The sequence below is a fragment of the Lynx rufus genome, unplaced genomic scaffold (genome assembly GCF_022079265.1).
Source record: "Lynx rufus isolate CCGP_SWC_20201006 ecotype Redwood Valley unplaced genomic scaffold, mLynRuf1.p SCAF_5, whole genome shotgun sequence".
NCBI lineage: Eukaryota > Metazoa > Chordata > Mammalia > Carnivora > Felidae > Lynx > Lynx rufus.
The window spans coordinates 146,872,249-146,943,005 of record NW_025814867.1 but is presented as its reverse complement, the minus strand read 5'-3'; the positions used below and the strand labels follow the sequence as shown (position 1 = coordinate 146,943,005).

The window sequence follows — 70,757 nt, the reverse complement described above, 5'->3', positions numbered from 1 at the left end:
AAATGGCTTTACAAATCTCTTACACCTTTGGAATATGCCTGAAAACCGAATGGCACAGTTTGTCAAGTGTCCCCGGTGCGGGTAAGAAAGCATGGGACAGTGTAGAATTATGTGGGATGGTATAGAAGAGAATAGAACAGTGTAGAACACTCTGGAACAGTCTGGAAGAGTAGAGGACTGGGCCAGTCCGGGGGCCGAGGCTCCTGTCCTTCTCTTGGATCGGCCATGTGACCCTCGGAATCTCCTGACCCCGTGTGCCTTGATTTCCTCCCCTGCATGCTGGAGTGATGATAACCTCACCTGCTGACCTCATGGAGGCAAAGGTAACAATGATGGGAAACGCTGACAGAGCATTCAGAGAGGCCTGCCTTGTTGGAAGGGGTTCGTGTTCTCAAAAAAGGACACCAAATCCTCCTTTACACACTGAGGGTTTCTTCTAGGGTAATTATTTAATTCACGAGAACCTTCTCAACAGAAATAGGTACTTGGATTGACAGCCCGTCTATTTTCCTTCGTTCTAGGAGAGTGGCTATCCAAGACTGACTAACCCAAGACAAGAAACTCATTGGAGGCACCAGAGGTGGCATTCTTAAATTGTTCTCATCGATAGATTCTGACAGTTTTTGTATAAATTTTTATTTTATTTTATTTTATTTTTTTTTCAACGTTTATTTATTTTTGGGACAGAGAGAGACAGAGCATGAACGGGGCAGGGGCAGAGAGAGAGGGAGACACAAAATCGGAAACAGGCTCCAGGCTCTGAGCCATCAGCCCAGAGCCCGACGCGGGGCTCGAACTCACGGACGGCGAGATCGTGACCTGAGCCGAAGTCGGACGCTTAACCGACTGCGCCACCCAGGCGCCCCTAGATTCTGACAGTTTTTGGCTTGCAGGGGGCGGGGGGGCGCAGAGTGAAGTGATACCCTCCACACCGCTCTCGTGACAGCTGCTTCACGTTTATTCATTCTCTGAAACAACTTTGGATAAAATGAAAACCAAGATTTGTTTTGTTTTCATCTGTGTGGAGACAACTTCCCATCCACGGGTCCATCGTGCGGCAAATGTGTTTCTGCCTAGGAGGAAGAACCAATAAAAACGCGACCCTTCGTAAGGTTGGTTCAGCGTTGGCTGATTATGAAGGAATTGCATATGCCTTATGGATGCTCATCCTTGTGACACCTGGGAAAGGTGGGAGTTTTCCAGAAGTTGAGATTAAGTAGTGGGTGCCAGGTACAATTGGACGGTGGTGGTTAGCATCCAGGGTACGATCCACCTGACTCTGAGATCCAAACGCTTCCTTACTCTTTGCCGTTCACTTGGAATCAGAGCGTCAACCCCGGGCCGACACAGGTGGACCTCTCTCCTGGGGGCCTTAATGCCAAAGCTGTCTAGTTATTGGAAGCATTGCCCTGACGCCTGGTTGATAGTATGCCTTTCTTCAGAGATCCAGACTGGAGATTCCTGGATTCCCTACACCCTGTTCTAAAAGGGGGAAAGAAAGCTTGCCAAGGATGGGTGGGAGCTCTCCAGCCTCCGTGGGGCTGAACTGAGGACTGGGCATCACAAGCCGGCCTCAAACCATCTTCCTGGTTATGGAGCCATCAGAGGGGTTGTGTGCTCCCCTACCTCATCCCCTCATTGGAGTACTGGGCTGGCCCCTGGGGGTCCTGGATTCCAGACTTCGGTTTGCCACCACTACCTGGGTGATCCCAAGTCATCACACCTCTTGGGTCGATGCTCCAAGGGGTTCAGCTGTCCTCTTAGGTGGGTCAAGTTCTCACTCTTCAAAATAGGCATATTTTTGGAGACTTCAGGCTCCCCCAGACTAGACCCTGTGTAACCGTAGGAGATGAAAACAGACTGTCCCTCTCCATCCGAAATTGATTTCACGATATCTTAGAGGTCACCGTGGATGCTTGGTGGGGGCCACCTACAAGATCGCCCGCCATAATGGCTTGCTCCTTAGCAGCTGATGAAAAGTCAGAGAGTTTCGTATTTTCACAGGGTCCACAAACCCCAATATCTCGTCAGTCTGGGGTTGGGGGTTAGAGCAAATGGTGCTTTCTCATTCTCTCTGAAACAGCGTGTTACGGATGGAATCGTGCCCCTCCAAAAATGATATGTTGAAGTCATCACCCCCGGGACCTCAGAGTGGGACCTTATTTGGAGATTGTGTCTTTACAGAGGTAGACAAGTGAAAGGGGGCCATTATGAGGGGTTTGAGTGCAGTGTCCTTACACGAATGGGGAACAGGGACTCAGACGCACAGAGAAAAGGAAGACAATGTGAAGACACAGGGGGAAGCCAGCCATCCACCAGGCAAAGGGAGAAGCTGGGAACAGGCTCTCCCTCGCAGCCCTCAGAGGACACCATCACCTCAGACTTCCGGCCTCCACAACTGTGAGACAATGCATTTCTCTTGTTCACACCTCCCCACTTTGTGGCAGTTTGTTGGGGCAGCCCTCGTGCACTAATACGTGATGGGAGATGGTTTGTCGGCGAAAAGAAATTGGACATGATTCTAAGAGGGGGTAGTGCCCCATGCTCATGTGGCCGAGTACAGAGGGCACATGACACTGGGGACCCAGGGACATTCCACCCTCCCTCCCCAGTTTCCTTTCCTGCATTTTTCAAAGAGAAGGTGAGACATAGGCTAAGGCTTTTCCCCACTTGGTAGTGCTTCCCACTTTCATTAATTTGAAGTTATATTTAAACATCGAGATGTTAAGAATTTAAGTTGCCTTTATTTTTTTTTTTAATGTTTATTTATTTTGAGAGAGAGGGCGTGAGTGGCAGAGGGGCAAAGAGAGAGGGAGAGAGCGAATCCCAAGCAGGCTCTGTGCCCAGCGCAGAGCCTAATGCAGGGCTCAATCTCACGACCGTGAGATCACAACCTGAGCTGAAATAAAGGGTCGACACTTAACGGAGCCATCCAGGCACCCCTAAAATTGCCTTTAAAATTAGCCGAGTCTCACCGAGCCTAGAATTGCTTGATCCGGGTCGGGAACTGTCTGGAACCGCCCCAAAGATAACCTGCTTTTCCACCGCTGGAGTTTGCGACTCCCCAGCCACATCGTTCTTTGTGTTAAAAAACTAGGGTGCATCCGGCCCAGCAGACGCAGACCCACCCTGTTCCCGAGGAGAAAGCCAGCCCTGGCCTGGCAGTTGCAGGTGACAGTCTGACCAGTCCGGGAGCCGATGAGAAGTTCATAGGCTGTTAATAAACTGGAACCAATCGGTGAATGCAAGCTGACCGTGCCGGGGGCCGGCTGGGGCCACAGGTCCTTGGGAGAACCCACACTTGTGTTGTGTTTATCTGCATATGGGCAGAAGCATGAAAGCCCCCGGCCCCTCTTGGTGTTTGTTACAGTGAATAGACATATGTCCCTCACACTAGCACGGGGAATATCTAATTAAGCTACACAATGATGGCTTATGCCCGGGGCTGTCACAAACAAGGCTCTGTCACTCTCCTCGGAGAACCACAAAATGGGAATTTGCTTTTAGGGCATGATAATGAATAAATTTGAAATATATTACAATTGATTTAGATCCCACACACCTCCCCTTAAGAAAAAACAACGCTAACAAATGCTATTTTCACAAAAAAATATTTTAAATCGCACGGTGGGGGGGGGCAAGGGGCTGGGAGGGGTCGTGGTGAAGGAAAGCTCCGGTGAGAGGCTGGCTGGTTGAGGACAGCGGTCGGTGTAACTTGCTTTCCCGTCGCTTTCCGTGAACGAGTTAGGTCTCACGGACTGTAGGTTGTGTTTTGCTCCCACATTAATTAACAGAAATGATTGGCATATCCTGCCTGGGAGCCAAAATGTTTAAGAGTGTTTAAAGGGCTGAATATGTTTTTCTTAACGTTAGCCTTCCCTTCCCTGACTTTTTGCTACGGATGGGACTCACAGGCAGTTTTTATTTTCTTTTTTTAAAAAAAATTTTTTTTTCAACGTTTATTTATTTTTGGGACAGAGAGAGACAGAGCATGAATGGGGGAGGGGCAGAGAGAGAGGGAGACACAGAATCGGAAACAGGCTCCAGACTCTGAGCCATCAGCCCAGAGCCTGACGCGGGGCTCGAACTCCCGGACCGCGAGATCGTGACCTGGCTGAAGTCGGACGCTTAACCGACTGCGCCACCCAGGCGCCCCTTCTTTTCTTTACCGCTGAGTCGTTTGAGTACAGCCAACGGAAGGACCGTATCCTGGTGAAGTCTCATGTTGCGGCTTTAAAATGGACCAATTTTTAAGAGAGGGACGTTCTTATTTTGGTCGAGCACCCAAGAAATGATTTTCCCTGCCTTCCTGCTGCCAGGACCGGGAGGAAACTTTGTCCCCAGCGGGGGAAGCAGGAAGACGGGGAGGAGTCACACGGCCAGAAGGTGGAAAACTTGAAAACCACCTTCAGAGAGTCTTTTGTGACCGAGAGCAGGACTGGCTACGTAATTTGTAGGTCCCAGTGCAAAATGAAAATACGCGGCCCCCTCCCCTTGTTTAAAAATCATTAAGAATTATGGGCATGCCCGGGTGGCTCAGTCGGTGAAGTGGCCGATTCCCTAGCGGCTCAAGTCGTGATCTTGAGGTCGTGAGATCGAGCCCCATATCAGGTTCAGCTCTGACACTGTGGAGCCTGCTTGGGATTCTCTCTCTCTCCCTCTCTGTCTGACCGTCGTTCTCTCTCTGTCTCAGAATAAATACATAAATAAATAATCATTAAGGATTTCAAGACAGTGACAGCAGAGCCTGAAACTAAGTGGGGGGGCTCTCCTAAACCTGGGCCCCATGGGACTGACTACACAGGTTGCACACCCACGAAACCAGTTCTGCCAAGAACCATTTTTTTTGTCCGCAACAAGAAGAAAGGGAAAGAGAGGTAGGAGATGAGAGGAGATATTAAATCGTAAGTTTTAAAAACCCTTATTAAAATTTTTTTTAATGTTTATTTATTTTTGAGACAGAAAGAGAGAGTGAGCAAGAGAGCTCGTGAGTGGGGTAGGGGCAGAGAGAGAGGGAGACGCAGAATCCGAAACAGGCTCCAGGCTCTGAGCCATCAGCCCAGAGCCCGATGCGGGGCTTGAACTCACAGACCGCGAGATCATGACCTGAGCCGAAGTCGGACGCTCGACCGACTGAGCCACCCAGATGCCCCTAAATCCTAATTTTTTTTTAACATTTATTTATTTTTGAGACAGAGAGAGACAGAGCATGAACGGGGGAGGGGCAGAGAGAGAGGGAGACACAGAATCGGAAGCAGGCTCCAGGCTCCGAGCCATCAGCCCAGACCCCGACGTGGGGCTTGAACTCACGGACCGCAAGATCGTGACCTGAGTCGAAGTCAGACGCTCAACCGACTGAGCCACCCAGGCGCCCCTAAATCCTAATTTTTATATAGCCCATGAACCCAGAGAAGGTCTTCAGCTGATAAAAAAAATGGAAAATGGAGCCCCAGTGAATTTTGTTCATCCTCACTGGATGAGTTTGGGGAGCACAGCAAGACTGCCTACAGAGATATTGTGTGCTTTTCTCGCTCCAGGTCCGACCAGCCTTTTCTTTCCACCCCAGATTCTGTCAGTTCAGAGAACTAGATCCTCCTAGAAACTACACACCTGACGAACCCATCAGAATTTGGGAGACAGAAGTTAAAGATGGAGACATCCTGCCTCCTCTACAACACAGAAAGTACACATCTTGAGTCGTGTTCGTCCAGATGTCGAGACCCGTGGCTGTGACCAGCTCTTGCCTGGCTGAGCAGGTGGGGTGCCGTGGCTTGTCTGTGTCGCGTTTGCTGCATCCGTATGACACACACAGAGAAGAGGTGGCCGCGAGGTCCCTGCTCCTCTGCCTCGGACCCCTGCCCGCCCCACTCTCTGTGGGCCCCTTTGTGCTGGAAGGGACCCTCTCTTGGCTCTGCCCACGAGCTCACATCCATGGGAAAATGGGTTTGTTTCCTGCAGGGCAGGGGTGTTGGAAGCAACCTGGCATATATTTGTTTTAATTGTGGTTAAAAAACCACATAACATAAAATGTACTCTCTTCACCATGTTTAAGTATACAGTTCAGTAGCGTTAACTATGTTCGTATCCTACTACAGATCACTAGAACCTTTTCACATTTGTGGGGTTTTTATGCCAGTCCCCATGACCCCACAGGCCTTGCACAGCAGACACCCAGAGGGGAAGAGGCCGTAAACACGGGAGACACTTAATAAATGTCCTTAAGTGAACAGGGCCACACTAAGCTGTGTAACTCAGGCCTCGTTTATGACGAAGCCAATTCCCTTGGCCCCAGACAAAGTTTGTGACGTGATTTTGTTGTTTCCTAGTGACTGTCCATTTACAAAAAAAAAAAAAAAATTGGCAGTCTTTGGATTCTTTATTCTGATTTTTCAGGCAACTCTGAATTTGAATTTCTAAACAATCTAAACGTGTCATATAGAAACCTTAAAACTCACAGAGCCTTAGCAACCTCTCAGCTCGCCCAGGGCTTACTTAGTTCAGTGCCTGGTATACAATAGATGCTTCATAAATATTTGATGAACGGATGAGTGACAGAATGGGGTTTCCGTATTAACGAGGAGAAGGAAGGATAAAGGAGATCAACGTGTGGGATCTCTAAACCTCTCTTACGCCAGTGGCCTCAGCCCTTTGCCAGAGATCCTGGTCCATGCAAAGCTGCTGGGGCATCAGGGGCAGTATGCAGGGACAGCAGGAAGGACGGAGGGTGATCCCAGGACCAGGTGGCCAGAGACCCCTGACCTGGGAGGATTCACCTTTGGAATGAAAGGCAAGAGTCTTTCTGGAAACCGAAGAGGTGGGGCCACCTGGGGAGGACCCAGGTGAGAGTGGGGCAGCTAGAGAGGAGGCCATTGTTGCTTAAAAGCAGCTGAGGGTCGGGTGCCAGATGAGGAAGGAGGTTGGGTAACGATTCAGGCGGGGTGGGTAAGGGCTGCAAAGCCTCCTGGGAGGAAGTGTTGCAGGGAGGGCAGAGATCGACAGTGGCCTGGCTTGGGGGCATCTGGAAAGAAATCAGGAGGTGGGGGTGGGGCAGCATTATGAACAAAGCAGGGACAGGCACCAGAGCATCTGGGAACACGAACCTGTTGGCCTCTTTGGGCCGAAATAGAGCGGGACTTGGATGTTTACACACATCCTTTCCAAAAAAATGAGAATAGAGCCTAAAATCATTTGCAAGAAAACCCTATGACGGCAGCCTAGAAGGCATGAGGTTTGGGCAAGAGAGCACCCCTTACTTACTCAGGGACAGTGTGGCCGTAGCTGGGGCGGCTTCTGCGGCTGAGGCCAAAAGCAATACAGGAAGAGGCAAAACTCCAACATTGGCAAATTGTCATGTTTTTTGTTATTGTTGTTGTTTGTTTGTTACGGTTCCTCTGCACTAAGGACAAATGGTCCAGTTCCAATGATGGAACAGAAGCTGCTTCTATTTCTTCTAGATGAGTAGGTTGGTAACAGTGGAGCGACTCACAAGGGAGGGAAGCTTCATTGTGTCCTTACACCCCCCAGGACCCGGTGAGGGACATAGGACCCAGCTAAGGACAGGTATTCGGGCCATACTTGCTTGCCACGGCCGTGGGATTTCCGAGCACATCACTGGTCAAGGAAGTTTGAAAGAACACTTGGAAAGTCGCCTGCTAAGTGAATTGACAATATGTGCCCATGGGCAAAGCGTGTCCTTTCCTGGGCCTCAGTTTCTTCACCTTTGAGATGGGGTCACTGGAACAGCCCAGTGGATCAGAGTCACCTGGTGATTACAAACATACCCATTCGGGGACCCAGCCCCTGGCGGTGCTGACTCATTAGATTGGGGTCCGGCCCAGCACGGATGTTCGGAACAAACCAACCAACCACCCAGATGATTTTGCTGCACAGCCTGATGACATTTGCGAGGGACGACTTTAGGGGGCAACCTGTCTTACTTCACAGGCCGAGTTGACTTTCCTCTTTCCGTCGTCAGAAGGACGGGGGAGTTCTCTGAGCAGAGCACACCCAAGTGTGCACTAACTTTTACCCTCCCCCAATGCCATGCCCAAATCCAGTCCAAATCTTTCAGGACCAGTTTGAATCCTTCCTGAAGCCTCCCCACCTTTCGGACCCGTGGCCCGATCTTTCTTTTTCCGTCCCCTAGAGCATCCGCAGCATATCAGGTGTCTCATGCGGGTAGAGCAGCATTATTCAGTGTCATCATGCACCCTGCTGTCTCTTTCCAGAAGGGCATGGACCTTTTGGGGGGACCCTTGTCTGCCCCCTGCCCCGACACCGTGATTGCTGACTGCAGTCGGGCTGCTCTGAGGCGGTGGTGGCCGGGTCAGCCACCATCACAGGATGGCTAATCATCACTTTGCTTGTGTGGGTTCAGCTCAGTTAGCGTCTGGTCCCCCCCCCCCCCCGCTTTCCGGGGCGGGGAGCGGCATGAAACATTTTATTCATTTTAGTCACCTTCATGCAAATCTCCTGTGCATTTCTTCCTCGCGACTTCATTAGCCTGGAGGTCAGGGTGAGGTTCGTCCCACGACTTGATTAGATTTCTCAAATTGTCGGTATTTTTGGAAGCTTTCTGCTCTGATCTGGAAGAGACTCTGTGACAACCAACTCTCCTGGTAAGGGTCCCGTTGTTAACAATGACCCATTGTTAGTTATAAACTCTCATCCCAGAAAACAAAATGGAAAGGAATGAGCGCTCTGAATGAGGAACATACATATGGAGAAAGGCGGGGATGGAGTTGGGGGGGGGGGGCAGCACCATATGCCAGATGGAGAACGCCTGCTTCTACTGTATCACGTTTCCTTGTTTTCCAGTCTCCTGATCTCTGCCGTCTCCTCTGTTATTGTCTTGTAGTCCTTTTAAAAAATCATAGTAAGTGTCAGCTATTATGTTGACACGACCGGGCAGGAGAACGCCTGCCTGAGAAGTTTCAGAGCGAGAAATACTCTGCATGCCGTCTCGCATGTTTCTGAATCTGGCGCCTACCCTCACTTTCTCGAAAGAGTGTCCCTGAATTTCGAAGTGACTCAGCCAGGTGTGCTGGCGGTGCCTCTAAGTAAAGCTCCGTTTTATCCATTGGCTCCGATAAGGACCCTTCTGGATGTTTATGGTGCGGATTAAGAGCCACCGGGCTGGGGCGCCTGGGTGGCGCAGTCGGTTAAGCGTCCGACTTCAGCCAGGTCACGATCTCGCAGTCCGTGAGTTCGAGTCCCGCGTCCGGCTCTGGGCTGATGGCTCGGAGCCTGGAGCCTGTTTCCGATTTTGTGTCTCCCTCTCTCTCTCTGCCCCTCCCCCGTTCATGCTCTGTCTCTCTCCCAAAAAATAAATAAACGTTGAAAAAAAAAAAAAGCCACCGGGCTCTATTTCAGAAATGAGGTTTTTCCAGCTTGTTGGCGGCTCTGAAATAGGCGGGAGGCAGGAGTCTTCTATCTGCACAGATGCGCCTGGGCAGAGACTCCTGTCACTGATTTTGCCCTCACTTTTCCCTTGAACTCTCAGTAAGTCAGCACCATAAGTCACAGTGGGAAACAGAGTGTGTCTTACTAAGATTTTAAGGGGTGGTGGGGGGGGGTTGTTCTCTTGTCACTTGGTAAAACAGATCCGTCCCTGCGCTGAGCAGCCTTTGTGGCCCTCCTTTCTCTCTCCATCCCTTTTCAGGGGAAACTGTCATCTGTTATGCTTTAATTATGTGTCTCTGAGGATGTGTCAGCCCGTTGCTACTCTCAGGGATTTTAATACTTCCTCCCAGTGTACCGTGCACATCTGATTTCCCCCCCTAATCTCACAAATCTCCTTCCACCAAATATTAATCCAGTGGTGATTAGCTTTCTCTGTGCCCACCTCTCACAACAGTGGAATTTTTGTACGGCATGTTCCATGGGAGCAGTGTCTGTAACTGCTTTGAGCAAGTCCTTGGTCAACACTGTTGAAAATAATCATCAACTAACTGCAATATGGTATCCTGGATTGGAGACCCTCCACTCCTTGGAACAGACAGAGGACATTAGTGGAAAAGCGGAAGAAACCCAAACAGAAGCTGTGGCTCCGTTAATATGTGTAGCAACGTTAATTTCTTACTTGTGCCAAACGCTCCAAGGGACTGTAAGATATTAACATCCAAGGAAGCGGGGTGAAGGGCACGTAGTAACTCTCTGCCCCATCGTGGCAGCTTTCCTGTGAATCTGAAATTATTTCAAAGTGAAAAGTCGACTTAAAAATCAGTATTTTTAAGTAACAGAAAATATAGCGGGAACATGTATACTTCTCACTATGCCAGCACAGCATCATCTCTATAAGTCTGGGATCTTAAATCCCACGTCTGCATGATCTCTGGGCTTCTGTTTCCTCATCAGTAAAACAGACGTAAGAATAGTCCTAGAATCAGTACAGCTGGAACAATGCCTGGCACATGCTCAGAGCCCAATCAATGTGAACGTTTCTTCTTGAAATTTCACTAAATTCAGTCTATACTTGCTGAGTCATATCCCTGTGGGCTGTCTCTTCATTGTAAACAGTTCCCATGTAGGAAACCAAACCAATCAAGCTCCTTACATTTTTGGATCTACCTTCCTTGGTTTCAAAAAATGCTCCAGAGACATCTAAGCCAAGTCACATACCTTTCAATCTTATCATTTCTCATGGTTCGGGGGGGCAAAGTCTGTCACTGATAGGGCATTCTAAATAAGAAAGAGGTTTAGCACAGTGAAGGGTCCAGATCCAAAGGCTCGTGTGGCTTTTTCCTTCTCTGCTTTGCTATCTGAGCTCACAATGTGAGTGCTAAATGGAAGAACAGGGGTTCCCAACTGGGGGCAATTTTGTCCCCCAGAGAACATTTGGCGATGTCTGGAGGCGTTTTGGGTTGTCCAACTGGGAGCGGGGTGCTCTTGGCATCTCGTGCCCGGAGCCCAGTGATACTAATAAACATTCTACAATGGACAAGACAGCCCCCATGACAAATAATTATCCAGCCTGAAGTATAACAGCGGTACACTGAGAAACCTCGAGTAGAGTAGCTAACCATTTTAATGAGCCAATAGCACTTTCCCAGTTGAGGTTGTATGAAGTCGGTCTCCCCTCCACAAAGAATGTGTTTACCTGTGGTAGATCCTGGGAAAAACAAAGAACTTTCCAGATGGTCATCAAAGACCATGGGAAAGTTTTTGTTGATGGTAGGTATACCTTCTAAAACAGACTTTGGAACCCAAGTCTTCAAATATTCGAGTGAGGGAAGAAATGTGGGCAATTTAACGAGGGTGTCAGCAAAGGAAACACTATGTGCTTTTCTTGACTACTCGTAAGTTATTAGTGCTAGTGATTTAGGCGGGAGGCTAAAAATGAAGAGGGAAATGAGTTTTATGAAGAGGATGGAAAAAGCCAACAGCGTTGTGGGTGTGGTAGGTGGGTTTGGGAGGAGGTGAAGAATAAAGCATGGTGATGCCAGATGGCTGTCTTGAAAGTCCATAACAGATTGGCCAACATGGCCAGCTCTGCGATCCTTCCAGAGTTTAATAATCTTGAGTGGCACGGAATGATGGTTTTCCTTGCTAGTAGAGTCAATGCAAATAATGTTTTATGGTAAAAGACATACTTCTGACTTTGAGGAAATCCTCTGCATTTGGGGCCTGGCCATATTGTATTCGTCTAGGCAACAGAAATACAATCTGATGATGTACCTGGTGAAGCCTGACTCCTAGAGCATTCTGCAGCCTCTTTCTAGACCTAACCTCTCTAGTACAGTAGCCACTAGCCACATGTAGCTATTTAAATGAAAATAAATTAAAACTCAATCAAATTTAAAATCCCTTTTCTCAGTCACACGGGCCACATTTCAAGTGCTCGATGGCCACACACAGCTAGTGGCTACCATACTGGATAACGTAACCATAGAACATTTCCATCACTGCAGAATTTTCTACTGGACAGAGTTGCTGAAGTCTAGCACCTTCCCATTGCTTGACCAGACACTCCATCAGGACGGGAACTTGCCCAACAGGGCACAGTGGAGCCGTGGTCCGTCAATAGTACCCATTTTAATACACCAAGAGAGCCCTGACCTGGAAACTCAAGAAGCACGGAGAGATGGCTGATGGGAAATTAATTCTTAGGTAGAACAAAACGTATAAAGGCAAATCTAGAAAGAGGAATGTGTAGGGGGCAAAGAGTGAATCGGGAAATAAGGAAGCACATTTTAAATTTTGATTAGGCAACGGCGCCTGGCTGCCTCATTGGTGGAGCACGTGACTCTTGGGATCGTGAGTTTGTGCTCCACGTTGGGCGTAGAGGTTGCTTTAAAAAAAATTTTTTTTTTGAATTGAACATTGTTGTTAGGCAGAACTAGAAAGGTTCTAGGTCGCCAGTGATCCGGGCAAACAGGAATTTCAGAGTGTGTGACACATCTGGTCATCACAGTTCAGGGTCTGCACCTCGCTTCTATCCTCTTGGGTTTGGGGAGACTGGATTCCCCTGGATTCTCTGTGCCTGACGTGGGTCACGGGTTTCTTTTTCTTTTCCTCTTGAACATACCAGGAGCAAAGGTGTGTTTCAGGGTCAGGCTCCTTTCAGGCTGAAAGAAAAAGACGTGTCCCGGAATGAGCTCCAAATAGGCTACTGATTCTGAGTCTGGCTGGGGCCACACCCCTTCTCCAGCGAGGGTGCAGAAGGCTTGAAGATTAGGGGGGGTAGCTTCTCAAAGGCTGGGCATGAACAAGAGCCCTAAGAACAGGTTGGTTCACAAATGAATGGCTCTGTGGGGGCGGAAGCCTGTCCAGTCCCCCTCATGGGGTGAAGAGAGTCCCTTAAGGACCTCTGGACTCTGCCCTGTAACACCGTGTGAGCAGGCCAAGCCCAGAGATCACCGTGGGGTGGAGAGGGCGTGTATGTCTCGGGCTTCTCATTTTAAACAAGGTAATGAATGTAAACGGTCCGAGACCCTACAAACCGACAAGGGCTATCAAACTCTACTGGTTTCGTTAACTTAAAATTTATGCTTTCTTCACCACTCATGTGGAAATCCATTCCCCTTCCTTTAGAAAATGGATTTCAGTCTGCTATACCTAGCCTATATCCTACGTAATACAAGCTTCAGTGCCCCTCCCCAAAGCTTACCTCTGGCCCCCATGGCACTGGCCCTGTTAGTCTCATGGCCCTTCTTTTCCCGGCTTCTTCCGGGAGAATTCGCACGTTCCAGGCTCTGGGGATCCTCCCTGGTGTTATCAACGATACCTCACAGACTGACCTGTGCTAACGACTTGCTCTGTATTCCCTCCCAGGCAACGGACATTTTTACGGGGCTTTCTGGAGACATCACGCTCACCCCAACAATGGCTTTAACCCAAGGAATGCTGAGGAGCACACACAGCTGGTGGGGAGACAGTGGGACACTCGCCAGCTTCCCGGTGTTCCCCTTGAACATCACGAAAGTTAGAGGGACTTGGAAGACCAGATGGCCCGGGGTTCGCCTCCTTGTCTGTTTCAGAGTCGGAGCATAGAGGTCTGCTGTCCGTTCTGGCCCTCTCTGTGTTTCTCTGCCTCTGTGTGGGTCTGGAGTGACATCTCTGAGGTGCTGCCCTCCCTGGGCTTACTGTCATCCGAGGAGTCCTTGTTCCAAGTGAGTCCTTGCTCCGGGGACAGAAGCAAGGGGAGGAGGTGGGTGGCCTGAGCCTGAGCAGCGGTGCAGGTGGGGAAACATACAGACAGTAACTGACTCCCCCGTCCCATCTCCCGGCAGCCAACCTGACCACGCCTTTGCTTCAAGGGGCAGGGGGGAAATGAGAAGCGCAAAGGCAGTGGCCAGTGTGGGCTTTCTTCCCATTTGCAGAGAATGCAGGGATGGAGGGTGTTAGAGTAGATCTGGTACATTCCACTTGGCTACATGTTTCCAGAGGAGTTTCTCTGGAGCCTTACTTGGTCGTTGCAAAAAAGCTGGGTTTTGTTTTCTTTGTGTTTTGTTTTGCTCTGGGGGCGGGGTGACTTTCTCTCTGCAGTGATTCACTGAGATGTGGGGAAAGACAGAAGACAGGCCCTCAGAGGGGAGGGGAGAGAACTTTACAATGATTAAAAGCGTGAGCGACGTCCGTGCGCTAACGTGTCGGAACAACAGAGCGTGTATCTCCCGTTTGCGTACTTTCAACCGCACGAAAAGAACTTGTCAATTCTGTGACATGGTACCAACCAACCAACCAACAACGTCCCCCCCCCCCCCAGTAATTATTCCTTTACACCTCTGCTCTCACATCAAGCCCTGTATGTGCAGAAGGGACAGGGCCCGCCCCCGCCCCCGCCCCCCGGACAGCCACCCTGTCTCCATAGAGAAGCAGTGTTTTGATAACTGGGCCGAACTGGGAAGCACTGGGCTCTGCGTCCTGACCCAGGCAGGCGCGGCCCAGTGTTCTCACAGCCATCTGTTGCGGCCTGTAATGCATGAGCACATTAGCACATGGCCCGCCAGCAGACTCGACATTGTTCTCCTGGCCGAGTTAGTTCAGCCGACCTCAACAAAGGGGACAGTTTTGCATTCGGAATAAATACAACCACTGAGGGTTTTTTTTTTTTTTTCTCCTTAGGATATTTCATGTTAAGGTTTAGGCAGGCCGTCCGATCTGAAACGTTGCAACCCCTGTCCCTCCCCCTCCAACGTGTTCTCATTCTGCTTGTGACCGTGACAGTGGTGGTTTGTGGGAGCTGCTAATTTGCCACAAAATACTTTTCCTCTTTGGGAGATGCTCCCATCGGAAAGGTTCAGCAAATTGAGTATTGGTTGTGCTTTTTATATATTTTTTTAATCCAAGGGGTTTGCCTCCCAAAGGATTAGAACAAATCGTCCAACTAGGAATCTGTATAACGCTAAGGGTCAGTCTTACGCCTCGAGGTCTGGATCCTAACTGTGCTCAGAACTCACCCAAGGAAGTGAAGAAAGCAGCAGAGAATGTTCCGGCATTAGTAAGTTTGCAAAGTGTTCCAGCGTTAGTAAGTTTGTTGATCCTATCTGATAAATTATTTCAGAAAACCCCTTCTTTGACTCCTCTCCCAGGACCAATATAAGGCCAGCCACCACGACGTAGCTGTTTCTAGCAAAGCATTTTTAGGAAGGCAGACAGAATTCAACAGCGCACTCTGACAGGGGCAGATGTTGCTAGTGTTTTCTTCTGTGGGAATCCCAGCGAAGCTTCATGTCTCTTCCCTGCTCGTTAGGAAAGGACTTGGTGGCAATAATCGTCTGCGCCCATTCCATCGCAACAAGTATTTACTGAGTACGTACTATGTGCCGGGCAGTGTTCTACATCAGTGATCAGGATGAACAAAGATCTCTGCCTCGTGGAGCTTATATTCCACTGAGAAAGACAGACGATAAAGTGAAATAAATAAGTAAATAATACAGTATGGGGAAAAAGAAAATGAGCAGAGCAAGGGGGTTGGAAATGCCAGGGTAAGTTTGGAGTATTGAAAAGGAAGGAGGTGAAAACAATTAACTCAATTTACTGAGCTTCCATATTCCAAACAGAAATGTAAAACATCTTTGAAATAACGGTACCTTCCCTGCATTAAAGTTCCCCCACCTCCACGTTCAATTCCACTCGGACAGGATCAGCTGACCACCCCCCTTCAATCAGGGTAGGTCTCAAAGCTCTTCAATGCTATGAAAGTGCATATCTCTTGGGGCACCTGGGTGGCTCAGTCGGTTAAGCGTCTGCCTTCAGCTCAGGTCATGATCTTGCAGTTTGTGAGCTCAAGCCCTGCGTCGGGCTCTGTGCTGACAGCCCGGAGCCTGGAACCTACTTCAGATTCTGTGTCTCCCTCTCTCTCTGCCCCTCACCCACTCACACTCTGTCTCTGTCTCTCATAAATAAAGATTAAAAAAAATTTTTTTAAGTGCATATTTCTTTTTTGCTTTTTTACTTTTCTTTTAATGTTTTATTTATTTTTGAGACAGAGAGAGACGAGCATGAGCAGGGGAGGGGCAGAGAGAGAGGGAGACACAGAATCCAAAGCAGGCTCCAGGCTCCGAGCTATCAGCACAGAACCTGTCGCGGGGCTCGAAGTCACGAACCGCGAGATCATGACCTGAGCCGAAGTCGGACGCTCAACCGATGGAGCCACCCAGGCGCCCTGAAAGTACATATTTCTTAAGTCAGTTTCTTTGGGCGCGCCTGGGTGGCTCAGTTGGTTCAGTGTGTGATTCTTGATCTCATCTCTGGTCTTGATCTCAGGGTCATGAGTTCAAGCCTCACTCTGGACTCTGCTTTGGGCTCCCTGCTAGGCTCTCAACTGAGCCTGAAGCTTACTTCAAACAAAAAGTAAGCTTTTTGTTTCTCGGTATGTTTCCATACTGTTTCTTGGTATGTTTCCAACCTGCCCAAAGCAGCAGATAGGATAACAGGACGGTAAATGTGTACTGAATGAAAGACCAAGGAAACAGAGTTAGGATATCAACTGTATACTTTCCCTTAGTTGAAACCTCGCGACCTAGCTCAATGTCCACTTCGTATTTTTTTAATTTTTTTAATGTTTATTTGATTTTGAGAGAGAAGGAGAGTAGGAGGAGAAGGGGCAGAGAGAGAGGGAGACACAGAATCCAAAGCAGGTTCCAGGCTCTGAGCCGTCAGAACCCGACATGGAGCTCTAACTCACAACTGGGAGATCATGACCTGAGCCAAAGTTGGACGCTTAACCAACTGAACCACCCGGATGCCCTATTGTCTGCTTCTTAACCATGTCATTACGAGGACCTGTATGTGCTACAAGTAAGTTGGTCATTTCATCGCCAAACCAAAGTCGCTGAGAGTCTGGCTGGATACTCAAGAAGGGAATGACTCACAAAACACTACGTACCCCTGCCACGCTTCTCATTAAGATGTGGCCTCTTTAAGACCCAAAGGCAAAGACGTGAGGGGAGTCGGATCCACTGGAGGGCACTGTGCAAGTCCCAGGACTTGCAGTGGGGTCCTCGGCCCAGGGATGTGGCTGGCAGAAAAGGTGTTGGGATCCTTTCTCTGAGTGCCGGGGAGCACTTTGGACTTGTAAAAAGTCAGAGAGAACTATAACTTGAAATGGCCCTTGCCAAACTTTTCACTTTACGGATAAGTAGATTGGGGCCCAGAAAGGTGAAGCCACTTGCCTTAGAACACCCATCCTGCTCAGAGACCTAGATTATCAAACTCCTAGCCCAGATCTCTTTTTCCCACAATAGGTTGTGGAAAGAATGTGAGGAGTGACTCAGAAGTGAATGAAACTATTGACAGGTGAATAAACAGAATGTTGTGCATACATTCAGAGGAATACTACTCAGCCTTAAAAAGGAACACAGTACTAACACGTGCTGCAGCATGGATGAACCTCAAAAACTTGCTGGGTGGGGGCACCTGGGTGGCTCAGTGGGTTAAGCGTCCAACTTTGGCTCAGGCCACGATCTCGCGGTTCGTGAGTTCGAGCCCCGCGTCGGGCTCTGTGCCAACTGCTCGGAGCCTGGAGCCTGCTTCGGATTCTGCGTCTCCCTGTCTCTCTCTGCCCCTCCCCTGTTCATGCTCTGTTTCTCTGTCTCTGTCTCTCTCGGTCTCTCTCCCTCTCTCACAAACGTTAAAAACAATTTTTAGAACATGCCGAGTGAAAGCAACCAGACACAAAAGGTCGCATGTTGTATGATTCCGTGTAAATGAAGCATCTAAAATAGGTCAGTCCACAGAGACGTCCGGCAGATTTGTGGTGGTGGCTTGGGACAAGATGGGCACAGGGTGTTACTCTGGAGTAACAAAAGTGTTTTGGAACTAGATAGAGGCGGTATTTGCACAGCCCTCTGCATGCCACTGAGTCTTGGCTTTAAAGTGGTTAATTTTATGTATGTGAATTTCACCTCGATCAAAGCAAACAGAAAGAGGTGGATACCTAGGAGGAGCTGGTAGGTTACACACAAAATAGGTTACACACAACCCCCCCCCCACGGGGGGAGGAGGAGCAGATCTGTTAGTGGGGGTGTGGTGATGGAGCCCTAATCGGGCTGGGGAGGGGAGGGGCACATAGGGAGAAGGCAGAGAGGGTGGCCCCCAGACTGAGGGGGGTGTCCAGGTGACCCTGGTTGAACAGCCTCTGGTTCTGCGCCTGTGCTCCCGTCCTTTGCGGGAACCCCGGGCTACCCCAAGTCATTTCCTTCCTGTCCCGGCTGAGCCACTGGTGCCCCAGTATCTTCCTTGGCTGCGCTGGCCTCAACAGCTGAGCGAGTTCAGAGTTGGGGCCTCCTCCCCAGCCCAACTCCTAAGAGGCCCCGCCACTGTTCTCCCTGTGGCTCCCAGCTGCAATTCCGGAATAGGAAGAACCCTCCGTCTTCCAGCTGACCCCTGAGGGTCACGGAGAGAAGGACCAGCAGACCTAGCTCTGAGGGAGGGGAGGGAGGGGCGGGCTGCGAGGCTGGGGCCTCGGCTTCACGGGCAACTTTCCCTTCGATTAATTCCTCTCTGATCCTGGCTTCTGTCCTTAAAAGGACTGGCTCCGGGTTTCCCCGTGGAGGGTAGGTCCTTTCCCACTATGCAAAGACTATTCGGTGAGGACCAACGGAGTACCAGATCCTGGCATCTGAGGACGAGAATGGGGACCTCCCCCTGTCCTAGGAGGCTTGGGAACCAGACTCCATATATAGAGCTCAGAGACACTCCAGGCCTCTCCTGGGGTCCCGAGGCATACAGCACTGCCCGCCCCCTGCCCCAGGTCATGCGACAGAGACTAACAGGGATCTTACCTCTTAGGACATTCCAGAAGGTTCAATGAGAGGACACCCCAGCAGCCAGGCATGCCCTGTGTACCAGCCCCAGGCCCAGGTTCTCCTTTTCAAGCCTGACGCCCTGTGAAAATGGTACCGGCACCATGCCGGTTTTGCAGATCAGGAAGCTAAGACTCGGAAAGCCCCCATCTCTCATTCAAGGTCACGCGGCTGGTGGAGCCTGGCGAAGGTAGCCTACTAACACATACCCGATTACTCAGTCATGGTCTCCATAGTGCTCAACCCACTCCACCGTGACCTACATATTCATGGATGCTTCCTGGGGGCCCAAGCTCACATCTGAGGGTCCAGATCAAGCAGCAGCCACCTCCTGGCCAGGCCCTTGGGCCCAGGGCCTCCATTCACCAGGGGCTCTGGGAGGTCTTGTAATCTAAGTCTGAATACAAATGTGGGGGGGGGGCGGTTGGCACAACAAAAATTCCCCATCAGTCTCTAGTTCTCAATGCCCCCCCCATCAGTGCATGATTGCCGGGTGGTTTACACTCCTGTCTCAGTCCCCATCACTCCAGAAAACTCTTCCTTCCCTGCGTCCTCCATTGAGTCCCATTGTTCAGAGGTTCGCATCCAGCAGGCACATCTAGATACAAAGGCCTCCAAGCTAGCTTCTACCTTGGGGAAGCCTCACAATCAAGGACGGCAGACACTTCCAGAACATTTCTACACTTCATTGAAGAGAAGCTGTCGATTCCATCGGCGCGCACCCACAGAACACCCAGAGGACCTGTCTTCACTCGTGGCACAGTCCCTGTGGGCCAGAGATTCCCAGAGCCTCTGCTGGGAGATGGATCAGGGGACCCAGAGGGCTCTGCACTTGAGTTAGCCCCTGGGCTGCCAAGGACCTTTGGTGATCACACGGCCTGGTTGGCTCTACGGAAGAGGAAACCGGCTCAGAGAGCTCCTCTTCGGCTTCTGAGAGGCCAATCGAGCCCTGCCCCACAAGACACCTTCTAGGCCAAGAAGATTTGAAGATGAGCCAATGGCGCAAGGTCCCGCTCATAGCCCCTAGGTGGGTTTCTGCTTGGCCCTTGCCCTGGGCTCCAGGACTCGGGCCTTGAGGGGTTCAGAGGACCCAGCTGGGCTTGGAGGGAAGGGAGGTTGGTGCGTCCTAGGACGCCTAGAAGCACCTGGACAGGGATGCATTTCGGTTCTCAGGTCAATCAGGGAGGGAAGAGGTAAACAGCGCTCCCCTGGGTCCGCCTGGTTCATCCAGCATCCAGAGCTCAGCGGGGCCAGAGGGCTCCCAGCCGCTGCTGCAAAGTTCCAGCCTCACGGGTTTACGAGGACCGAGGATCAGTGAGAGCGAACTCGTGGGCATAAGCCTGCAAAGCGGAGACTCGGTGATGGACGCGGGTGCCTGAGCCCCGCCCGTGTTGGGGGCCCGGAAGCTTCCTCAGGTCGGACGCTGTTCAGCCCCCAAGCGATCTTAGGAGCCTCCTCCTGGATCGGGCTGCCTCCCTTCCGGGGTGGGGGCGTGGGGGTCGAGCCCTGCCACAACCAATGGGCCCAGAGGCGCTGGGGCTGCCTGGGAAGCAAAGGTCCCAACGAAAGCCACCGCGCGCGCGCGGTCCAAGGCAGCCACTTCAAGCCCCGCGGTGTGGGCCGCGCTGGGGCACCCGGAGGGCGGGGCGGGCCTGCGGAGGCCGAGGGTGCGCGTCCCGCGGGGACCGGGCCACCCGTCTGCGCCTACCCATTTTGCCCACGCGAGATCCGGGGGCGCCGGGGCACGGTTCTGAGGACCCCAAATAAAGACGCAGCCTCCAAACCCAGCGCCCGGCTGGGCCGTGTGGTTAACTGCGCCACGTTCAGGGGCTGCAAACTGGGAGCCCTCGGGCCAACGTGGCCCACATGCTTGTCTGTGGGGCCCTCGGCGTGTGGTCAAAGGGTACTCGAAGTCCCCCGGGAGGAGAGCGCCCCAGTTCCCCTCGGCTGCCACCGCCACCTGGGGATGTCGGGCAGCGGGACTACGCAGGTGTTTCCCTGGGAATCCTGTACTGATAGGGGACCTTGAGACCTAGAAGCGGCACGCCAGGCAGCGGGCATTCCAGTTTGCGACTCGTTTCCGAAAACACGGCACTGGGTGTGGACTGCACCACTGGGTCAGGGCTACGGCAGCTGTGTGGGCACGAAGCACAGTGACTGTCGGCGCTGCCGGGCGCCCTCAGACAGGGACCGCTCAGCTCACCTGCTCCGGCCCTTCCTCCGCCCGCGCCCCGCGCCCACCCCAGCCCGCTAATTATCGAAGGCTTTGCCATCACCAGCCGCCCAGATGGGGGCATCAGGGACAGATGGGTCCAGGCACAAAGAGGGAGCATTGGGAGCGTCACCCAAGAGAGCGGGGGCGTGGGGGGGGGGGCGGGGGTGGGGGGAGTGGGGTCGGGAGCTGCGAGAGTTTCCCAGGCAGCGGCTAAGAGAGTCTGGGGCCTCAATGCGGGGGGGAGGTGGGGGGGGCGAAGGGGATGGGTGAGATGAGCTCGGAAACGTGGGCTCTGGAGCCCGGCGAGTCCAACTTTGCCGCCTGCATTCACTGGCTACGCTCCTGAGCGATTCACACCCTCCCTGAGCCTCAGTCTCCTCACCCGTGAAATGCAGTGATAATAACACCATCACCGAAGGGCTACGGTGAGAACTGAATGAATTCATAACACACTACAGCTCTCAGCGCGGTGCTCTGTACCAAAGAACCTGTGATACCCGTTGGCGTCTCCTCTTCCAGCCTCCTCTGTCTGTCTTAGTATCCTCAACTCCCCAGAGACGCCTGGCGCAGCCTCCTTGCTCCCAGATAGGCCACATGTGCTCCTCAATGCAGAGGCCCCTCCTCCCATGAACCTGGGACCGACCTCGAGGTCCTGTTGCAATGAGGTGGTCCCTAAGAGAGAGATGGGGATTAGGGATGAGAGCTCTGGGGAATCCTTAGAGATCTGGCCCCCCATGTCCCAGCCCCTTAGGTCTCCATCTCTGTCCTGAGGGGGGGGGGAGGGGGGGAGGAAGACCCCTCGCTCTGACAAGGAGCAGGGAGGTTAGCCCCAGGATCTAGCCCATGGGCTGCCTGCAGCCTCCAAACCAAGAAGTATGCCGACCTTCGCTGCTCCAAAGGTCCTTCTCCCTAGCCAGGGTGGGATTCAATGAAGCAACCATTTATCCTAAGAACCATCAGGCCGGGGGACGGTCTGTCACCAGCCAGGGGTCTTGAGACCCTTGGTGTAGGGCCCCTGTCAAAGATCCCTCCCCACTCCGAATCCCTACTAGTACTGGGAGCCACTGGGAAACAGAAAGTGGTCCAAAGTCTGTACTAAAAGAGGGACTTACAATGAGAGGTGGGCGGGTATAGAAGATCCTTTGCTTTAGATGAACTTCTGGGGGGGGGCACAAGGTGTTCACATAATGGAAGGAGTTCAGGCGGTCCATTCTGTCTCAAAGGGAAGCAGACAGATAATTCTTCCACACTTAGAGCGTCTAAGGGGCTTTAAAATCCAATGCGCTGGCCCCAGAGCATCTGGCCTTCATTGGTTCCAGTCTGGGAATGAAAGGAGAGGTCCTACATGCTGGGCTGTCCCCCGCCCCCGGACTGCCATGGGTGTCCCCGGTGCTTAGGTCTTCCTATAGCCATCTTTATTGGGCGTGGCACCTTGGGTCTCAGCAACACCTTTCCAGACCCAGACGAACATCAGTCTGAGGGAATGCTTGGTCCCTCGGCTTGCTGTCCCAAGAATGTAGAGCTTCAACTCTCTGAGTGCTCCCAGACAGACAGCCAGCAGCACCCAAGGAATTTTGGCAAGCCCTCCAACAGTATGTCCAGGGAATCATCGTTTCTGTGACTCCTGCCCAGTAGAGTGAGGAGGGAGGACAGGGCCCTGGAGCATAGAGACCTTGGAGGGGACTCTGTCCCTTAACCTCAAGTTGAGCTCTTGTGGGCGACTGGGGATTATCTCAGAGACGTTGGGGTCTGGAGACAGAAGTCCCTGGCTCTGCGGCTGAGAGCTGGGAAACCAGGGGGCCACGTGGAGGGTGGGGAAGCTGAGCTGTGGTTCAGTGCAGGAGGGAACCTCTGGTCTGATGCTGCCAGAGAGGAGACCGGCTGGGACAGAGCCCAGCGGACCGGGCCAGGCCAGGACTGTTACTCCTCCTTTTCCCTTCCCCTCTCTCACTGGGGGGGGGGGTCCTCCCCAATGAAGGGCCCTTGGAAGTCTGAGGGTTTTCATAATATCTTCTCCAGTGCTACTCGGAAGCCCAGGCACCATCCGGAGTCCCCCCCCACCCAGGTCCCTGCCAGTCCAGGGCCACCCTCCCTCCAGGAGCCACCTGCCCCGGGCAGCAATATCCACTCTAGTTCACCTGTGTGCGCCTCTGCAGTGTCTGAGGATGCTCCTCTCTCACACGTGGTGACCGTGGCGACCGGGATCCCTGACAGGGCACGCAGTTTAGGCGGGGTGACTCCGGGAAGGGCAGGGATCCAACCCCTCCTTCCTGGGGGGCCCAGGGCTAGCCCTGGCTGGGCGAACTTGGGTCTGGGAGGGGAGGGGGAGAGACTTGATTTATTTCCTTTCCTATTACGTGCCTCTCTACATCCACCACGTACACCAGGCACAGGCACGGGTACCCTCCAAGGCTTAGGGTTGGTGAAGGAAGCCGCTGCTGCAACCCAGCCCCCACCCAGCCCCAGTGGCGCTGGGTTCTCAGGTCCCCACCATCAGAGTCCCAGCCAATCCTCTCCCCACCCCCCCACCCCCCGCGACCCCCCCCCTCCCCCGCTGGAGCCAGACCCAGTTTTGAATTCTTAACAAATTTCATTTCAAACGGGATTTGGAAATAAAAGCTACTAGAACCGGCCCTACTCTCTTCCTGGATTCTCGTGGGGGGGGGCCAGGAACCCTGTCCCCCTCTTTCTTTCTCCCCAGCTGCTCTGCCTCCTCTCAGGCTTCGGTGAAAAGCAGAGCCAAAAGGAGTCCTCCTGCACCGGACCCCTAGCCGCCTGCGGTTCAGGCCAGCAGCTCCATGCACCTGCTGGGCACCAAAAGCACCTGTCCCCAAGCTGGGGGATGGACCCACCCTCAGTCCTGGGCAGGGAGAGTCGGCATGGGTCGGGATCAGGGACCTCAAAAAATGAGGCTACAACCAGGGAAACCTTCTCCACCCCCAGGTGTCCCAGGTACAGGGACCTTCTGCCAAAGGCCACCAAAGACGTTGTAGGCAAGAGGGCCCCGGGCCAGGGAACCCACTGCGTCCGCACCAGTCGCTGCTCTCCTGGGGGCGCGTTCTCCCTGAAGCCCCGCAGGCTGAGACACTGCAAAGTGGTCTATCCTCCTTGACCAGGAAGGCTGAAGCTTTTTCCTTTTTACCCAGAATCTCTTTATTTATTTATTTTTTTACCCAAGACCTAAGTTTGTATCGCAACTTTGGGTTGTGAGGATCCCAGTGGCCACAAGAAGACAGAGGTGGCCCTGGGGGGGGGGGGGTGGGGGGAAGAGCATGGAGGCCAAAGCGCGCTGGTCAGAGTCTCACTCCAGGCTGGCCGTTCCCAGCACCTAACACTTTGCAGTTCAAGGCCGGCGTGGGCGCCTGGGTGGGGTCGTGCACAGCGCGAGGAAGGGAGAGAAGGGTTAGCGGATCCCGCGCTCCGCGCTCCCGCGGAGCTCTGTCCGGACCCGGGGCCCCAAGTGGCCGGTCTGCAGCTGAAGCCCAAGGATTCCCCCCTCCCCCAGCGGGATGGAGGGTGGGCGACTGCCTCTGAGCCGAAAGAAAAAAAAATCCTGGTAGGACGGGAGGCCTGAGCGCCGGGACCCCAGCCAGCCCAAGGCAAGGCCCTTGCCCCGGAGGCCCCAAATTCCGCGCAGGGAGAGACATGTTCACTTTCAACGAACTCAATCCTCAACCGCAGGGAAAAGAAAAAAAAAAGTTCCGGATTAGGCGTCGGAAAATCAAATTAACAAGAGACGTGTGAGAAACAAACACCCTGTTGGTGGGGGTGGGGGTGGGGTGGGGGTTGGCGCGGGGAGAATAGTCCAACGACCCCTTAATCTTTCTCCAGGGTGGAACCCACGAAATGGTTCCCAAATCGGGCTCCGAGGGCTGGCGCCCTGCACCTCCCCCCACCCACGCGGCTCGCAAACAGCCGACGGACTTGTCACTTTTATTTAAAATCTCAACACTCGATCATTTATTTCGATTTTGCAACCAAACAAGTAATAAATATTATTTAGCACTTTTTTTTTCTTTTTACAAAAATAAAACAGATGATACACTCTCTGCAGGACCGCGAGCGGAGGAGAGATGTTACGCGGCAGACGCTGTAAAGCCCGGTACCGCAACGCGCGGGAGGCGCCCAGGCAGTTCTCGGAGGCCGCGAGAAGCACGTGGGAGAGTTTGTCATTCGTGTTAAACGTGGCAAAAAGAAACCGACATATAGGAGGCCAGGCTCAGACTCCGGTGGGGCTGGCAGTCACGTGAGCAAACAGCTTCGCAGCAGCACTGGCCTCATTACTGGTAATATATTTACACACCCAAGAAGGAAAAACCTCAAAAGCCAACAGAACTCCCAGGTAACTCCAACCACATTCACAGCAACAGCCTTTGAGTTCCGTCAAACCCTCGGGTATCAGAATGACTGCCCCCAGTCGGGCAATAAACCAAATCACTTTGTGCTTAGGGACGGAAAGAATGGGGAGGCAGGGAGGGAGAGTCTATCTGAAAATAACTAAAAGAAAAACAAAAAACAAAAACAAAAACCGCCCCAAAGTCGACAGTTTCAGATTATTCCAATCCACAAGTGGTTCTAGTCTGACTTTCTAGAAGGCCTGCTTGTATTGTTGAATACGGAACATAGATTTATTAAAAAAAAAAAACAAAACACCACACCCTCAAAAGCAATAGGGGCGACAGGCAGGAACCGCAGTAGTTCTCAGACAGTTGTGGGTTTACCCACATTGGACGAGACCGTCAACGCTTCTGGTACCGGAGGCCAATTTTCAGCTAGCTCGTAGCCCCTGGCTCAGGGCCAGAGACGACCCTTGAAGGCGAAGCTTGACGGCCGCTCCTGGAATACAGCTTCTCCCAAGTCTCCTACCCGCCAAGAAAGGAGGAAGGAGAGGAAGTCCCCAACGCGGTCCTCCCTCCTCCTCCGCCCCCATGTAACGAAGGGCTGCCAGGGCCGAGCGCGGCCCGCATCCTAGAAGAAACCACCAATTTAAGAATCACTTTTTTTGGAAGTGGGAGGGGAGAGGGGGGTGTCGAGGGAGGGGTGCACACAGCAGTGCCTTCTATTACAATGGTTTCTTTCGGAGCAGCGCTGTTTAAAGCCAGAGAGGGCTGCACCCAGAGCGCACGGCCCTGTCACTCCCCACTGTCCGGTGCGTGCCCCCCAATTGCTTCGGTTCCCCAGTGCTGACGTCCTCATCATTGCGCCCCACCCCCACCCCCAGCCCAACGTCCTGTGATCTTGGGAACTGAGCTCCCGGGCCCCAATGCCGGCCAGGCCTCGCTTCCCCGCAGCCCCCGGGTCCCTCCGTTCGCCAGAACGCGCCGGCGGCCGGCAGCTCACTTGGCGTCGGAGGTGAGGCGCGGCAGGCTGCCGGCGCCCATGGCCGACACGTGGTGGTGCGGCGGCGGCACCTGGCACATGCTGCAGGGGCAGGGCATGCCGCCCCAGTGCTGGAAGCCGCCGCCGCCCCCGCTGCCGCCGCCCCCGCCCGCCAGCGGGGCCGCCGCCGCCGCCGCCGCGGACGGAGACTTGAGCAGGCCGTGCGGGGGCCGAATGGAGCCGACCGACGACAACCCGGAGCCGGGCAGGGAGGCGCTGGACACAGCGGCGGCGGCCGCGGCGGCGGCGGCGGCGGCGGCCGCGGGAGGCAGGATGGGGTGGTGAACCGCGGGGTGGTGCGCGGCGTGCGCGGCGGCCGCGGGGTGCGCCGTGGCGGCGGGCAGGGGCGCCGAGTGCGCCAGGCCGCCGCAGGCCGACGGGTGGAAGCCCGCGTGGTGGCCGCCGTAGATCTCGCTCACCAGTCGCTTCATCTCCTCCAGGGAGTTGGTGAGCATGAGGATGTAGTTGCGCGCCAGCAGCAGCGTGGCGATCTTGGAGAGCTTGCGCACCGACGGGCCGTGCGCGTACGGCATGACCTCGCGCAGCCCGTCCATGGCGATGTTGAGGTCGTGCATGCGCTTGCGCTCGCGGCTGTTGATCTTGAGGCGTAGCTGCTGCAGCTCGGGCTCCGTCATCTGCTTCTTGTCCTTCTTGGTGGACGACGCGGCCGCCGACGATGCGGACGACGAAGTGCTGGACGAGGCTGACTTGAAGCCGCCGCCGCCGCCGCCCAGCTTGTCCCCGGGGTGCGCGCCCGCCGCGCCCATGGCGCCGCGCAGCTCTGCGCTCAGCTCCGGAGGGCCGTCGCTCGGCGTGGACGAGGACACCGTGCCCCCCGTGAAGCCGCTGCCGCCACTGCCTTTGCTCCGCGCCGGCAGAAAAAGGTCATCGGGCTCTGGTGACGACGGGCGACTGGACACCAGGCTGGCGTCCGAGTCCATGGCCCCGAGGGATAGTCGCAGCTCTCGCGGGGTCCTCCCTCCCTCCCTCGGCCCTCGGAGCTTTGCGCACGCCTCCTGCGGAGAGGAGAAGAAACAGAAGAGAGAGATCTAGATCGAGGTCGAGGCACTCAGAAAAAGAGAGAAAGAGAGAGAGAGAGAGAGAGAGAGAGAGAAGCTGCTCCCGCCTGCACCGCAGCGTGCGGTCCAGGTGCGGGTGGCCGGTCGTTTCGTGTCCACCTCGATTCCTTCTAGCGGCAGGCAGGTGCGCACGAAGTAACCTCTCTCTCTCTCTCCCCACTTCCTCAGCTCTCATCCACAGGTTGTTTTATTCCAGGGAGCATTGGAGCCCCTCAGAGAGGGTGGCCTTCTGGATGCCTTCAATTAGGAATCGGGAGGCCGAATCCCCAGGGCTGGAATGGCAAGTGAGGGTTTTTCTTTGGGAGGACGGAGATCTAAATAGAGAAGTATTTATTTGGTTTCTCAAACGCATCGACCTTATCTCCATCGACACCGAGCAACAAACACACAGGCACCCGGCGCCCGCGAGCCTAGATAACGTGCGTCGCGTCCGGGGACCGCGGGGAGCTTGCCAGCCGAGCGGGACTTGGGCAGAAGGAGCTGTGGTCGCTTCGACTTCTGGCTTTTGGGCGAAGGGGGTGCTGCGGTGAGTGTGGGGAGGGTCAGAGCGGCGAAGCCACTCAGGGGAACCGGCGGGCAGGGGCGGGATCGGGGCCCTCTCTAACCGAGCTTCCTGGGTCGCTTGCGAGTCGAGGGGCGTCTGTCCCTGGGATACAGGCTGGGGCTGCTGGGAGGGGGGGGGCGGGGACACTTACTGTGGATGCACTTAGAGGAGCTCCTTCCCAAAAGCCGCAGTGGAGAACCGGGCTCCGGGCGGTGATGTCGCGTTGGTCTATAATAAGCATCCGCACCTTTCGGGGCTCCGCCGGTTTTTTATAGCCCGGTGGCGGCGGCGACCGCGGCGGCGGTGGCCGAGGCGGGGGCGGGGAACAATGTGCGGGTCCTGGAGGGGCCGCCGCGCCAATGAGCTGGGCTCGCCCGGGGGGCTGGGAAGCTGATGTCATCCGGGCTAATTCCGCTCAATGAAACTCGCCCGGCCCGCACACGCCTCCTCCCCGCGCACAGCCAATGGGCGTCGGCGGCCGGGAGATTCTTGGGGAGGGACTGGAGGAGGAACCCGAGGAGGGGGTGTGCGAGGCGAGCAGGAGGAGGAGGAGGGGTGGGGAGGGCTTGCCGGGGAAGTACCGAGGGCAGAATGCAGTTGAGATAGAGAGGGAGCGTTGTCAAATTTCTATAAAAATACGGTGACCACAGAGTCAGGCTGGAGGATGGCGTGGGCTGGGGGTTCTGCCGACGAACTAACCTGATACCCAAAGCGATCGGATCTTTGGGGATGCGCACGAATAACCCTGGCGATTCAGGCGCTGGGGCTGGAGTCTCCTCCTTTGCTTTTCATCTCCCTCTCTCTCTGGGTTCTCGTTGCCCGCCCCCCCGTCTCAAGCGTTTCATCAACACGGGGGCATTTGGAACCCCAAGGGTAAACGACAACCAGGCACAAGTTAAGCACGCTCCTCCGCGGGCGGCTGGTAGCGCCCCCAGCTGGGGGCAGGGCCTCGCGAGGCAGAGGGCAGGGAAGGACCTGGAGCACCTGCTCCAGAATGGCGTTTTGAAAGAAATCTCAACTCTTCGTAAAGTCGGGAATGGCGTGGACACAGGGAGGAGGTGTTTCCGCACAGTAACCGCGCTAACAGAAGGGCAGAGTCTAGCGCCCAAAGTGCCGCGCCCGCCCTCCGTGTCTTAGCTCTGGAACCGATGGTGGTATTTTCAGCATCACTCTTGTGGTCGTCTCCACAAAATGGGAAAACGAGGTAGGAGGGAAACGCTGGTTTGTCTGAAAAAAAAAAAGAAAAAGAAAAGAAAAAAAGAGAGAGAGAGAGAAAAAGGTCGAAGGCCTGGGCAAAGACTTCTCCAGGCTTTGGGCCAGACAGAGAGATCCAACTCCTTGCGGCTGCATTCAGACCCCTTTCACCAATCGCAGCTTGGCTGCTAAGCCCGGAAACGCTTGCCCATCAAGGATGAAACCTGGTCTTAGAGAAGCAGCTAGCTGGGGTAGTTTCGCGGCACTGACCCGCTCATCCATTTTACAGATGGGAAAATCCGGAGACCCTGTCTACAGCAAGCCCACAGGCAACACTGCTAAGTCTTTACCGCGCAGATAACCGGCGTGGGCGGTTCCTGAGCAGTAGTGGCGGCCGTGTGTCTCTAACCTTTTCCCTAAGCTGGATTCCTTCCATCTGTACATTTCCAGCACGGAAGGTTGCTTCTGCAGACCGCGGACGCTAGCCGTTTATACCGCGCACACACATACACAAACACACCCCGGCCCTCCCTCCCAGGGAGTGTTATGGCCTCTGTTTATGTGGTTGTTTAGGAACTTTTAATTTGCACGCACGGCTTGAAAAACAAAGTCGTTCGCCTTCGCGTTGGGAAGGCACGAAATAAACGAATACAAAAATAAACCCACGGGCTGGCTCCCAGTTTCTGGGTAAGACTCTGATAGAAACCTCGCGGGCTCTCGCCTTCGCCCCAATCTTGTGCTTTCTGGAGCATTATTTTTCAACCCGTGTGTTTCCCAGCTGGCTCTGCAGCCATCCGTTAAATATGTATTTAAAACATGAAGAACTGAAGCGTGGAGATATGTCGTCCAACGGTTGCGGAGGATGACCCATAACCGTTGAATCGGGAGAATCTGTCGCATGGTCGAACGCTGCGGAGGGGGGGGGGCGAGGGGGAAGCAGAAAGGGCTAGAGTATTTAGAGGATCGTTCCTTTGGGCCTCCCCGGCCGCAGGCAGTGAGGACATTCGTGGGAATGTGAGCTGCGGGCCACCAGCCGGGGCGTGGACTTGTGCGCACGCCAGTGTATCTCATAAACACCGGCAGGCGCACTGTGCGCCCGCCTGGGTTGCAGACGCTGAGGTTAGTCCAGACGGCGGCGGCGGCACGTGTCCTGGAGCCCCGGTTCCTTCTTTTGTTGCTTGTCACCGGCCACTGTCCGCGCCAGAGTGCGCGCCCTGGGGTTCTTTTCGCGCTTGCTCTAGTTGAGGGGTCCGTTCTGGGACCATGCGTACTTAGAAACAGGGAAGGCAGAGTCCAGAGGTTGGAGAGCTGGCTTATTGGCCAGGTTCCCGCGTGAACGCCCATGCGGACGCTCCAGGCCCCAGCCCCGGGGAGCGGTGGCTGTTCTGGGCAGCGCAGCGGCACCTCGCGGTCCTGACTCCCGACGCCCGGAGCTTGGGCTGGCAGCCCTAGGCTGAGGACCCCTTCTCCCGGCAGCATCCCCCCAACATTCCGTGGTTGCCAGAAAGTCGCTCGGGAGGTAGGGGCCCCCTGTGGCCCCCTGCGCTCCTTTAGTCCAGGGCAAAACGGTCGCCGGACCCATCTCTCTGGGTCTCCGAGTCCATCTACCCGCTCCGCGAAGAATGCAAAACGGGAGCCCGGCCCCTGGCGCCTGCCCTCGTGCGTCCGGACGCCCCCTGGCATTTGCTCTGCTCTTGAGCCGGGCGCCCGGCGTGCACGGCCTGGGTGCGTCCCGGGCCACGCCGCAGCCCCTTTCCGGGAAATTGAGTGCTCACTTTGCCGAAGCTAATCGGCCCGGCTCCGTGCGTCCCTGGCTGGCCCGGGCGTCCAGAAGCTGTCGGCCTCCTCCGTCAAAACGGAAGACGTGTTTTTCCCTCTCCTTTGTGCTTCCCTCCCACAAAAGGCCGGGTGAGCGTCGCGGCCGGCCTTTGCTCAGTCGCCGGGCGGCCCGGGAGGAGTTTGTGCCAAATCCGCCGGGGCGGGCTCGCGCGGGGCTCTAAGGGCTCAGACCTCCCACTGCTTGCCGGGTCCCTCCCGGGCCATTCTTTCGCGGTCTGGCCTTTCCCTTCACAAGTTCCTGCACACTTTCAGGCAGCGGCTCGGCCAGACTGCCAAGGACAGCAGCGGCCTTGCTCGGGGTTGAGCCGGGACCGATGGGAGGAGGCGAGGCTGCGGGCACCGGAAAAGAAAGCAAATTAAGAAAAGCAGTTGGGCCATCGCTCCAGGCCCGGAAACCAGGAGGGATGAGGAATGGTGGCGTTTGGTGACGATGGGGGGGAGGGCTGGGGGAGCGATGAGACCCCTTCAGGAGAACTCTGCAAACAAATGGCCTCTGTCTTCCTTGTAAAACTCAGACCCCGGAGCCGTCCACGGTCATCCCTGTCCGGGGACCCAGCGCCGAGCACCGGGCAGGACACGTGGAAGGTGCTTGCTAAATACTTCTGAATGCACACGCCTGCAGAGGTGCACACGGGCTGGTGTGAGACACGATTCGTAAAATACATGTAACGTTCTGTGTACAGGGCAGACCATGAGGTCTGTAATGTGGACTGTTGGAATATGGGAACCTTTAGAATGAATGACAAGGGCAGTGACTCCCATCTAATGGCCACCTCAAGGCGAGTTAAGTTGGGCCAGACGCTTAGTGGGCCTTGACAGGCTTCATCTCATTTAATCTCTCGCTGATCCTGGGAGGGTCGTTTACTTACTTTGCTCACTCCCATTTTGCAGACTGGGAAAACTGACCCTCCAGGGCGGTATGGCCATTTGGTCAAGGTCCTGGGAGCAGAGAAGCAGGTCCAGGCAGAGAGCGTGAGGGCGGGCATCAGAGACCTCTTGAGTTGTCTGTTTTCAGTCTCAGATTCTCATCCCTAAAATGGGTTTCTAGAAGCTACTTGACCTCAAAAGGTATGTCTGCTGCGAGATTTGGAGGAACGAGGGAAAGTCAAATGATACCCTCCCTTGGAAGTTTCTCTATTTTGTTAATACTCGTGTTATGGGAGCCCTGAGTCGCTGAGAATATGGAGGAACTCCGCCCAGTCGCAAGAGGCTCAGCCTGGGTAGAATCTGGAAGGAATGCCCAGAGGCTTGGGAGAAGGGGTGCTGGGAGAGCCAAAGGGAAATGACAAACCAAAAATCCCCCCCCAAAGAACCCCCCAAACTAATAATAGCCCCTTCTCCCTAGAGAGCTCCACCCTTTGAATCACCCACCTCCACTGAGGTAGCAATGGCTGCCATCTGCCCCTAAGGATCAGCGACACTGAAGTCAACCCGGTGTCCCAAGTTCACCGTGGAACAAAGTTGAGGTAGGACGGAGGGGCCACCAGGAACTAACTTCATAGCTCCCATTTGTTTATCTCACCCAACTTGTGCAACGGGCCCTTCGGTGTTTAGAAGGAGGCCCGCTGTTCCCATTTTACAGATGAAGATATTGAAGGCTAGAGATCAAGGCAGGGTCTGGGTTCCACCTCCAGCCCAGTGGATCCCAAGTCCCAGGGGCCTTGATGCGTCAGTCCTGGGTTTCCATTTGCTCCCTGTCCTCTTTCCTGAGACTCTAGGCGCCTCCCCTTTCCCCCTCCACCACCCCTGCCCCCCCCCACCATGCAGAAACCCAGCTCGAGGAAGATGGGGGTGAACAAGTTGGGGAGCACGAGTGGGAGTGTCCCTGATCGGGTAGCTGGCCCTGAGGTGAGGTGAGCTTCACTCGGGTATAGGGTGGCACGGGCCGGGCAGGAGGGACCTAGAAACCCCTGACCCCATCTGGGGCTAAGACCCTGGGTAAGAGGAAGCGGCGGGCGTGGGAGCGCAGGAGAGAGTCTTCTAGGCTACAGGTGCCAACAGCGCGCGCGCGGCGGATTCCGAGGCAGGACCTGCGTGCGCTCCCGGCTCCCCGCACCGCCGTGGGGCCTACAGCGGAGGCAGCTGCAAGCGCGGAGGGCGCGGGGCCTCTCACCTCCGAGTGCCTGTTGTTCAGCTCCAAACACGGGGTAAATGACCTTCCTTGCTGCATCGGGAAAATGTAGCAGTTGGACGCCTCCCCGTAGCCCTCAGGATCCCGTCCCGGCCCTTGACCTCGGCCTTCGGGTCCTCACCGGATCTCTGCCGGCTTCTCAGGGTCTCGCGCTCCCTCTCCCCCTTTCTCAGGACCCGGAGCGTCTGTCTGTCCGGAGCTCTGCCCTTTCCCCACGTTCGCCCACGGCTCCCCGACCCCTGCCCTCCTCCCGTCCGTCTGTCTGTGCCCCATACTACCCTCCCAGGGGTCTGCCCGGGAAGACCACCCCCCCTCCTTGAGCTCCTGCGGCACCCAGAGCTCTCCCCACCTCCAGCAGGGTTCACCCCACTGCATTTCACCCATTGGCTCCCTCCCCGCCGGGGAGCGCCTGGAGGGTCCTCACGGTGCCAGAACTCGCTTTGCACCTCTGGGGCCCAGAGTGGGGACAGGTCCCAAGAGAGCTCAATAAATCCAAGTAAGGGCCTCTGACAAGACAGTTACCCTGAGAGTTTTCTTGGACTTTGCACACACCACAAAAGACAAGAGTAACAATAGCGGCAAAGGTACAAGTCTCCCCCCTCATTAGACCAGTTTCAAAAATGCCTGATGAGGACCGTGCCGCTCACTCCTGGTCCTATGGGTGGGGGATGGGGGGGAGCAGACAGCCCCCGACCCCAGGCAAACAAGCCATCTCGTTAAGGGGGGGGGGGCGGGAGATGGGCTCCCACCGGTTTCCTGCCGCACTCCGCCCCGCGGGGAGGGAGGGGAGCGCGGGGCGAGAGGTGCGGCGGGGTCCCGGGTCCCCGGAGCTGGCGCGGCCAGGGATCCGGGCAGGGCCTCCGACGCCCGGCGCCCTCCCCCGGCTCAGCCCGAATGCGCGGCCCGACCCGGGGCTGGGGGGGGGGGTGTTTCCCCAACCAGGGGTCCCCGGCCCGAGCCCTCAGCTTCACGCGGCTCCGCAGCGCGGGCGGAGCAGGGACCGGGCCGACGCGTGGGCACCGGGCCGCACCTTCCCCCCGGTCGGGGACCCGAGGCACAGCCCTGACCCCTGCACCGCACGAGCCACCCCCTTCTTGGGTTTGGAGAACCGGGTGGGGAGACAGGGGCCTGAGGCTTCCTCTTCTTTTCTTCCGCGTTCCCTTTGCGCACTCTTCCTTCGCTTCTATCAGTCTCTTCTCCTTTCTCTTTTCTCCTTCCCCTCCAGCATGTCTACGTTGAGTTTTGATTTTCCCTCGTTACCGAAATGACACATGCCAGGCTCCTGAGAGCCAGGAACCTCAGGCTGACTCCCCGCCCCTGCCGCCTCTCTCCGGACCCTGGTGGTCCCAGGACGCACCACACCAGCGTTGAGGTGGGGGTTTGTTGGATGTACAGAGCCTTAGGCCCATCCAGACCTAGTGAGAGGGAAGCTACATTAACCAAGCTTCCCAGGTGACGCATGGCACATTAGAGTTTGGGGAGCGTTGCTCTAGGTATCTCGGGGGGTCGTCCTCAGGCGCCCGATTCCCCAGGGTCCTTGGGTCTTCCAGCCCCAGACACAGCCCCTTTCTGGGGCGGACAAAGCTATTTCCTGGAGAGTCCAAAACACCTCCCCAGCCACCTGCATGGTGCCCACTCTTACCCCCTTGACCATCTGTTAAATAAAATTTAGTACACGCTTTCACAAATGCAAGCCCGTTGTAAAACAAAAGTAACTTTGAAATAAGGCAGAATGCAAAAGTCGCCAATAGTCCAACCCTCTTCCCCCGCGACAAGTCACTGTCAAACATTGTGGCACCGTCCTTCCAGACTGTGTGAGGTTTTGTTACCGCCTTCTTTGATTTCTTAGCGCCTCTTGGACGGCCTTCCACATCAATACAAGATTCACCTGACCCCTTTAACAGTATAGACCTGCACCAACCCATCCCCTTTAGATTCTCCCCTCCTTTGCCTGTTCAGCCTTGAAAAGCTGGTCAGAACCGGAAACTCTGAAAACGTGTTTCTACCTTGTGTGCCCTTGTGGTGGGAGGGACCTTGGGGTCCAGGCTCCTGCCCAACAAGGCACGGTAGGTGCTCCCTTCCTGGCTCCCGCTGGGCTCTCAGCAGCACCAGATTCTCCTCTAAAGAGTCGCTCCCTCCCAGCAGGCGTACTGGGAAAAACTGGTTTCCTCTTTGCTTATAGTCAGATGTGCGGGAAGCCGAACCCACGTCTGAGATGTGGGTTGGCTGTGTTCAGTGTGTGAAGAGAGCCTTCCTGGTGTGGGACCATGACCAGGGCAGAACTTGGGGTCTGTGATTTTGGACGATACGGGAGTTTTAGCCATTTAGTTCCCTTATTCTGTCCCCACTTCCAACCCCAAAGAGCATCCACTTCTGGGTTGACTCTAAGGCTAGGTCTAAGCAAAGAGGCCATTCTGCTTAAGCGGTAGGTACGGTTTTGACTAGAAGAAGAAAAAGAAGAGGAGGAGGGAGAGGAAGAGGAGGGGGGCCGGACAGGAGAGGAGGAGGAGGAGGAGAAAGAGAAAGAAATCACATCATATAAACCGCAATTCTCTCTTCTTTAAAACATGCTTCAATAGGCGCTGTGTAGCATATGCCTAAAATTAAACTCCAAACAGTTTAAAGAGTATTTGATTAAAAGCAAGTGTCCCTGGCACTTCCTTCCCTCGGGTCCCCAGAGGAACTGTTACAGTTTCTTGTGTATTCCAGAAACACACACACACACACACACACACACACACACACACCCCTAGGCCAGCACACCACCAACCCACATATTTACATACACCTTCTTCTCAAACACCCTCACCAAGGTGGTCAGAGGTGCAAGGAGCCTCTCCTAATCTCAATGAAGACAGTTTCCCCCACCTCAAAAGCAAACATCACAGCATCAGAATCTGAGAACACCTGTGTCCTGATGGTACTTTTTCTGCTCCCCTTTAATCACTGCAAGCTAGGACAGTTCAAGCCCCAGGTGACGAGAGATCAAGGAGCTTCCGGCACTGAGACAGCTTCTTCCAAGTGTCCCCAAGACGGGACTTTTAGTCACTGCCAGAAACTTGCAGGGGAGTCCTTTTTTTTTTTTCATATATAATTGCCGAATCAATAGTACGCCTTCTATCTGGAGGGCAACGAGGCAAGGAGATATAGACGGACATACCTTAAAGGATATACTTAAGACCCCAAGATGAAGCTAATTAGTTATTGTTATTTTTGTTTGTTCGCTGAATAGGTAATATATTCACAGAGTTCAAAAAAATTTTTAAATATAACGAAAAGATTGCGGCCCTTGTCCCCCAGCCACCCTGTTCCCTTGCTTAGTCACTATCTCTGTCATTTCAGAGACAGTCGCTGCAAATGCAGGCAAAAATAAAAATGTATGTTCCCCTCTTTATACAATTTTGTACGTGCTGTTTTCCCCACCTTGCTTTTTCCAGTTAATATTGAGCGATCTAAGTGATCTTGGAGATCATTTCTTCTCAGTGTATTAAAAGCTCCTTCCTTAAAAAAGTTCATCCTTCCGTACGTAATATGGGATGTACTGTAACTTATTTAGCCATCGCCCTGTTGAAAGACATTGAGATTGTTTCTGGTCTTTTACTGTTACAAACAATGCTGCGATGAAATACCTTGTAAATTATCATTTGCATATATGTCCTAAGGATAAATCCCTAGAATTGGTATCATTAAGTCAGGTAGCCTGTGCCTTTGGTAAATTTGATAGATGCTACCGCGTTGTTACTTAAGTAGCATCCAAATTTATGTTGCGATGTAGAAGAGATACAGCCTGGCTGACAGCTCATTTAAATGTTGAGTTTTTATTTTCCTGAGTCCAGAGAAAATGTGATCTCTAATTTGGATGTCAGAAGAGGTGACGGGCGGACCACTGTGACTCTGCAGGATAGAATAATAAAATGTCATTTCCCCCTTTAAAACGTCAAGCTACAAATTCTAATAGATTTCAACATCTGGTACCATTTCCAGTCCTTCTCAAGATGTACTAATGACTTTTTCCACACAGTTGGGTAGAACGGTCCAAGTGTGCCAATGCATCATACCGGCTGAGGAATCTTTATGCTTTGGGCATGATAATTCAGATATTTTACTGGGCTCCTTTCTAGTGCCATGAACTGTCCTGTGCAGGGGACCAGCAGTGAACAAAGCAGATAGCATCTCTGCTCTCAAACCCGTTAACAAAAGTAATTACTATCGTGGTTCTTAGTATAATTTATTTTGATTCTCTCAATGGCTGTGTGAGGTGGTTAGAGTGGGGTGTGTGGGATACAGTTGCTGCCCCCCACCCAGCACAGTGCTGATGGTTCCTCCAGATCTGTTCCGGTTTCTGTATAGGACTTCTGGTTGGACACGTGGCCACCGGAATAAGGACTGCATTTCCCAGCCTCCTTTGCGACCAAGTTCTGGCCAAGGGGATGTAAACAGGAGTGGTACGTGCAATTTCCAGAGGCATCCTCCAAGTGAGGGAGTGTGTCTTTCTCATTTCATCTTGACTTCCTGCTGTCTGGGATCCCGACATGATGGTCAGGGCTGGAAGAGCCGCTGGAGTCATGAGGTGGCCGTGGGGCCACATAGGAAAGAGCATTAGGAGAGAAGGAGCCTGGGTTCCTGATACTGTGGGGTTCCAGGCCTCCCCGGGACCCGTTCTCTGGTCTCTTAGATGACTGCAACACCCCTCTGCCTTCTTAAGTCCGTCATTATGTTGGGTTTTCTGACACAGCTAAACTGGATCCTAACCAAAGGGACTTTTGAATGCCAAGTGGGGCACTCTTGGATGTCAGAAGAGACATCTCCCTGCTGCCAACGTCTTTGTTATATCAGTTGAGCCTGAACCCTAACAAATGCCCAGGGCAGAATCGTAACAAGACGGGAGACTTGCGACACTGCAGTGTTATGAGGCCACCCTCTCTGGAGAGGAGGCTCTAAGGGAAGGGTGAGTGAGCACGTGTGGTCACGCACCGTGTCGTTCGGGAAGTGGTGGTGGTGGTCGGACTCATTCTGGAGGCTTCTGTAGTGGATGGTGTGGGTCCTGGTGGCCCCTTCACTCTTCCTGGTAGAGTCTTTTCATGATATGTAGCAAAGGCTCCTGGGCAGATAGCGTCGATGTTTGCCCAGATCCCTTTCTACCATTGCTCTGCGCCCTTCAGGCCGTGGCGAGCTTCATTTTCAATGGCCAGCACCTCTGACTGATCTTTGCAGGGCCGTGCTCAGTTGCCCGGAGCCCATTTGCTGAGTGTGGAGAGGGCTGATGGCACAGACCTTCTTACTTCTGGCTCAAGGCAACTCCAGAGCATAACTTCTACCCCAAGGATGCCCCGTGGGTTCAGGTTGGAGCCCAGACACTTGAGCACTTTGGCCTCAGATCTTTTCTTGGCTTTCTCCTCTGGCCTGGCTCCTCCACGCCCTGGCACCGCTTTGAGAAATCACTTGGCCATGAACACCCATGTCACTATAATCAGCTGTGCTCACACGGGAGAAGGGCAGCTCTGCATCACGTGGGAGTCTGGGTATAGTGCCCCTCTGCCCAGATGGCGGCTCCAGCCACCTTATCTTGTTGTTTTGTCTTCCTCTCTTCTGTCGCAACCTCTCTCTTGTGTTGATGGCAGTCCTGGCTCCATCGGCAGGAAGGAGAGGGGCAAGTGGAAGCCACATCACCTTCCTTGAAGGTAAGGCCCAGAGGCTGCAGGCAGGACTTCTGCTCACAGCCCATTGGCCTCTCTTAGTCACATGGCTACACCTAAAGGCAAGTGAGGCTGGGAAGTGTAGTCTTCCGGTGAGGGGCCAGGGGCCACCAATTACAGCCAATGAGGAGCTCTCACACTAACAGAGATGGAAGAGAATGGATTTTGGGGGCCGGTGGAGTGGTGGCGGGGCAGCAGTTGCTGTCACACCTAGGAATCACTATGTTAAATGCTACAACTAAATTTTTCTATGGCTGCTGATGTGGGACTTGCTTCAAAAGTATCCCTTTAGCTGCTACGACCAATTCCAAGGCAGCCAGCTGTGGACGCCCCAAAGTACTGTTTCTGGAGAAGTCCTTTTCAACACCTCCAGCGTAGTTGTTGGCGACCCAGGCAGAGAGGTGGAAACTGAGGCCAACACAATGGAAGGGGGGAGGGTGCAGGCAGAGCTTTGACAGAAAGCTGATGTGAAGTGGGTGGCACAGGTTTCCTGGAGATGGGCATCTCTGGTAAGAAGAGGAGTGGACTCAGCATGAGAAACTGTGGGGGGAGGCCAACCTTGGGTTGAATGGTGCCCCCCCCATATATGTCCATGTCCAAATCATTGGAACTTGTGAACGTCACTTTATTTGGAAAAAGCATCTTTGTAGCTGTAATTAAGAATCTTGCGACCATCCTAGAATATTCAGGTGGGCCCTAAATGAGTGACAAGTGTCTTTATCAAAGCAAGGCACAGGAAGATCTGAGACAGACAGGAGAGCAGACAGAGAGGAGAAGGCCATGTGAAGAGAGAGAGGCAGAGACAGGAAGGATGTGGCCACAAGCCAGGGAGCACCTGAAACCATTGAAGCTGGGTGAGGAAAGGAAAGATCCTCCTCTAGAACCTTTGAATGAAACCCAGTTCTACTGATACCTTGATTTCAGACTTCTGACCTCCAGAACCATGAGGAAATAACTGTCTGCTGTTCTTTTTTACTTCTATTTTTCATTAAAAATTTTTTAATGTCTATTTTTGAGAGAGAGAGAGAGAGAGAGAGAGAGAGCACAAGTAGGGGAGGGGCAGAGAGAGGGAGACACAGAATCCAAAGCAGACTCCAGGCTCCGAGCTGTCAGCACCGAGCCTGACGGACGTGGGGCTCGAACTCGTGAGCAGTGAGTTTGAGATCGTGACCTGAGCCAAAGGTGGACGCTTAGTCGACTGAGTCACCCAGGCGCCAACTGTCCGCTGTGGTAAGTTGTTTGGTAACCCAGGAAGAGCTTGCAAAGTAGGCACAGACTTCGGCTTGGAGATGGGGCAACCGTGCTGCAGATCTGTGAGGATGGAAAGGTAACTAGCCTTTGTCTCTCTGGGTCCACCCTCCGCTACCTTCACCCCGGTCTCTGCTCCTGGCTTCCTCTGGTCGGGCTCTGACAGCCTCGGGGAAGGAAGGAAACGGAGGCATTTATCTCCCAGGCTTCCCCCCTTGGAGACCCTACAGTGGGAAGTCACTGTTCCCCCTACGGCAGTCTGTTCTGCCCTATTCTCTTTCTTCCGGGCTCTGGTAACCTCTCTCTCCCTTGTCCTTTTGGGCCAAAGGGTGGAGACAACACAAACACTCCTAGCTCAAATCTTGCACCACCTCTTGAGGTCCCCCTACACCCTGGCCCCGTCGTCGTCGCCCCCTTTGTAAATTAACCTTCAGCAAAGTATCTTATCTTGGCTGTGCTCTTTCCTGTTGGGACCTTGCCTGACAGAGCTCACCAGGAGGCCCCCTCACCAGCTTTTGTCAAGGATGGGGATCAGCGTAGACGTGTAGAACTTCAGAAGGTGAGGGGCGAGTTTCCCGAGGGCCAGAACCCTGCCAGGGGGAGTTCTAGACATTCTGAAAGGCTAGGAGGGGCAGGCTTCGGAAACGGGAGCCAGTTTGCTACGCAGAGCTCTGCGGAAGCCTTCTTTGTAGAAGAGAAATGTAAGAGTCCAGAGGGAAGGCCGTGGGATGGCAAACGGGACACGTGACAGAAGAGGAAAGGATTTAAGCAGAACATAGAGAGCGCTCAAGGACACCTCCCTGGTTAGCAGGAGATCGCTACAGTTTTCTCCGAGCTAATTTATTAATCGTGAGTGAATTAATAATGCACCGATTATTTTTTTTCTGATAGCAAAAGCCACGCAGGGTCCTCATTAGAAAATTTTGAAAATACGGGCTTTCTAGCTGTGGCAACCTTGGAAAAGCCAGGGTTTTACGGTGGTGCAGGTGAGAGAGGATAAGTATCCTGTTGTGAGCCGAAGAGTGTTCCCCACCCCCCAAATTCCTACGTGGAGTCCTTAACCCCCAGGACTTCAGAATGTGGCTGTATTCGGATACAGGATCTTTAAAGAGGTAATTAAGTTAAAGTGAGGTCATTAGGTTGGGCCCCGATCCACTAGGACCCAAAGACACAGATACACAGAACATAACGTGAAGACGAAGGCCGAAGGCGGCCATCTCTAAGCCGAGGACAAGAAACCAGTCTTGCGGACAACTTGATCTTGGACTTCCAGCCTCCACGACCGGGAGAAAAGAAATTTCTGTTGTTCGAGGCTCCCTGTCATGGCAACCTTGGCACACTGATGTAGATGCCAACCTCGGGCAGTGGCAGGGACATGGAGAAAAGGGGACAGCTGGAAGGCACTCTTAGGAGACCAAATCAGCAAGCTTCGGGGACTGACTCCATATGGACAGTGGGGTGTGGAGTAGCCTAGGGTCTTGTTAGTTTTCTAAGGCCGGGTAGCCTGATGGATGGTGTCGCCACAACTCATCGACCAAGACGGGGATTCCATGGGGGAGAGCTGGTGTGTGAATACGGTGAGTTGGGAGCCCATGTCTGTGGGGACGTCCGGTGGCCACATGGGGACGCTGTCCAGGGAGCCGGGCCAGAGGGCCGGAGGGAGGCACAGCAGCGCGTCCGCGTGAGTGGAAATCAGCGGGCAAGTAGACGGGCTGCTAGACCCGGGGGACGCCGACATTTATTTTGCGTCTGCAAGGAAGAGCCCATCATCTATGGCGCTGATTGTCTCGCAGCTGTTCACGTTTATGAGGTTGCTTCCAAAATATTGTCTGCCTCCCCTAATTTCTCTTTCAATCCATTGTTTCAAAAATTCCCCAGATAGGCATGGACAGACTACTCCCCAAATGCTAAATTGGTCAAATTAGGGGGAAGGCTGTCTGTTTAACCTACCCCTGTGATTATTTGGTACATATGGTGTTAGCATGCTGGCTTCCAGGCTCTACCATATGTGCAGGTAAGTGTGGAGCTGGCTGGGCAAACAATGAGCTGTGTCGCTCTTAGCGATCAACGTTCTTACCTCTTTGCACGCCGCCGGCCTCCCCTCTTTAAACGTCTTTTCATTTGAAAAATGCATACGGACGTGTGTTGGAAATGTATACAGGTGGAAATAACTGTGTCGGCTAAGAACGATGATACTATTCTTGTGATTATTGTTATCTTATTAATGGTCACAGCTAGCATCAGATTGTAAGATTACTATGCATCGGGCCCTACACTGTATCATTTTTAGGATATACAGCCTGCTAGTTAGATCCATGGTTCTTAAACTATGGAGGCTACAACGTTTGAGTTTTCTATCAAAGTGCAGGCTCTGGCTTCAGGCTGCGTGGGTTAGAATTCTAATATCCTCGCTTGGTAAAACTCGGGCCATCCCGGGGAAAGCTACTTAGCCTTCCTGTATCTCAGTTTCTTCATCTATAGTAGACATTCCTCACAAGGTTAATGTGAGGGATCATTGAATGATATATGGAAAGCACTTAGAACAGGGCCTCGGACATGGTAAAAGCTGAATGAATGTTAGCTGTAAGTATTCCAGATTCCTGGGAGTATTCCAGGATTTTTTGATATGCCTCACAATTGTTGGGAAAGAAAAACAAAAATATCTATATAATATAATATAATTAATATAATATAGTATATATATAAATATAAAATATATAAATAATATATAATATTTATAAATATATAAATATATAATATATAAATATAATAAATATATAAATATAATATTTATATAAATATAAGTATTATATAATATATAAATATAAATATATAATATAATATATAAATATATAATATATAAATATAATTTATTATATATAAATATATAAATATAATAATATATAAATATATAACATATATTATATATAATATATATTTATACATTATATTATATTAATTATATTATATTATATATTATATTAATAATATAATATATATTAATTACATATAATAATTAATACTATAATAATATAATAGGTCATTTGTAATATAATATATAATTTACAATATATAACTTATAATATAATAGATCATTTATAATATAATAGATCACTTATAATGTAATAGATCATTTATAATATAATATCTTGGGACCTCAGTTGTTCATCTAAACCCGAAGCTTTCCTATTTGTCTAATATTCTGCAAAACACCTGCACCCTTCTGTGCCTTTCTATGGACTTTTACACAACCCACCATTCTGCATTAAGGCCAGATGAATGACCACGTGTTTCTGTTTGAGAAATTGCCCCCTCCTTTGAAAAAAAAAAAAAAAGAACATGCTTGTGCCACGTCTTTCCCACCACACGTTTGGGATTTCAGTTACTTCTCAAACGGGGCTGTTACCGTTTTTCTACTTTTAAACCCAAGCATTCGGTCCACTCTTCAGAAAGTTCTTCAAAATCCCTTCCCGAGTGGTGCCCGGCACTCCCCTGCCTGACATTTTATTAAGAATTAAAAATAATGAAGCCGGCAGAGATACGGAGAGAGGGTCATTTAGAAACCTGGTCTCATGGCTGTTAATTTGTTGACAATGTGGTGTTTGTGGGGGAAGGGAGAGGGCAGGGGGGGAGAGGGCAGGGTCCAGCACGGCCATGCTCGACCAGGCCTTGCATTAATGGAGTAACAGCTGAACTAAGTGTTGGGACTGAACACATCAAAGCCTGTAGTCTTTGAGATACCATTTCTTCTATCCCGCGATGTCAAAGGTGGCTGCGAATATATCCAGCGCTTTCTGGGTGGCATTGTTTAAGATGCCGGGCCCAGCAGATGGCCCCCAAATGCACCTCAGCCTGGTGGAGTAGGGACCACATATGATGGCATAGTCTTCTCATTAGCAAACAGGAAAAAAAGAAAAAAAAAAGGCAAGGATGAGAAAGGAGAGAGATGAAAAGAATACACAAAGACATTTACATATTTACATTGTCTCCCTCGCATTTCAAATTCCCCTTTAGCTGAAGCTTCCTGGGCTTGCTTTTCTCCTTCTGTTTGTATATTTACTTGTGCTAAATAGATTATGGTAATCAGGCACATAAATGCATGCAACTGTTATTATGGCATTTTAATCACAGAGTTTGTCACTGGAAGCCTTCATTAGAATTCTCATAATCTTACTTGTTAGTGTAACAAACAGTAATAATGCCAAGGAGCTTGGATTAAGGCAGAGCCATTCAGACTTTAAAAGAGGAATATGGAAATGTTGTCAAATCTCCGCATTACTTATTGAAATGTCACATAAACAGTTCGGACTCTAAATATCTTACTCATTATAAGGATAGGAAACCAGGCAACCCAAAGATAGTAATTATGTCTTTCTGCTGACCCCTACAAACATATGCCTTCCAGAGTCTTCCTAACTCCCCGAAATAACTGGATGGTTCCATACAGAGTCCTGGCCATATGTTATTATTGTGAAAATCGGAACAATTTATTATCATATAATTTCATTTATTCTACGCGAAGCGGTATGTGTGAACACGAGCCTGTATCAAAAGTTCCTAATTCTCACTGTCTTTCAATTTTGATTAGTTGCCAAGTTGGTAGGAAAGATCGCAGTGGTTTATTTGTTTGTTTGTTTTCCGAGGAGTCAATAGCATAGCTATATGCAGGAGAATAAAACACTCTTTCTGGAAAGAGTGTGGCCTTGCATACAGGTCTAAGCACGGGAACACAACAGATCGACAGATGACCATCCTGGGTTTGCTCAAGCCCCAAATTTATTCTTTTTGGGTTTTTTTTTTTTGAGTTTATTTATTTATTTTGAAAGAGACAGACAGTGTGAGTGGCGGAGGGGCAGAGAGAGAGAGAGAGAGAGAGAGAGAAAGAGAGAACCCCAAGCAGGCTCCGTGCGGCCAACGCAGAGCACGATGTGGGGCTTGAACTCGCTGACCGTGAGCTCATGACCTGAGCTGAAACCAAGAGTCAGAGGCATAACCGACTGAGCCACCCAGGCGCCCCTCAAGCCCCGAATTTAGATGTGACCTATAAGTTCTGCGGGAAGCCCTACTTCAGTTATCCATGGCTGCATGACTAGCGGCTTCAAGCAATAACAGTGCATTGTGTGTACGATTTTGTGGGCTTCCCAGGCAGTGCTTCTGCTAAACTTGGCATTGGCCGAGATGCTGAGACGGCTGGCAGGTCCGACGTGGATTCTTAGCTGGGGCCTCAGTTTCTGCCTCCTGGGCCACCTCCCCACAGCTGCACGACAGCTTGGTTCAAGAAGACGAACTCCCAGGGGGCGCCGGGGTGGCTCAGTGGGTTAAGCGCCTGACTTCGGCTCAGGTCATGATTTCATGGCTCGTGATTTCAAGCCCCCCATCGGGCTCTGTGCCGACAGCTCAGAGCCTGGAGCCTGCTTCGGGTTCTGTGTCTCCCTCTCTCTCTGCTCCTTCCCCGCTCATCCTCTGTCTCTGTGTCCTTCAAAAAGAAATAAACATTAAAAAATAAAAAAATAAAGAAATAAAAAGAAGGAGAAGAACTCCAAGAGGCGAAAGCTGAAGGTACAGGTCCCTTAAGGCTCAGCCTCACAAGTTACACTGTGTCACGTCCTCTGCCTTGAGCAGGTTAAAGCGAGCGGCCAGACCCGGCTCAGCGCGAGCTGGGTCTATACAAGGGCGCGACTCCCTGGAGACCTGGTTCATCGGGAGCCATCTTTGGGCGCCGGCTTCCACACCCCCAGGTGGGGGCTGTCCTACCCGGCCTCCCCATCACCGTCGGTCTTACGTTCCAGTGTTTCTGGAACACGTGGGGGCAAAACCAAAGGGAGCCTACTCCTCAGAGACGGGGTGCCAGGGAGGGAACCACCTTCCTTTACTTCGTCTTCTTCTCCAACAGAGCCCTCCCCTCACCCTGTCTCTCGAGGTCCAGCTCACGGCCACCGTGGCAGCACAGCTGTCCTTCTCGGGTCCCCCACTACCAGCCACCACAGAGGGAGACAGATGGAGGTACGATCTCAGATGACCCAGGTCATTTGGCCCAGAGGTACCAAGCAAAATGGTGCTCCTGTCTCTCCCTACAAGGCCTTGTTGGCCAGGCCTCTCATCTAGGCTTTGTCATCCAAAGCCATGTTCCTGGACCAGTCACCTGTTTCAGGAGCTGTCTGAGGAGTTTGTCCAAAAAAGGAGGTTCCCGGGACCTTCTCCTGACGGACCGAATCAGAGCCTCTGGGTGTGGGTCCCGGGACCCTTTCCTTTTAACGGGCTCCCAGGTTGATTGAGCTGCGCTCGAAGGTTTGAGAACTAACATTCTAGGCAGACCTCTTTCTGGCTCATATACCCCTGGGCCAAGGCTCTGGATCTCTGGAGAGCCGGGATCTTTCTGGTGTAAGCCATGAGTTCGACCACTCTTACCTTTAGGTTAAAACTGGCGCCCAGGACCCGCTTGACCCATTTCGTCTGTGCTGCTGGCTGGGGGGCTCCCGCAGCAGCTCCCGGGAGGTTTCTTCTCGGTGGCCTCCCTATGAGCCCGTGCCCTCTGTCCTTCTCCGGCCAGGCTGTCCTTAGTGCTTCACACCTGCAGGGGCTGTTGCTGGATTTGTTGGTGTTGCTGGTTGGATGTGTCATTGGCTATGTCTTCCTTGTCGCAGCGGGTCAAGGCTAGAAGAACCTTAGCAATCAGCTAGACCCCAGCTGTCCTCCTTACGGATGGGAAGCTGACATCCCAGGAGGTGATGGGTCTGGCATGAAGCCACGTGGTAAGCTAGCGGCACAGCCAGAACTTTCTGTCCTTCTTGGACCTTCCTTGGAACTGCCCTACCCTGCCGCCCCCTGTTCCAACCAACCGCAAAAGCCCTCCGCCCCTCGACAGTTCTGCCCACGCCTTCATCACCAGCCTTCCCTCCTGGTCTTTTTAAGTTCAAGGGCCACTGTAGTCCCTTCTCATGAATCCGGGATCAAAAGCAATACTCACCATATTCTAGATTTCTCATTAGGGTTTCCTTAAGCGTTATTGTTCCTTTTATATATTTTTAAAAGATCGTGCAGCGTGCCCACACGCCTCTGGGTCACCATGGTTCACAGCCATTTTTAGAGGATGGGTTGGGGTTGGGGTTGGGGGAGTGACCGTGACTTTTAGGAGAGTCCTGGGCAGCACTTTGCTGAGAACAGAAAGAAATGTGAGCTGTCTATCACGGAAAATTTCAAAACCTATGAAGACTGAGAGGATCATACAGGGAAGCCCCAGATGCCCATTAGCCAGCTTCAGCAATTATCAGCTCGTGGTCCGTCTACACCCAGCCCCACTCCTCTTACCTCACATTATTCTGAAGCAAATTCCGGGCATGAGAGCAGGGCCAGCAATCTAAGGGTGCCATGGCGATAATATTTTCAGGTTACTTGCTCCTCCGGGGGCTTGGGTCAGTCCTCATTTACTGTTCTCTTGAAGGAGTCCTTGGCTCACCCTCAGCAGGGGACCTTCTACCTTCTCAGAGATTCTTCTGACCCATTGGTGCCAGAGGAGGCTGGCCGGCCTTGAAGAGTGAATCAAGGGCATCTTTCTTCCCACCCCACGTGACGTCACGTGGGTAACTTGAAACCAGCCAGGATGGGAGCATCGATGCCAGGGAAATTGTCAGGACTGTTTTGTTTTGTTTTGTTTTCCCCTTGGAGAGCCAGTTGTTAAAACCTCTCCCAGCACACGGCTGCCTGGGACCGATGAAACGTGCCTGGACAACCTCGCCACATCATGCTAGAGTCTTTCCCACAGTGGTTCTCAGCCCGGGATGCATGAAACCCACCCAAGGAGGCCGTGCACTCTGAAGATGTTCACTCTGTCTCCTTCCCCAGCTTCCAATCGTACTTTCTGGGACATGGCAGAAACCTGGTAAATGTTTCTTGAGTGAATGAAAGAACATGACCATAAGGTAGTATCGTCTATCTCTTTTTTTTTTTTAATTTTTTTTTTTTAACGTTTATTTATTTTTGAGACAGAGGGAGACAGAGCATGAACAGGGGAGGGGCAGAGAGAGAGGGAGACACAGAATCGGAAGCAGGCTCCAGGCTCTGAGCCATCAGCCCAGAGCCCGACGCGGGGCTCGAACTCACGGACCGCGAGATCGCGATCTGAGCCGAAGTCGGACGCTTAACCGACCGAGCCACCCAGGCGCCCCTCATCTATCTCTTTTATATGGATGAGGAAACTGAGGCACAGAGTTGTGAAGAAAGTGACCTGGCGAGTGGGTAACGGAGCCAGGATTCAAATGCAGCTCTGAGACGCGAAGACTCAAATGCACGCGGTGGACCGAAAGCGCGAAGGTAATGGCCCCACAGCGTCCCAGGGCCGCTTCAGGCCAGCTGTGACGATGCCCTGGGTGAGCTCTTCCTGGGGCTCAGGGCAGTGAACTTGATGCGTTGTGAGCCAACCCTGTGACTGTGGCTTGACTGTGCAGCAAGCACAGCTGTGAGGCAGGGTTGCACGAGATTCTGGAGCATGGGTTTGGAGCCCAAAAGCCCTGGGTTCAAATGCCGGCTCAGGCATCTCCATTTCCTCAGATGCGAAAGGGGGCCTACTCTAAGGGGACTTCATTCAAGCCCTTGAACAATGCTGCGCAGTGCCTACTAAGGGCCTTGCACTGAGCTGGTCGCCGGGGGTATCGTGACAGGCAAAACAGGGTCCACGATCGCTATCCTCATGGAGCTTAAGGGACTCTGAAGAGTACAAAATCGGAATTCCTTTTTTAGTAGATGACGGATTCCCAATCAAAGCAACTGAAGCAAAAGGCGGGACCCGTGGGCTCACGACAGGACAGCTTAGCTCTCCTTCCAGGCGTGGCTGGACCCTGGTGCCCTCCCGCGATGCCTGGGATTCTGGAAAGCTGACTTCCTGGCTTGCCTTGCTGTTGTTTCTCCGCAGGCAACTCCAGGCTCCCACCCCACCAGCCCAGCAGCCCCAGGAGAAAGAGAATTTTCCCCGTCCAAAGTGTCCCAGGGCTGACTCCTACTGGCCAGATTGGGACACGCTTGTTTTAGACCTGCCACTGGGATCCTACATCCACCCCTGAGAGGGGTGTGGGCAGATGTTCAACCCCACTGGACCTCAATGGACCGAGAGTGGGGAGCGGTGTCGCCCTTGACCCCTCTCCATCGAGAAATTACTAGGAGGATGAGGAGGAAAAGAAGCTAGGTGGTAGCTATTACTAATACAATATACTACAATGAGGCCTCCTTCATGCGACAGGTGAACTCTTCTCTCACGGGCATGCGGAGGCCGACCGTCGGCATGTCCTTGTACTCGAGGGGGTTGTAACAATACACGGGGGCGCAGCATTCTCAGGAAGTACTCATCTGAGTGTCCACTGCCCTCCCCCAGGCGTGGAACCAGACCCCCACGAGGAAATGCACAGATAGGCAGCGGGGCAGGGTCTCGCTCTATCACCATTCCCACCTTCATGAACCCTGGCTGGGGTCGGCGCCACACGGAGACTGGGGCCCCGGGTCATCCCTCTGTCTCCAGGGGAGGCCACTCCGAGCCTGTGGGGAGAGCTGAGGAGGGGGACAGCTGATGCCACATCCTGTCTTCCACGGTCTCAGGCAGTTCAGTGGTGGCATGAACACTGGGGTAGAACACGGGGGTTAATCGTGAGGGTCAGGGGCTGGATCCTCCTCGTCTCCATGGCCAGCAAGGCCACCTATGTCCTAGAGTGATGAAGAGCGCATGGGGTCGTGGATGCGGCCACAATGAGCACTTAGTTCATCGCTGATGACAAATGATGATGGAGATGAGGGGGGTGACCACAAATCTCATATGGCAAAGGCTCTTCAGTTCATAGGCTTGGCCCCGACTGGAAGTCCATTTATCCATCATCTGAAGGTACTCAGGGTCTCTCCCAGTGCCCAAGCGATTCCTCAAAGGGCTCCCTTGTGCACCTGCAGCACTCGTTCTGAGAGGAGCTCTGGTAGGAGCAATCCACTGATCCTTGGGAATTGCAGTCGGCCTGCCCTTCACCTGGCGGGGGCTCGGGCCACTCACCTGGACCCCCATCCCTCACATGTAGAGGGAGCTGACCTCTCACCTGGCACTTCTGCTCCCTGCTGGGGCTTCCTGAGTTGAGGCCATATGACTGTGCACGTTAGCAGCTCCGCCTCCAAAGACACGACTGCTGGGCACCATGAACACAGAGCCCGCTAAAGAGGTCTTTCCAGCACGTTTTGCAGAACATCAGCCTCAAGCAATGCCCCTTCTAAGAAACATAGTGGGGAGTATCGCTTTCTCCTTTCCCTTCTTGGAGATTCCCAACACCCGGTGCTAATTCCCAACACCTGGTGCTAATTCCCAACACCCTTTAGTAAATTGACTAAAGGCTCTGAGAAGTCCTGCAGTAAAGCAGCCCATTTGACTCTGTCTAACCCAGCATTTCCTGAACTTATGTGCCCTCAAGTCATATGCCTACTAATACTTTGAGAACCTGAAGCATGCTATGGGAAACCGTAGTAGAGGAAGCACTGATGTCCCCCTATAATCAAACCAAAAAAAAAAAAATAGATCGGGAAAAAAATACAATAAATTCTGCCCAGACAGCTTGGTTCCACCAGACCTAAGGGGAAACAGTCGCTCCCACAGGACAGCTGGAAGATCAGGGATCACACTATTTCTCTTGGGTGTTGATGCTATTCGTGTGGTCCAGATACGACCAATGCTCGGGGACGTGGGGTGGGGGGGGGCACTGAAGAAGGTTTCCTCATTCTTAAAAAGACCCAACTCTATGAGACAGCCCCTGATCCTCAGCGGGATGTTTTTGGGTCTGGAACTGTACCAGCCATCCTACTAACAGCAAAGGGTGAAGCCAGCTCACAGCGGAAGGCGGAGTCCACGCAAAACCTGAGAAAGAGAAACCAGACCACTACTGAGCCTGGAGTTCACTCTGCCCAAGGACTTCATGTCCTGTGGCTGAATCAGTCCTCTCACTGCTTGAGTTAGTGAGCTGGAAGAGAGGGCTGCCAGGGGTCAGAGTAGCCAATGAGAGCAACAAGCCAAAAGTGTCAGAGGTAAGCCTTGAAGCACTTACTGCAAGGGTATAGTAGAGGCAAGAGTCTAAACCAGAGGCAGCACTGGCTTGCCCTGTTTTTTTATTTTTCCCACGACAGTGCACCTGTCTAGAGTCAGGTGGATCTGTGGAGGTGTGGGGTCCTCTCACTGTTGAGGGAGCCCAGCAGTTTTATGGATCCAGGGGTGGGAGGTGAAGGACAAAAGGGAAGGCCTAAAGTTGGAGAAGTGCTGGGGACTGAGTCAGAGGGAGGCAAAGTGTTTTCAAGGCTTCCCCTCCATCGCCATAAGAAGGTGTCAGAAAAGGAGCTTGGAGACTCCGCCCAAGGAGCCCAGGAGCAGAGGCACCGGGATGGGGGTGCAGATGTGTGACCTGTCAGAGGCCACGGGGCCCTCTGGCTGTCAACGTGTCTGGTGTGGAGAGGGGAGCTTTCTCCCCACACGGGGCCTACTGGGTAAATCTTGTGTAACTGTCTACAGTCAAGCGTTAAAAATCACACATAGATTTTCCACCAGGAGCTGAGCTTCTCAAGTCAGAGATTCTGTTACTTGCCATGGAAAACATTACAAGGGACACAACTGGGAACCCTTTAGCAACCAGGGTCAGGAAATCCAACTTAGACTGGTTAAAAAAATAAAGGATACTCAATTAAAAAACGATGGGCAAGGGATTGAAAAGACATTTCTTCAAAGATGATCTCAAATGGCCAACTAGCATATGAAGAGACGCTCAACATCATTCATCATCAGAGAAAGGAAAACCAAAACCACAATGAGACATCACTTCACATCCGTTAAGATGGTTGCCATAAAACAAACAAACAAACAAACAAAAAATAACAAGTGTTGGTGAGGCTGGGGAGAAGTTGGAATACTTGTACGGTATTGGGGGGGGAATGCAAAATGGTACAATGCTATGAAAAACAATATTGCAGTTTTTCAAAAAATTAAAAACAGAACTACCATATGACCCAGCAACCCTACGTCTAGGTACGCACCCAAAAGAATTATAAGCAGGGTCTTAAAAAGATATTTGCACTCCTATGTTCATAATGGCACTATTCATTATAGGCAAGAGGTGGGAGCAACCCAAAGACCCATCGATGGATGAACGGACCAACGAAACGTGGTACATCCATACAATGGAACACAATGCAGACTTAAAAAAGGAAGTCCTGTCACACGCTGCAATATGGATGAACCTTTAGGACATTACGCTAAGGGGAATAAGCTAGTCACGAAAGGGCACATACTTTATGAGTCCATTGATATGAGGTATCTAACCTAGTCGAATCCATAGCAATAGAAAGGAGAATGGTGGTTCCCAACGGCTGGGGACGGGGGAGAAAGGAGAGTAGTTTAATGGGTACAGAGTTTCAATTAGGCAAGATGAAAAGTTCTGGAGCTCTGTTTCACAACAATGTAAATATACTTAACACTGCAAACACTGTGGTTTTTTAACCACAATAAAAAAATACGAAGTAAAGAGAATTTATTCGCTGATAAAAACGAAAATCCAGAGGAGGAGCGAACTTTGGGTTAGGCTTGATCCTGTGGCTCAATTATGGGAGAGACCCTGTTTCTTTCTACTTCGTCTCGGTCTTCCACTAAGGCTGCCTTCTGTTGGGTTGTAAGATGGCCGCCAACAATATCTTTATTCATTGTGAGCAAGAAGACAGAATGTTTCTCCTGGCAGTTTTATGGAAAGAGCAAGGAATTTTTTCCTCACGGATTCCCAGTAAACTGCTTCTAGTCTCCCATTAGCTCAACTTAGATTATGTTTCATGAGCCGTTCACAGTGGCCAGGAAGATGGGACGTGCTGGTCGAATTCACCAACCAGGCTTGCTCTTCAAACTGAGGGCTGGGCTCACTTTCTCCAAAGCACATGGTCTATGCAGGAGAAGGCCATATACTCAAAAGAAAAAATGGGATACAGGCAACTGGAAGAGAATGGATCCCGGGCAGAATACAAGATGCAACTGTGAACGACCATGTGGCATTTGGGTTGCTGACATGGCATAAAAAAATTCAAGTTATTTTGTTGTGGGAGGTACCCGAAGCTTCCCCGGTGTCCAGACAGATTGTCAGCCATTCTACTAAAGCAATGATGGTTGACAAGGACACAAGATGAGTAGACTTTTCTCAATATGTCAGCCACTCCCTGATTGTAAGTCAGTAGCTAGAGGTTGGACAGTTGGTACTGAATTTTTCTGGCCCATGTGATGCTCCTCCTCTTCCCTGCCCTTTTTGGGGTCAAAGGTGTGGGCCTGAAGACAAACAGAGGGAGTGGACTTGGGAAATACATGTGACCTGATCTCATCCCTGTTCCTGGAAGAGCTAATGTTCTGTTTCTGTGACTTACTAACAGTGTGAACCTGGGCAAGTTCTGAACCTCCCTGATTCAACTTTATGTATAAAACTGGAGTAAAGATGTGACCAAATTCACAGGATTGAGACAAAGATTAAATGAAATAAAGAAGTTGGCATGTCGAGGCACTTAGTAAATGGCCGTTATTTGGGGTATTAATTTACTGGAGTGCTTGGGATTTGCCAAGTAGCATGCTAAGTGCTGGAAATATAGGATGTCATTTAATTTTGCCAACAACTTTATGAGGTAGGATTTTATTCCACATTTTATAGATGCGGAAACTGAAGCTCACAAGGTTATATACTTTGATTTTGCCTAATCAGTCCATAAGTGGATTCCAATAGGTCCATCTGCTGGCCTCAGATAGTATTTTTCTGCTACACTAACTTGTTTCCTCCAGTGTTGATGAAAAGCCACATGTTCAATGGAGACCTTTTAGCCCCCAAGGTGATCTGTGAGTGAGCTGCAGAAATTCTTGGAAGCCCCTTAAATTATATGTAAACTTATGTGTATATATTCATTTTTCTGGAGAGGGAGTTTATAGCTTGCATCCCCAAAAGGAATTTTTGTAAGGAGTCATATAACCAATGTAGATGGTTTCATTCTGTGTCCATCCATCCATCCGTCCGTCCATCCATCCATCCATCCATCCATCCATCCAATATTTAACAAGGTCATTGTTTTTTTAATATGAAATTTATTGTCACATTGGTTTCCATACAACACCCAGTGCTCCTCCCAACAGGTGCCCTCCTCAATGAACAAGGTCATTGTTAAATAGATGCCACTAAATTAGATTACAGGGTTACTTTTGAAAGATAGCCTCTCAATTAGATAAAAAAAATTCTTACATGAGGAAGACTTGCTTCCCCTGATGTGTTGGTCGGTTTGCCTCTGGTAATTACCAGGATGTAAATTGTCATGTAGTCCCTTTATACTTTGGTGGCCAGAAAGCTCAAAGTGAGAGAGAGAGAGAGTGACAGAGAGATAGAAAGAGAATCAGCTTGTCAATTGTTATGTTTAAAAAAACTGCTGAGATTCTGATTAGGGTTGTATGGAATCCATAGATCAATTTGGGAAGAATTTATAGCTTAACCATCTTAAGTCTTCTGCTCTATGAATATGGTATATCTCCACTTATTTTGGACTTCTTTAATTTCTCTCACCAGTGTTTTGTAGTTTTCAGCGTACAGGTCTTACATATCTTTTGCCGGATTTATCCCCAAACATTTACCTTTTTTTTTTTTTTGATCCTACTGTAGATGGTATTCTTATTTCAATTTCCAATTATTTGTTGCCAATAAATAGAAATGCAGTTGATTTTTGTATACTGTCTTCATATATTACAACCTTGCCAAATTCACTTGTAAGTTTTGATAGCCATTCTGTAGATTCCTTAGGATTTTCTATGCAGATGATCATGTCATCTGTAAGAACATGATTTATTTCTTTCTTTCCAGTAAGAATGGTTTTTATTTCTTTTGCCTGACCTATTGCTCTGGGCAGGATCTCCAGTACAATGGAAAATTAGAGTGGTGAAAACAGGCATTGTTGCCTGTTTCCTGATTTTAGAGAGAAAGTAGTTATTCTTTTGCCATTAGAATATGTTCAGCTGTTGTGTTTTTGTTTTTGTTTTTTTTACAAATTCCATTTATCTGTTTGAGACACTTCCCTTCTATTCCTTGTGTGCAGAAATGTATGTTGTATTTTATCAGATGCCTTTTCTGCATCTCTTAAAATAATCACTTTTTTTTCTTTTTAATCTGTTAATATGGAGAATTATATCACTTTCTTTTGAAAACTTCAACTAACCTTGCATTCCTGGGATAATCCTCACTTGGTTGTGATGCGTTATCTTTTCTATATATTACTGGATCCTGTTTTCTAAAATGTTGATAAGATCTTTTGTGTCAGGAGGGATACAGGTCTGTAGAGAGATATTATTAACTCCATTTTATTATTAAGAAAATTGAAGCTCAAAATGATTAATAGACATATTCCATATGTGAATAGTTAACTTTTAGAAGGCCAGGATTGGAACTGGGTCTATTTGTTTTTGAAAAATTTCATGTTTTCTACCACAACTCACAATTTATCGGTGGAAAAGATGTAAGGATTACCCTTAATTTTTAAATAAACTCATTGATGAAATAAACCAAATATCAATATAAATAAATAATATATAACATTTACATTTATTGATTCCAATCAATGACCGACATACATAATACTACATTTTAAGTAATACCCAAGGGCTGAATACTGGATACTGATCCCCTGCAAAGTGAAAGCACCTGCTGTATGCGATCCTCCGTCCTTCTGCACTCCACGGCAGCTTCACCAGCTCGGTAGCTGCCCAAAGCTTTCCATGGTTCCGAGATCAGACATTGTTCATCTCACGCTTCAGAGAGGCCAGCTCAGGAGTTATCCCAAACTTAGGTCCTCCCTCCTTTGTCCAAGAAAAGATACGGAAATAGTAGTTGGAACTTGAAATCACATGCTGGAATTAGGCAAGGTGATTCATTCAATTAGCCAACAAATATTTACTGAAGACCTGCTCTGTGCTGCAGTACTATTCTAATTCTTGGGGTGACAGTGGTAATGAAATTGTCAAAATCCTTGCCCTTGTAGACTTCGCATTCTAGGAAGTGATGGAGCAGTACCTCCAGGTGAACTTAGGGGTGAATACGCTACAAAACCGAAAGTGGAAGAAAGTCTGAGGGGACAGGTTATAAAGTGTGTTTGTACCTCGTGATACCCTCTACAGGTGGCACAGCTCTCAGGATAGAACCATGCGTACTCTTGCCTAGTGGGTGCCAGGCTCTAAGGCCTTCCTTATCATTTGTTTATTCACTAATCTTTGCATTTATGGTAATAATCATGTTTATAAAAATAGAGAGTAAATTACGAAGAACTGGGAAGTTCTCTTTGATCCGCTTCAGCATGTAGCAATACAGGATAGCCTTGCTTCATGTATGCCTTCACCCACTACCCTTCTTCCTGGATAATTTTGAAGTGAGCCCAGGTATTAAGTACTTATTTATAAACATTTCATTATATGCATCTAATAGATAATCATCATTTTTAAAAAATGTAATCATAGTATCTTATCATACCTAAAAACACACTATTTCATATCCTTAAGTGTTCTTATTTACCTAATTGTCTTATAATTTTTAACATATTGTTTGAATCAGCATCCAAAAAATGTCCCTCTTGTGCAATTGCTTGAAATAATTTATAAAACTCTTTTATTTATAGGTTTTCCTTCCTTCCTTCCTTCCTTCCTTCCTTCCTTCCTTCCTTCCTTCCTCTCTCCCTGCCTCTTTATCTCTTCTTTCTTTCTTTCTTTCTTTCTTTCTTTCTTTTCTCTCTTTCTTTCTTTCTTTCTTTTCTTTCTTTTCTTTCTTTTCTTTCGTTCTTTCTTTCTTTCTTTTCTTTCCTTCCTTCCTTCCTTCCTTCCTTCCCTTCCTTTTCCTTCCTTCCTTCCTTCCTTCCTTCCTTCCTTCCTTTCTTTTCTTTCTTTCTTTCTTTTCTTTCTTTCTTTCTTTTCTTTCTTTCTTTTCTTTCTTTTTTTATTCTTTCTTTCTTTCTTTCTTTCTTTCTTTCTTTCTTTCTCTTTCTTCTCCCAAATATTCTATCGTTGTTGTTACAGAAACTGGATTATTTGCCCTATAGAGTTTCCGACAGCTTGGATTTTGTTGATTGTAGCCCCACAGTGTCATCCAACATCTTCCTCTGTCCCTTGTATTCTCCCATTTTGTATGTCAGTGTGTCTCCTGTCACTTTTCTCCCCTTTGGTTTGTAGTTATTTTCTCAATGCTGCCACCTGTTTTTTCCAAACTTCTTTTTTTCCAATCACCTTATTTCTGGGTCCCTCCCCCCCCCCGCTCCAATTCTGAGGTATGTTGTGCTCTCATGGCATCTCTCATTTTCTTATTTTTGTTTCACTTGTTTTGGAATATTTGCCATGTTTGGTAAGGTTTTTTTCCTGGCCTGTTTCCATTGTTTCTAGGAATTTTGTTCTACCTTTTTACTCTTCAATTAACTGTTTTATGGGTTTTCACCACAGTGCTTTTCTGTCGTTCATTCTCTATACTTTTAGGAGCCAAGGGTATGCCAGGACAGTCTCTCGAGTTCCCAGGCTCTAGAGCTCTCTCTTCTGTTGGTTTTACAAAGATACAAGCAAGAATCTCCCAACATTTTGAGAGCTACCTCCTTTGTTCCTCCCCCTTCCTCATCCAATTTATCTGGTTCTTCTTTTCTTGCCTCTATCCTTTTGCTCTGATGGTCCTCTGTGCAAGGCTTTGTATGAGAAGGGAGTTCACTCGCTTTGAGAGGGCCCCGAACACTCCAACACCCTCGATCTTTATTGCACTTAACCACGTACTGGGTGGGCAGAACCCTCTCCTTGTTTCAGCTGCTACACTCGGATTGACTTGCTGGGCCCTCCAGGGAACACCTACTCATGATTTTCTGATTTCCCCCATACTCAGCATCTTCAGGACCACGTCTTCTTTCCTTCTGTCTGTCAGCACTGATGTTCCTACCACACAGATCTTGTACTGTAGATGTTGTCCAGACGTGTTAGTATTTGGTGTTTGGGGGATCACCTCATTGCCTAGATTTGTTGTAGATATTGTCCCTGCTCTTAGCTTGCTGTTCCAGTTGCTCTATTTTATGGGGAGATTTGGGAAGATTCTAAAACCACCCAGCCACCCTTCATTCCTTTTTACCTCCTCTTGGTGCCAGTGTGATATCCCAGGGGAGTAGGGGAGGGGTCAGTTTGGATTGGTCGGAAGTTTAATTCAGTGCAATATTCCAACTCAGGGATGGGTTTTCTCACAGGCCTTGGAGCCATGACTGTGGCTTCATTTGTTGCTTTCTGGAAAGCAAATGGGGCAAGGAAGAGTGGACAAAGAGGAATGCCAAGGGACAGCAGTTGGCTTGGGCATAGGCGTTAGAGCCTGCCAAAAGGTCAAAATACTGAGTTCAACCTCTGACACCTCTTCTCCCCTACACTGGCCAGTTTCTCAAGGTGAGAAAGAAATCACACAGGAAGTAAAAGGAAAACAGTGCTAAAAACAAAAATTCTAGTGAACTGCCTGGGAATCCCCCAATATCAAACATCCCCAGATTTGCATTTGACTCCAGCTTTGTATTGTTGGGGGAAAACCACACAGCTTCTCTCCCAGCCGCATGCACCCCCCTCCCTCCCTCCACCCCCTCTCTCCCCTCCCCCACCTCTGCCTTCACTGCGTTTTCTTGTGCTTCCTGGGTGGTGCAGGGTTGTGATGTCTTGAATACCAAGAGTGAGGCTGAACATATGTGAACCTTTCCTAATCCTGCTAATCTTTCTTCAAAAAAACCTTTCTCCAAGTATAGGCAACATCCAGATTGTAAAAAGAGAGCAGAGCGAGCTTGAGCATTTTAATGACAAATAATCTTTGTCCGAGGGGGAGGGAGCGGCTCGCTCAGCTGGAGATGAGCTGATCAACTACAGCAGGTAGAAATCACTGCCGTATTACCTCATGTAATCTCCACCATTCAGGGGCAGCTGAGGGCTGAATGAAGGAAGAAATCAACTTTGCTTTTAAACCCGAGACTTTGCGCCCACGACGGCTATTAGGCGGTAATTAGTTGTGACACAGAATTACCAGCCTCACAATGGAAGAGGCAGCCCTACGAGGCCTTTGAAGCTGATTAGAGAAACTGAATGGATGCTCCTTGGCGATTGAAAAAAATCTGTTCGGATGCGAGCGTGAGTGAGGACGTCCCTCCTCTCTGTCCCTTGCTCTCTCCCTGCTCCCCAACATTGAGCCTCTGTGGAGAGTAGCTCTCTGCCGTTGGGCACACGTGTTTCCGGAAGCTCCCCTTGCTCAAGATGGACCCAGAGACCTTTTGGTTTCTGGATTTCACCAAACCGAAGGGAGGTGATTTGGTAGATTCCATTGACAGAGCAGATTCAGGGAGATTTGCCAGGGCTACAGACAGATCCAAACCAAACCAAACCAAACCAAAACAAAACGAGAAAAGGATGTGGGGCCAACTAAGGCAGCCCATCGTCACACGTGGCTCTGAGAGATAGAAGCTCACGGAAATCAGTATGGTCAAGAGGTTGGTACGTCCAGGGCTGGGGGAGTAAGACCCATCTCCTGGAGACCAACTTGGCAGGTATGTGGCTTGTTTGGCTGGAGCCTCTGGTTCTCTAGGCTCAAACCCCCGGGGGAAGGTTGTGGCTGCTGCCTCCCCCACCACTGGGGTAGCCCCTAGACGGCAGCTGACAGCAAAACATCATCCCCCTTGGAGGTGGGCGGGTCCAGGTGGTGGGGGTGTTGCCCAGCCAACTGCTCAAGGCTGCCTTTGCTGAGGTCTCTGCCGGGTGAGAATGAAGGCTCCTGGGGAAGGCGTTGGGGGTTGGGAGCCTACTCCCTGGGTCCCTTTCCTGGAGAAGCCAGACTGGGAGACAAATTAAATAACCTCCGTAGGTTGTAACATTTCTCCTCTATGAAATAAAGCCACTATTTCAAGTAGCCGTGGAATCACCTTCGGTGTCGTTTACCCATGTCCCTGGCCACGTTCGTCACACTCTGTAGGCAGATACAGCCAGATGATAGCTAGGTGATATTGCAAATATATTCTCAATACAGTTCATACATATTTAGAGGGGATTGCTATAATTAATTTAATATATGTCTGTAAAATCAAGGAAACTCCTCTCTGTTCTGGCCTCCCTCACCCAGGCATGGACGAATGCAGCTTCTCCATTTGGTAATTGACTGGCCCTATGACCTGAGAAAGAACCACACCTCTGGGGGGCTCTATTTCCTTTTGTATAAAGCAGAGATGATGAGCCGGTCCACCTAAGTGCGTGATGATATCCTGGAGCCCTCCAAACCTGTTCGGGGGTACACTGAGACACCAGTTAGGATTCCCGTATTATGAGCCAGGCTGATTATTTCATATCTTGCCAAAGGAAGGGACTTCCATTTCTGCTTCAGCTTGAAATTGTGTTTCTACTAACCTTTCTTGGGTTGGGGACATTTCTGTGGCTTCTATTTTTCCCCAGTTTAGACGGGAGTCATAGCATTGGTACTTTGGTCGGGTTTCTTGGATGATTCTTAGTTCAGCCTCATGTTACAACGTCTGCTGCTAAGTTTACACCTTGTCAGAAAGCGAATTGGTTCCAGAGCTTGGAGCCTGGCTTCCCAGTCAGAAAACGAAAGGACACGCACTTGGAGAACTCTGGAACCACATATCAGGGAATAATCAGCCCTGAGAGTCAGGAAACCCAAGTCCTGACTTCTTCGGCTGTTCTTTTCATTAGCTCTGAGCCTTTGCATTATTTATTGACAATTGTGTCACCGGTAAAATGGAGAATCATATAAAATATAGGTAAAAGCACTTTATAAAATCCAAAGTAGAATAAAATCATGTGAATTCAGCCCCAGGTGGACATAGACACATTGCAAGCATTTTGTAGCAGAAACGATTCCAAGTTGGGAAGTAGGTTATATGTATAAAAATGTGGTTGGGTGGGTGCATTTGTAATTCCAGAAGGCGAGGAAGTATAAACGCTTTGAGGGCTAGATATTGATCTCATCTTTGTGTCTGTGGTACCTCATGCAGCACCTGGATGTTAGTATGTGCTTAATAAATATTTGTAGAAAGGAAGAAGGAGGGAGAGAGGCAGTGAAAGAGAGAACTGGAATAACTTTGATGCCCAATCTCTCGGGGCTTTAAATAAATAGCTCTTTTGTTTTGAAAGAATGTGTAAAAAAAATTCTATGGGAACAAAAGCCTTAAATGAATATCTAATTGGATAACATCGTTCCAAATTAAAAACTCTCTTTGTCAAAAAACGTTATGTATTTTTTAAATTTTTTAATGTTTATTTTTCTGAGAGAGAGAGAGTGCAAGTTGGGGAGGGGCAGAGACCGAGGGAGACACAGAATCGGAAGCAGGCTCCAGGCTCTGAGCTGTCAGCACAGAGCCTGATTCAGGGCTCGAACTCACAAGCCATGAGATCATGATCTGAGCCGAAGTCGGGCACTCAACCGACTGAGCCACCCAGCCACCCCAACATCCTGTATTTTTACAGTTGAGAATAGTTTACCTATACTGTCCGGTTTTGCTTCGTTTTAGTTGCAAAAACAATCCTGGAATTGTCCTACATTAAAAAAAGCAATTCGCATAGAAAACAAAAAGTAGAAGTTCCCTTTCTCCCACCACTTGATCCCAAACTCCTCCCTTTGGGAAAACTCTGTTAATGGTTTGATAGACAAAATATCTTTTTATTGGCTTTATCATTCATTTGTAGCCCATCTGATACCTGCTTCCAAAAAAAAAAAAAAAAAAAAGTTGAAAAGTTTATGAGGAGTATACGTAGTTAAAAGGGAAATAAAAAATGGAAAGTTGTGGATGGAGGGGGAAACATAATAATATAATCTAGGTGAATGGAATTACTGTGTGTTGTCATTTATACATTCATAGCATTCATTCAGTGCATGTACCGTGTGCTGGGCACTTGGATTATTGTGATAAACAAAATAGAACTCTGGTAGGGGAGTCAAATGTCAAGCCACATGTAGGGACAGACTCTCAGAAATGCTATGGAAGAATGTTTCTAGATGGATTGATGCTATTCAAAGGCTTCCCGGGGAAAGAACATCCTAACTGAGCCCTGAAGGATGGGTGTCAGTCAGAGGAAAAGATGTGGAGAAGACTTGGTAACTGGAGGCACAGAGAAAAAGGCCAGCGAGGCTGGAAGCCATGGAGCCAATGAACAAAGGGAGACCTAAGATTGGAGAGGAAGGGAGGGGGCGTGCAGTGCATGGATTTGTGGGCCTTCACGTGGGTTGAATTGTGTTCCTCCCAAAAAGGATACGTTGGAGTCCTAACCCCCAGTATCTCAGGGTGTGACCTTATTTGGACCCGGGGTGTTGACAAAGCTAATCAAGTTAAAATGAGGTCGTTAGGGTGGACGGTAATCCAAAATGACTGGTGTCTTTATAAGCAGGGAGAATCTGGTCACAGGGAGGCATGTGTAGAGACGATGCCATGAGTAGAGACACAGGGAGAATATGGTCACTTGCAAGCCAAGGAGAGAGGCGTGAAACAGACACCCAACATGTGGCATTGTGTTATGTGGCCCCAGCGAACCAATGCCGCCATGCTAATGTGTTTGTGATTCATTCTAAGGGCAGTAAGACCCCTTTAAGAGTTGCAACTGGGGAGTGATAATGTCACAAAGGTCGTACTAGCAGCTGGTGAGGCCGAGACTGGCAAAGGCAAGGATCTTTTCTCTTGCCCCTAAGGCAAAAAAGAAAACGGTCATCATTTACATAATTTTGAGGAGCTAACGAAACTCACAAGTTTTTAAAGAAAAAAAATTTTTCCACTAGACTGAAATCTACAAGAAGTTTTCACGTGGTGCCCTCATGTACGGATATAAAAAACAATGTCACCTCTACTTTTTTACCCAAACACGAAGCCATTCTTCACAGATCCCTGTTTGTTATACTCTTCCTTGGTCGAAAGCCTAGAGCCTGATGTGAAAGCATCCCTTCCTTGGGGTGTTTGGGGTATTGGAAGATGTTTCCTCTTCTTTGAGTACCCACATTCTGTTGTTGTTGTTGTTGTTGTTGTTGTTGTTGTTGTGTCAGCTAGGTCAGTGGTTAACCAAATTTAAGGGTGTTTACATTTAAGTAATACTTCTTAAACCGTTCGTTTTGTTTTTCATTTACGTTTTATTTCCTTTATTGGTTCCCTCAGTTTTCTTATTTCCAGTCATCCACTTTCTTGTTTTTAGCCTTTTATTAAAAAAAATTTCACACTTCTAGAAAAGTTGCAAAAACATACTTTTTCCTTCTACATACTTTCCTTCAGGGTCCCCAGTATGCACATTTGATCATCTTTGCTTAACCAGTCTTTTCCTTCCTCTCTCTTTAAATATATTCTGAACCCTTTGAGGGTCAGTTACATGAACTTTATCTTCACTTGTGTTATTGTTCAGAAGTTTCTTTGCTACTCAGGTATTATGTTTTTTTTTTTTAATGTTGTCATCTTTTGTGAAAGCTTTTTTGTATTCATAAGGTTGAGGGAAATATGTGTTTCCTGGTTCTCCCTTTTGGTTCTTTTTTATATGCATTCATTTTATCTTCTCTATGATTGCTAAAATTATCTGCCTAATTTTCATTTTCTTCTGGCAGTGTTTCATCAACTATAGGTATATTACAGGCTATATTTTTTCTTATATCTATTTTGGTTTTCCTTTTATTTTATTTTATTTTTTTTTTTTATTTTTTTTTTTTTTTATTTTTGGGACAGAGAGAGACAGAGCATGAACGGGGGAGGGACAGAGAGAGAGGGAGACACAGAATCGGAAACAGGCTCCAGGCTCTGAGCCATCAGCCCAGAGCCCGATGCGGGGCTCGAACTCACGGACCGCGAGATCGTGACCTGGCTGAAGTCGGACGCTTAACCGACTGCGCCACCCAGGCGCCCCTGGTTTTCCTTTTATATATATCTCGCTATTCTGTTGTTCAGTACATGTAAATGAAATATTCTTACGCTTCCAATGGCGACTGTATCTTGATTTTTTACTTAGTGTTCTTGTTTTATGTGAAAAATACTTTATCTGACTCCATTACAGCAATCGCTGCAGCACACGGTGTTTCCTATGGTATCCTCAATCAGCAGCATCAAATTGCAAATCCTGGGCAGTCAGAAAAATTTCAGAGCATAGAGAAGGACTGATTAGGTTTTCTGGAGGGGACATCTTCCGAATGGCACTCTGAAATGTAATTCTATCTTCTTCAGAGACACGTATTCTCCAGGGAGGGAGATAATAGCACCAAGAAAGTTGGTGGTAAAACCAGGATGTTCTGTTATTAGAACTCATGTACACAAATCACTTGGTGCAAAGGAGGCTTTTACTCCATGGCAGATGTGCTTGGTTCTCACAGCAACCCCCCGAGGTGCACATTATTACCTCTAATTTATATAGGAGGAGACTGAGGCTTAGATCAGACAATGAAAAAACTAGAGGATCCAGGATTCAAATTCATGTCTTTTGAACTCCTGTTCCACAACCTTGCCACTGCTCCATATGGCCTCCTGTACTTCCTGGTACCCTCTGTCCTTTTTTAAAAAGCCGTTCGGGGGCACCTGGGTGGCTCAGTAGGTTAAGCGTCTGACTTTGGCTCAGGTCATGATCTCACGATTCGTGAGTTTGAGCCCCATGTCAGGCTCTGTGTTGACAGCTCAGAACCTGGAGCCTACTTTGGATTCTGTGTCTCCCTCTCTTTCTCTACCCCTTCCCCACTCATACTCTGTCTCCCTCTGTGTCTCAAAAATGAATGTTTAAAAAAAATTTTTTTAGGGGCGCCTGGGTGGCGCAGTCGGTTAAGCGTCCGACTTCAGCCAGGTCACGATCTCGCGGTCCGTGAGTTCAAGCCCCGCGTCGGGCTCTGGGCTGATGGCTCAGAGCCTAGAGCCTGTTTCCGATTCTGTGTCTCCCTCTCTCTCTGCCCCTCCCCCGTTCATGCTCTGTCTCTCTCTGTCCCAAAAATAAATAAACGTTTAAAAAAAAATTTTTTTAAAGCAGTTCTTTTGCTGTGTTCTAGAACACAAATCCCTCTAACTGTGAGCAGAATCCAGAGGGACAGGGGCACAGCTGGCCCCCGAGAAGGACTCTCACTGGTTACCTGGTGACAGAAATGAAGCCCCCCAGTGCTCCTCAGGCTTTCATCCCCTTACTACCTTTAGTATCTCTTATTAAGGAAATAAACCTGAGAATCCATGGCAAGAAGGATAAAGAATTTGTAGACTTTTCCATTAACTCTCTACTCTCCCCCAATCTTACCTTTATTTCTGGTGACTTGGGGCCCCTTTGAAACTCCAGGTTCCTAACTTCTACTTCTGTCAGGATTGATTTAACTTGAAATCATTAATCTTGCTCTCATGTCCCCATTCACTTACCTGTTTTTAAAAGTGTTTTCCCTTTGCTCACCCAAGTCCTCTGGGGTGATTTTTGCTGTTGCGGAAAACAGTTAGTGATTTTTTTTCAATTCTTTGAAGACTTAGGTCTTAGCTCGGGTGGCCACAGACTGAGGGCTTAAACAACAGACATTTACACCTCAAAGTTATGGAGACTGGAAGTCCAAGAACAGGGTGCCGGCATGGATGGGCTTTGGTGAGAGTTCTCTTCCTGGCTTTCAGATGGTTACCTTCTCACCATGTCTTCACATGGCAGAGAGAGGCAGAAAGAGCTCTCTGGTGTCTCTTCTTTTAAGGGCACTAATCCCATTGTGGGGACCCCATCCACATGACCTTATCTAAACCTAATTGTCTCCCAAAAGCCCTATCTCCAAATATCATCCCTTTGGATGTTATAGCTTCAGCATATGAATTTGGTGGTGGTGGGGGGGGGACACAATTCAGTTCACAGAAACTTAAAATATTCTTCTTTTGCTTTAAAAAAGTTAATAGTCTACTTGGTCTGGATATTGTACCTGGGATAATAGATCAATTTCATGTAGTTTTGTCTATATTTGCTGAAAAGACACTCTCTCTTCTTTGCCTGTCCCTCATGCTATCAATAAAACCCAAACCACACTAGGGAAAGAAACAGGTAACATTTTATCCCATTAAATAAAATCCAGTATGAGAATACTTCAATGTCACAGTTTCAGGACCTAGGTAACTTGTTTGTTTGTTTGTTTGTTTGTTTTTAAGTAGGTTTGGCACATGGCACTCACTCAACCAACTTTTGTTGAATGTCTCCTAAATGCACAATTTATATGAAATATCTATAATAGGTAAATTCATAGAAACACAAAGGCAGCTGATTGCTGATTGCCAGGTGCTGGTGGGGGAAAGGAACAGGCAAGGGTTTCAGTTTGGAGTGATGGAAATGTTTTTGAATGAGATAGACGTGGTGATTGCATCACATTATGAATGTACTAATTGCCACTGAAACATTCATTTTAAAATGGTTACTATTATGTCATGTGAATTTCACTTCAATAAATAAATTAAAAAACAGACACAAAGAAAAAAACCTAAAGGGCATAGCCTCTCCATAGGGTCAACCAGGAAACTACCCATATTCCTTCCAAATTCTTCTTTATAAACAACTTCTGAGCCTTTGGAGGAGGTGAGACTTCCCTTTTAGGAAAAGCATGCATTGTGGGTTGAAATACGGACACCCCTCCCACCCTAAAATGATGTGTTGAAGTCCCCCAGTACCTGCAAGTTGGCCCTACTTGGGAATATGGTCTTTGTAGATGATTAAGTTAAGATGAAGTCATACTGAATTAGGGTGGACTTGAATCCAATGTGACTGGTGTCCTCATAATGGCAGGATTGACAAACAAAGATGAAGGGGGAAGAATGCCATGTGCTGATGAAAGCAAAGTTTGGAGCTATATGGTTTCAAGCCAGGGAACACCAAAGATTGCCACCCATTATGGACTGAACGTTTGTGTGTCCCCCAAATTCATATGCTGAAGCCCTCAACCTTGATGTGACATCTTTGGAGGTGGGGCCTTTGGGAGGTAATTAGGTTTAGGTGAGGTCATGAGGGTGGAAACCATACTGGGATTAGTGGCTTTATAAGAAGAGGAAGAGAGACTAGATAGGACACACTCTCTCTCTCTCTTTCTCTTTCTGTCTACCACATAAGGACACAGCAAGGAGGTCATCTGCAAATCAGGAAGAGAGCCCTCATCAAGAACCAAATCACCTGGCACCTTGATCTTGGACTTCACAGCCTCCAGAACTATGAGAAGTAAATGTCTGTTGTTAAACCACCTACCAGTCTATGGCATTTTTTTTTTTTTTAGAGCAGCCTGAGCTAAGACACTGGTAAACACCAGAATAGAAAAGAAACAAGGAAGGAATCTCCTCTCTGGGTTTGAGAGAGAGAGCATGGCCCTTCGGTCACATTGATCTCAGACTTCTGGTCTCTGAAACTGTGAGAAAAGAGATTTCTGTTGTTCTAAGCCACCCGGTTTGTAGTACTTTGTTATGGTAGCCCTAGAAAACAAAAACAGTATGTATACTATTCCTAGTAACAGAAAGGATTTAAGATGATTTATAAGAATACAGTATATATAATAAGAAAAAATTAAAGGCGAGAGTGAATGGCAATCCCAGGAATAGAGCATTACAACCTCATGCTTCAAAGGCTCTTTGATTCTATTCCATTCCAAATATACAGAGGTGACAGGGCGAGAAGACTCAAGAAGAGAAACCTAGAAAGACACAATGGATACCAAAATTAGGTTACACGTCCTTGGACCAGAAATGAGAGAAACCCAACCTGGAGGTGGGGGTGAGCGCCCAGGAGTGCTGGGCTCTGGGTTGGGATATAGGAACGGCAGTTCCAAGTTTAACTCCCGTGGAGAAGAGGGACTCAAGGTGTCCCAGGTGTGGTGGGGGACCACTGGGCTGGGGCTCCTCCGGCTGTGAAGGAGACTGAAGAAGGCTGCCACAGCCGTCTGGGCTAGTGTTTTCGGTGAACTGTTCACCCAGGGAAGTGGGAGGAAGCAGAGGGAGCTCCCAGCCATGCCCCAGGTTCCCTGTCCCCATAGCCTCAGCTGCCATGTAGCCTCTGGTTCTGGTCCCAGGACCTGAGGCTCGAGGGTCCAGTGAGTGAGTGATGGTGTGGGCTGGGGGCTGAGCACAGAAGACAAGGAAGGGAACCCCCCACTGAAGATGCCCCTGTGAACTAAAATTTCAAATGGAGAAATTGAATGCTAAGAAAAAGTAAAAAAAAAAAACCAAAATCATTATTTTAAGTCAACAACGTGGAAAATAAACTCAAAGAAACATCAGTCATAACAAAATCTGAACACGGCTTTCAAATAATATGATTTGGGATCTCCCGGAGATGAAGGATAAGAAATCAAGAAACGGGCAATGGCAGAGATCAGAAGTACAGGTGGCTATGGAAAAAAAAAATTGTTTTAAATCCTTGGAATGAAAACTATGATTATCGAAGTACAAAACTCAAGAGATGGAATTGAACTCCACACTGGAAGCGACTGACGAGAAATGGTTTACCGCAGGGAAGAATTTACCCAGAAGGCGTCTTTGACAGGGAAATAGAATAAAAAATGTGAGAGCAGTTAAGCAACTTGAAAAATGGGTGGGGTGGCCCCAGCATATATCTCATAGGCGTTTCAGAAGGAGGTTGGTGAGAAATTCGGGGGAGGACGTTCCAAGTTAAGGAGGGGACACAAACTCCCTGCTGGCAAGTTTAGGGTAGCTGCTGTGCCAAACTAATCAATCAATCCCTGTTTCGGCACAAAGTAATAAAACAGAGAGATTTTCAAAGCCAGTCTTACAAAATTATAGCAAGAAGACAAGTACCCACAAATAAGACTCAGGCCGAGAACAGATGTCACATTAGCAGAAGTGGACGTAGGAGGTGGCAGGGGTGCTTTCCAAGGTTCTGTCTGCTCCAGGAAGGTTCCATCCCGATCATACTACTTTGGAGGAGATAGCTTAAACCAAGGTTGTGTCAGTGCCACAGAGTCACCTGGTTTATGACAATCACGGAGTTGCCAGTCGCTTCTCCACCGGCCTGAGAACCCTGGAGGCCTCCGTCTTCCAACGGGGGCCAGGGTGGGGCACAGGGTGAAGCTTCGGATGTTACTGGAAGCATGGCTCAGACAGACAACGTCAGTGATGAAGCTGGGGGGGGGGGTGGGGGTGGAGCTGGGCAGGGAGCGGGTGGGGAGTGAACGCTTGAGGTCCCGTGGGACCAATGAACTGGTCTTCCCGACCAAGAAGTTAGGATTTTAGTTCAGTCTGAGACCACGAATAATACGTTTTCATCCTAGTGTAGCTTGAGTGCCTAGGTAACCATCAGCAGAGCCTTCTACAGATGGAAACCATTGCTGGGAAGACAGCATGGAGAGCTTTGTGGTGATGGTAATGAACTTCGGGTCTCGAGCCAGCTGACTTGGCTCAGAATCTTGACTCCGTCGCTCATCTCATGAGCGATGTGACTTTGGCCAAGTTTCTTAATCTCTCCTAACCTGATGTTACGTGTCTGTTAAAAAAAAAAAAAAAAAGCTGGTGAGTGTCCCCATCCTTTAGGGTGACGAAGAGCTAAGTGTGGTGACGCGTATGGAGTGCTCTGCACAGAGACTGGTACCTACCAAGCATGCTATAAATAGAAGCTGTTGGTGCTGTTTTGGTTTTTTTTTAAAGGGGGGGTGGTGGTGTGGGCGGCTTTGTTAGGTTAGGTTCCCACAACCAGCCGGGGAGGAGGGGGGGGTGGAACTAGGGTCTGAATGGTCTCCCAACACCATTTTTTATCGCTGATTTTTCTCTCTGCGCGTCCTCCCCGTTTCTAGTTGCTTCTCTTTCCACTCCGATTTCTCTTTGCTCCCCTGTAAAAAAAATTCCCAGTACTGAGAAGAGTCTCTGTTGTTAGCCACTTACACAGTTGTGCGAGTCAGAGTGACTAGTATCTCCTTTACCTGGGGTGGGAGAGGATTCCAGCTGGCATCTTATCTCGAACCTTGGGATGCATATACCGTTATCGCCTCCGGAAGAGCTTCCGGCAACACTGAGCAAGTGTCTGGGGTGGATGGGGGACCCTGTTCTTACGCTTGAAGCCCCAGCATTCTTGCTGTGTTAGTGCTGTATGGTCAGGGTCTAAAAAACAGACCTTTTTTCGTTAACCCTGCTTGCTTGTCTCCCCCCCTTCCCCTCCTCCCCCACCTCTCTGTTTCTCTCTCTCTCTCCTCTCTCTCTCTTTCTCACACACACCTGTGATGAGTTTTTGTAGAGAAGAGACACAAAAAAGTCCATTTCAATAATCCATCTAGATACTCGGCAAGGAGGAGACAATGTAGTTGAATGACACAGCCCGTTCTATGACCTCATAGCTCTTTTAAATGACTTATTTTTCAACGGTTTCAAGCCTACAGGAAAGTTGCAAGAGCAGGACCAAGAACCCATGTATCTGCTTCATGAGATTCCTCGACTGTGAACATTCTACCTCGTTTATCCCGTCGATTGTGTTTGTCTCGCTGTCCCTACAGACGCACGTGTGTGAGCGCGTGCACACACACACCATCATCAGGGTTTTTCCGCGCCATTTGAAAGCAACCACACACCCAACCCCCATGAATAAATTCTCCCGGGGGTGTCTCCCCCCCATCGAGGACCCTTGTCTACACAACCGCTGTATGCATCTCCCAGTCAGGGAATCACCGTTGACGCACCCTATCCTCCAGTCCTCCTCTCCCACTGAT

At 50.2% G+C, this 70,757-nt stretch overlaps 1 protein-coding gene and 1 long non-coding RNA gene across 2 annotated transcripts in view; one reads left to right on the top strand and one right to left on the bottom strand.

Moving 5' to 3' along the window:
* Positions 1 to 694, top strand: part of LOC124526795 (uncharacterized) — a 2,603-nt gene extending 1,909 nt beyond the window's left edge. The window contains exons 2-3 of the long non-coding RNA XR_006965742.1: positions 1 to 323; positions 522 to 694. The exon at positions 1 to 323 is cut by the window's left edge and continues 540 nt beyond it. This is a non-coding gene — a long non-coding RNA (uncharacterized LOC124526795). The remainder of the gene's footprint in view (positions 324 to 521) is intronic.
* Positions 695 to 26,207: 25,513 nt separating this feature from the next.
* OLIG2 (oligodendrocyte transcription factor 2) lies at positions 26,208 to 28,303 on the bottom strand. The gene is made up of 2 exons (XM_047100335.1): positions 28,118 to 28,303; positions 26,208 to 27,359 (listed from the first exon to the last, which is right to left on the bottom strand). Exons 1-2 carry the CDS (start codon positions 28,205 to 28,207, stop codon positions 26,301 to 26,303), a joined length of 1,149 nt encoding a protein of 382 aa, XP_046956291.1. The 5' UTR covers positions 28,208 to 28,303; the 3' UTR covers positions 26,208 to 26,300.
* Between the last annotated feature and the right edge of the window lie 42,454 nt (positions 28,304 to 70,757).

Bases quoted from the DNA above. Each gene is read 5' to 3' on its own strand.
- OLIG2 (XM_047100335.1), bottom strand. From the start codon at position 28,207: ATGCTTATTATAGACCAACGCGACATCACCGCCCGGAGCCCGGTTCTC. The intron at 27,360-28,117 runs GTAAGTGTCCCC...TCCTCTCCGCAG, and splicing joins CTCCTCTAAGTGCATCCACA to GAGGCGTGCGCAAAGCTCCG.